The following is a 71,009-nucleotide window of genomic DNA, read 5'->3' as shown; positions in this document are numbered from 1 at the left end:
GTTACTGTATTTCAGCACAAAGGTGACCTTTGTGCTTGGTACTAGCTCACCTGTGACAGCAGTAAAGCTTTGCAAAGCACTGGGCTTGAGCTTAGCAGTACAGTAAGTGGGGGGCTTATTTTTTCTGATAACTGATCTGGCTGCCTTGTAAGTGCTTAATAAGGTACATCAAAGAGAATTTCATAAATTAGCTTCTTATGAACTGTGAGCTGTCATGTCAGTAATGCATCTGGAATCCCATGGTAATGCAGGTCCTTTTGCGTGTATGAGGTGTACAGGGTGGAGGGTGTGTGTGTTGATGTGTTGTGGGTTTTGTGTGGGTGGCAGAGCAGATTTCTCTACGCTATCTCCACGTACCCGTCTGCAACACAGAGACCCTGGTCCCAACTCACACTTAAGGCAAAGCTTAGATCATTCACAAATCACTTTTGTGGGTAAATGTACAGCACATAATTATATCTGAACCAAACATATGCTCTTCTTTCAAAATAAATAAATACAATATAGCTACGGTCTGCCAGAGCTAAAAGATTCAGAGTCTGGGGATCTGAAAATACTAACGTGCAGTGCTTGGAGAACAGAATTGATATGAGGCATTTACGAAACTCAGACTCGCAGCTTTTTAACAGCCATGAAAAGACAGGGCATGAGGAAGAAAGAACAAGGAGCAGTGCACCATGCTGAGGAAAAGTGAAGTTTGTTCATTGGACTCTTGTGTGCCAAATTGTTCCTTAGCACAAAGCCTCCTGCTCTTTTTCTCAATTGGCGTCCGTAATTACTGACTAACTTACCTTGTTCTGACCTGTAATTCTGTTCTCCTCCATGCCTGGCAGGGGTCTGATTTCTGGGCATGAGATGACTGTGGTTGACCATACTGGGCTGAGCACATGCAGAGTGCAGTCAAAATACTGTAGTTATTAACTATGGGTTAATCATACTGCAGCTCTGTTGTTACAAGGTTCTCAGGTAATGGCTAAATTCAAGGAAACTCAAAAGAAGCCAGTCGTCTTTGGTGATATATTGGCAATGCAATTCTGATGAGGGGGACAATCTAACTACCATGTAGTCTCACTGCTCTTCTTTCTCTCACCCCCTCCCAGAGCTGATTTAAAGATGAAGCTATTGGTGCAACAATGTCTTTCTAGTTTACATCTTAGCACTGCAGTTTAAGACAGCTTCAGTATTTTTTGAGCTGCATTTTCATGTCATTATGAAGACTCAAATGAAGCAGTCTGCTCACATCAACAAAAAAGAGGTACAGAGGCTAACGTGAAAAATAACCCCCGAGTTTTCTTAGAGAAACTGAAAATTTACCAATAGAGAAGTGCTTTTTGCCTGTGGTAGCAGAGCACGGGCTGTGTGTGCCTGCTGTTCTGGCAGAGGCAGCAAACAAACCCACAAAATAAACGTGGCACTTGAGCAGGAAAGGTGGGGAAGGAAGGTGGCATTCCCTCTGAGGCACTCAATTATGCACCCTGGTGCAGAATTGAAAAACAAACAAAAAAAATCTCTCAAAAGAGCCCACATATGGAAGGCGTAGTCAAAGGGATTAATTTCTTTATCCCATATCTGTACTTCAGGAAACAAATGACCCTGCAGCCACGCTTTATGTAGCGGGCAGCATTTGAGAGATGTCTGGATGGTTCAAGATGGTGCTGTAGCAACATTAATGAATGATGTGAAAACTGGATTCAGCTAAAAGCAGAACTAAATGCGACTGTGCTTACAAATGCTTCGTACAGACATGAACATCAGCAAGGACAGACCTCTCTCCAGAGGCCACACAAACTGTCATAGGAGCAGTGCTGTCCGGGGAAAAAAAAAAGTCGTGATCTCTGACAACTGACTAATACAAAGTGACATCTGCTAAGTGAAGAGCCAGGCCCTTTGCTGGTGCCAGCCAGCCATGCAACTGGACAATTGCCTCTGCTAGCTGCTCTGCTTTGCTGTACCAACAATGGGGCTTGCATCCAGAAGCATTAAGCCAAAGAACACAAATCCAGTTGGACAGCATCAGTGAAATCATGAAACATAATTAAGGTTGTGCTGGTCCAGCACAAACCCAGAAATGCCTCATTAAGGAATTTTTTTTTCAGTGCCACCACTGGGGGAAAGCTTTGTTGCGCCCTCTGGAGGGGAATACCAAGCACAAGGCTCATTAGGCTGTATGTAAAACTTTGTCTACCACACAGTGTTGGCTTTTGTGCAGCAGAGTCAGAGCAATGACATGTATTAATGAACTTCAAGAGACTTAAAGCGACCCCATATCCAGCAGTGGAAATGTGTTATTTCAGACTTGCAGGTCTCCTCCAGGAAGGTGTGGTGAGCAGGAGCCCAGCCTGGTGGACCTAGACACTGTCTTGTGTAGGGGAGCTTTTGAGCAGCTGCACTTGAGCTTTGATTCAGTGTGGGGTCAATTGCCACACATTTGCCCAAATATTCCTTCTCACTAGGTATGTGTGTGTCTGTGCAATGGGTGACTTTTGATTGTTAGTAATTTACTCTCCACCACACTCTCTCTAAAAAGCAAATGGCTGCAAGGCTTCCTACTGATTTCTTGACAGTAGAAGAAAGAGGCTGTACGCAAAGTAATTCAAAATACTGAGCACTGGAAACCATTAGTACTGGTAGTTTCTGTTGCAACAGCACTAGCCTGTAGTTCCCACCCCTGTCCTTGAGAAACAACTGACTACAAAGAAGCAAACGTACCCCTGGCTATTTATCCAAAACTGAAGACTTGTGACTGTTAATATTACCACGATAAATGTAACGCAGGCATTAGACAGAGACTTTATGAAGGGAGACAGGAAGGAGTGAAAGCAAATGCTTCCCACAGCTGTTGTCCCCATCAAATAATGGATGAAGCAAAAAAGGGGGGGGGGAATCTCAAAGGCACTCTGAATTCAATGCATAAATAATTTTAGACTTCAGGAAAGGGCTTAGTAACCAGATGCTGTAGGTGTGGTGTTTCAGCTGAGCACAAGCAGTGATTGGTGGTGTGGAAGTAAGGAAGGGAGCAGCAGCACGGATAATCAACTGTGGATGGACTTCTGATGTTAGGCTTCTGGATCGGTAATTAGCAACTCAGATTTTCAGAAGTGATGAGTGCCTGACATCTCCAGCTGGTTTCTGTCATAATTATTAGGAGTTTGATGCCTTGGAAATTTTTTTTTTTAGTCTATCCCTGCATTTAGAAGTCTAAGTGTTGGCAGCAGTATGCTAAACACTGCCCAAATGGCAGAACTTGCGGGCTGATCCCAAAAACACAGTATTGCTGTAAGAGCTAGAGGTAGGAATGGTGTGATAAGGCACACAGATACCTGCATAGAAATTTAGTATGAGGGCTTCCTGAGCTGTTTTGCCATGTGTCATTCCAGAAAGCTGCTCCGAGGGGCTTTATCTACTCCTCTTTGTTATCTTCTCCTCGCAAGAATCCTTCAGCTGGAGTGCTCTGACTCTGGCTCCTATAGTGGAGAGACAGATAATTCGTAAGGTTGGCAGCAGAGGTACCATAGGATAAATGTCCAGAGAAAGTATTAAGAAGAAAAAAATGAACTATTGTAAGGTTTTGATAGACTCTTTTTGAAAGAAACTTTTTTTGAGAAAGGTTGGTGTCAAAGATAGCAGCAACACTTTGGCAGAGAAGAAAGAGGAGCCAGTGACTGGTTTGTCAGCTTTTGGTCATTTATTGGTCTTTTATGTATTCCAGACAGAAAACTCAAATATTGTGAATATCTTAATGGAAAAGGGAAGGCACTGAAAGGAAAATGAAAGATCGATTATTTATTACATAATATACTTACTACATTTTGACTGGTAAGATCCCTGTTGTTCAAGTTGCCAATGATTTCCCATGATAATACTCTAGTTGGATTTAATTAAAGTTTGGTTGAAGTTTGTAAGAATTTGGGGTGAAATTTGCAGTGTAGAGCTCTGAGCTAAAAGTTTTGGCAAAAAATTGTGGAGTTGTTTGAAGCCAATGTTTTTACTGAACTTTTAAAGTCTCCTTTTTTTGTCTTACGTGAAATGAAAAGCCTTAGAAGTTTACAGGCCACCTCCCGTTGGAAGGCCTCAACTTTCTGCTGAGATAGCTGACTTGAAAGCTCATGGAGTCCTTGCGCACTTCAAGATCTACTGATGAAAAAGAACAGGTTATAACTGAGACTGTCTGAGAAGGTATCCATCCAACTTAGGTTTTCCTCTGTGTATAGGATTAAAGCTATAATGAATGTAATGCAATTATGAATGGCTCTTGGGTACTTGGCTTGTGACACAGCTAATGAAATTGGAGGTGCAGAGCACTCGGCTGCAACCCAGGGCAATTTGTTATGCAAGGCACAGCTTGAAATAGTTATTCTTCTGGTGTCTCTGGTGGTTGTGTCTCCTCTAGTGCATGATGAGGAATGGAATCCTTAATATCAGCTTACAAAGTTTTGAAGCAAAAGTCTTGATTTTCTGCACCTCAGTGACAAGAACTTGAAACTGCACATGTATTTCTAATTTCTTACTGATATCAAGTATTGCCTGATATCTCCTTGGCATTGTTCCTTCAATTTGGACAGTGAAATCAGTTTGTTGCTTGCAGCCCCTCAGAGACTTACATTAAGATACCGGAGGCCAGTTATGTTTTTCAGTATGATTCAGTTACTAGTGCTTCAGATCTTCTGTTAACAGTTCTCTTGTTCTTGCCTAGGCACTGTAGGATCTCACTGGTTTTGTAGAAAGATGATTAATTACAGTGAAAGTAATTAACTATGAAATGGCATTATGGAATACACGCAATTCCAAGTGAATTGTCTCAGTTATTCAAGCTTCTTAGTGAAGCACAACTTTAATGATCAGTGTCAATAGATTTTGCTGGTGTAAGAAGTAAACTTACAAACAAAGTGAAAAAATGTAACTAAACTCAGAAGGAAAGATGAAGTCACAAGCAGTAACCTCAAAAAGTTTAAACTTTTGGCAACGTTGTAGGCCAGGTAAAAGCAAGGTCCTTTTACATGAAGTGTCAAACACCTTTGATAGGAAGTGTTTGTATCTGAGCTACTTATAAGTGAACTTGAGTGAATTATTTTATGCAGTAGCTCATTGAATATTCACATCGGCTGACACAAGAGCTTTCTCAGTTGTATTAGTGAATGGCTGAAAGACTCGGCAAAGGGTGACAAATGTCAGGCCTGAGCTGAGCTAAAACATCTGTAGAGATGTTATGGAAAATGATGATAACTTTTGTCCTTTTAAACCCTTTCCCTAGCAAACAGGATGAGAAAGTACAGTGTGTTGAAACAGCCTGAGGATCCTACAGTGCACCTACCAGTACAAAAAGAAAAGTTAATTCAAAAGGAGATGAAGACTGGCAGAAGAAAAGATGCCTCAGCCTGGAAAGGAGTGGAAATCCTCACCCTGTGGAGGAGGCAGGTGGACACAGAGGAAAGGAGCATGAGCTGGCAACTTCCAGAAAACAGTAGGTGCACGTTTACAGGTTTTTATTATTGGGCAAGAGGGAGCTGGGGACACTGAGAGGAGCAAATCTGTTTCTCTTTCACAAACACAAAAGCATGTAAAACAAACATACAAAAGTGCCTTGCAGCAGACAAAAGAGCAGGAGGGAACAGAGAACGGTTTCAGCAGTGACTTTGTGCACAGGTGAGAAGTTGTCTTCAGTCTCTCTCTGCACAGCAGTCACCCTGCGACAGCACAACAGTTTCTGGCTATTTAATTACCAGGAAAATATTGACAGGCTGGAGGATATTCTGTGAAGAGGAATAATTACTTTGAGAGGGTTGAGAGGAAAACTGACTTAAGCTGGAGGCCTGGAAGGAAGGAGGGGAGGGAGGTGGATGACAAAACACACATCAGGCCACCAGACCTGGGTCTGTTCTAGAGAGGAATATCCTCTTTAGATCCAGTCTGTATTTTCTTCACTGCATGTTAATGTGAAATTACTTGCAGCTTTTCAATACCCTTCCTACTTGCTTTTCTGTCATTGCTGCACCTGTTTGAAAGTGTCTTGAAGATGAAGTTATTTCCTAGAGGAATTCTTGTACGTTTTTCTCCCAGCAGTTCATCATTCTTATCTGCTATATTCATTGTCAGGAGGACGATGTGTTTGGTTTGGGTTTTTTTTTTTTTACGTATACTGAGCAATTTAAACTACTCTTTCTCATTTTTATTTTTGGAGGTTTAGTTATTAACTAGCTCCTGCTGACTTCTGGTGTCTAACCTTTCTGGAAGTTTTTTATTTGTTTATCTTTTTATTATCATCCAGATACTAGGTTTTTTCAGAGAATCTGTTCCTGAATTCTTCTCTCAGTCTTTACTTAACTGAAAGGATGCAATGGAACCAATTAATGCATTTCAAGTCCCACTTTCTGCATCAAAAGAAAGCAGAATATTCTGCTAATTCCCTCAGCTATTTAGGAAACAAAGGAACTGAAGACCAAACGCAAGTTGTGTGGAGTATGTCCTAGTATGACACATCCACCCAGATGTTCATTCATCAAAATGCAGACATCCATCACATGAGACACATGTCAAGACAGGCAGTAAGCTGCTTGCATTTCATGTCAGTGCTTGAATGTCCTGCCCATGTTATGGGTATCTTCCCTAGCAGCGGCACAGAGATCACGTTATTCCTTTTCCATACAGAAATCCTTTTCACGTATGGAAATTTTTATTGGTTCCCCTTCACTGCTCTGAGTACCGAACAGTCATGCATCATGTCCCCATCCCATGTGTATCTTTCTTACAAACTGGAGGATATTGCCAACTGCCTCTTATTATCATCAATCCTTTTTCTGCAGAACTGTCAGCTGCCTAATTGCACCTCATCTCACAGCTGGGTAGATGATTATTACAGACTATATGTAGGAACTTTATTTGTCCTTCTTTTTTCAGTCTATTCCTGTAACTTCTCAAAAGTATTCTGAATTTTGTCCTAAATAGGCCTAGAAATATATATACAAAATGCACATTCAGAAGGAGAACTTTGAGATGATTCCTCGCTGCAGAACAATCTAGTGGAGTCATTGTTAAGGGGAAACGGAAGGCCCAACAGTGAAGCAAAGAAACACTCCGCAAACCTAATTAACCAGGGAGAATGTTTGATGAAATGACATTTCTAAGTAAAGAGTTATATCAAAAATAAGTTTAAAAAAAATGGCAGCAGTAACAAGACACATCATCACAGGAGAAAAATCAAAGCTGCAGTCATCTGCATTTTTAGATTATACCAATTGGAAGTTAAGGAAACAGAAATAAAGGCTCAGTTGTTAATGGAATGTGCACTTGGAATGAATCAAGATAGGTGTGAAAATATCAGGGACAAATGACATTTCTGAGAAACCTACATATATTGGCCTTGTTAATGAAGTTTGAAGTCATGGTAACACTTTTCTGCTTCATGAGAGTTTGCTTGCAATGTCTTTTCTAATTGTAATGTGGTCAACCTTTTTAGCAAACAGACATGGGAGGAAAAAAAGCCCTCTGTCTGTTCTTTGGCAGCAGTGGAGATCCTCCAAATTATAGTAGTCTGAGAGGACCAAGCTATGTCTCTGCCAAACCTTATGCCACATAGTAAAGAGCTTTCTTCTAAATGAATAGAATATACAAGAAAACCCATTGATTTTTTTACCCTAAAGATAAATGTATGTGACTTCACTTATGTCTACTGAACCACTGATACTGGTGTAACTTTACTGCACAAAGTATGACCGACGCAATCAGTGTCCTTTAGCTGAAAAAGGAGGGGGAAAAGTCTTCTGAAAGAAATCATCATATGAGGTTGAGGTCACCACTGATATCTACAGGAGAAAAGGAAGGATGAAGTGAGGTGTTTCTTGGCTTGCAATTCCTAATTTATAGGGCTAAAGGCTGTTTATTGTTGGCAGAGTTATTAGTTGTTTTCAAGCTATTTGATTTGTTGTGATTTGGGGTTTGTTTGTGCTTGGGAGGGAAAGGCATCATTATATTAGACATAGTAATTGGTGAGGAAGAAACAAATTAATGTGTTATGGAAAGGCTGTTTCTTTTGTAGAGGCGCTACTTGAGGAGGGATTTACTTGTGCCCTGGAAGGCAAGCTCCAGATTTACCCTCCACTGCAGCTTTTGTTTCTCTTTCCTCCTGTGAGTGTGTGAGCAGGCTTGGAAAACACAGCTCCATTTCACCTGATGCAGCAAAGCACCAAAATGTTATCACCTGAAGAACAGAGATAGTTCTCGGATGCCAGAGATGTCAGTGGAGAGATACTTGTGGTATCAGAGAGATGCTGCCAGAAGAGGGAAGGCTTTAAATACAGGTATAGTTTTCTTTTAACAGAAAGCAACAAGAAGTATTTTCTCAACTGGGGAGGAGTAACTTGTGCCTAAAGCCTTGAGGGCAGCACAGTAGCAGCCTAAAAAATTATTAAAAGCAAACAAAGTCCAGTAGCTTCCAGAGCTATTTACCAGCTAGGACCAGGTGGGCTGGAGTGCTTGTTGTCCTGCAACTGATAAGGACTGAAAAGTGGAAGAGATCTTTTGGGGATGTGTGCGTGTAGCACTGCAAATCCCTCTGTACCTTTGAAGCACTGCTTTTCATTATATCCACTCTGAGATGCTTTCACCCTCCCTTTTGCAAGGGTATGTGGAAAGATGTGAGTGTACCTGCTTTGTTTACGTCATCTGATATGGGATATTATAAATTCAAAGGGAACAATAAGCAACAGAGAAAGAGATAAACAAGCACAAAAACATATACTGGGCAGACTAGTGAAAAAGGACACAATATCCAAGACTAAAACTCATCAGCCCCTAGTTGATGCGCCACAAAAACTACAGGCATAGCCCCGAAAAGGTTCCACCTGGACTTTGTAACTGATCAGAGGGAAAGAAGATTAATGGGAGCATTACTCAAGGGGCAACTGTGGGACTATACAAAAAATTTTTAAGGAAATATCCCTGACTTATGTACACTTCAATACTAATGTGTCACCATGAATAACACTAGCCATGAACAGGTGTATCTGATCGAAGATGTCTTGTAGATGCTTGTGCCATCAATAGCAACATATATTTGTAGGAATTACCATGCATTTACACCTAAAGTGACTCTGGCCCACCCTTTGATTGAGCTCTCCTTCAGAAGGAGCTAATAAATCAAGAGAAAGGGATCAGGGTCTGCTGGTGTGGGTGTGCTGCTCATTTTGAGTGCATCAGCCTGTGGCCTCTGCAGTGAGGGAACAGAAAAAGATAGCAATTACCTGAAACACGGTGCTGTTCTGTGTGTGCTGGAAAGGGCAAGGCGAAGGGAACAGTGAAACCCAGCCATTGCTGTAGCGGATTGAACGCTGAGCAGTTCTGTTTTTCAAAAGGACAGGGGATGGTTGGAGAGACAGGTCATTCCCAAGTGACAGTGGGATGTGACGGTCCCAGATTTAGCTTTTCCCGCCTTACACAGCCCTACAATGCTGTATCACCATGCTTTGAACCCCAGGGTGTACAAAACACAGATTGATCTTATGCTGTAAAATATCGCTGGGGTTGGCTTTCAATACAGCCACCAGAAGTATACAGGGCACTTGGGATATTTTGAACTGGAAAGACATATTAAAAATGACACCTCATGGTGCTCTTGGGCCATTTTAGGCTGCAGGCTAGCAGAAAGGGCACCAGATCTTCCACGGAGTGTAGGAAAACAGCTGCAAGATATGAAAGATTCCTCACATTGATGTGTAAACATTATTTTACATGCACAAGGACATTTCCCTTTGTCTTTACAGAAAACCACTAACTAAACCTTGGCACCCCTTGGGATTACTCTCTGTTGTGGAGAACAGGAAACCTCACTGCTGGTAAAGGCAGCGGTAGGTTTTGCATATATTTCTTTCTTTTTTCCATTTTCTCAATTTTTGGTCTTAAGAACCCTGTGCTGGAATTGCTGCTGGTGTTGGTGAAACTGCTCCATGTTAACACTGTGCTTTGGCCTGAGGCAATTCTAACAGAAAACAGCCCTGTGGCTAATAAATCAATCTTCAGAGTGTATTTATGCACTATTGAAATAAAAGCAGGACTGTAAGCTGTCTATTTTTCCTGCTGAAGAGCTGGCCTGAGCTGGGTAAGCGGGGTGGCTGTCGCCCATGCTGCGGTGACCCGACCCATCGAGAAGGAACACAGCTTTGTGCCATGTTCACACAGGTGATTTCTTCCAGGAACTGGGGGACACCAGCGGCTACACTTGTACTGCCGAAACACAGTCCCTGATCCGTTTCCTTATTTTACCATTTACAGGGTAAAATACTGTTGTGTTCTTCTGAACCTTGGGAAAAGCAAACTGGGGCAGTGTGTGTGAAATCTCTGTGTACGTTCAGGCATGCATTTGCCATCCTGGAGCTAGATTCATCTACATTGTCTGACGTTACCTTGCAGTGAGCTGGACGTAAATTGAGAGTTAAGCATAGCTGTGGGCAACTAGCTTTTTGTGCACAATTGCAGTAATAATTTAGAGTAATTTCTTTTGCTGTTTTGTTATGTCAGGTTTTTAACATTTGTAAGCCATTTAAAATGAAAAAGACACATATGGGGAGTTTGTTATAACCATGCCTCAAGATGCCATTTAGAATAAATGTGATACTCCAGCCTAGCACAAACCTTTCACAGGGAGGACATAAATACACTTTATTAAAACAGGAGATGTTCACAGTGAAGACCAACATTAAATAACTGCAGGAAGCAACATAAAAATCACTTCTTTCAAAATTCACTCATTTTGGTGAATGCACAGCCCCCACCCTGGCATAATTTTGCTTGAAGCGCTGGATACTGAACTGAAGAGAAGCCATCTAAGGGGAAAAAAAAAAATGAACTGTCAACTGTGTATGAAAATCAGAGTTCATTACTTAATGACTCAGCACTTTTATACTGTAGGGGATGCTTCAAGATCTGGAATTGACTGGGAAATAAGTGGTGTCTGAGTTTATTTGACTTAGGCTTCTTTTTCTAAACAAATATACTATACCAAAAAAAGTGTCTTGCAAGGGACTAACTGGCTATGGTGTAGAGTGGGATCTTATTTCCTTACGGGCTTTGGTTCGGCCCTTCCTTTTATCACTCGGAAGCCTACTCTCAGAACTGCAAGACGTTTACATTAGTGAAACATGAAGGAAGAACATTTCAGTCAATAATTAAATGGCATTACAAGCTCATTTAGACACAAAGCTAAGAAAATTTTTATTCCTTTTTTTTTTTTTTGGTTTTGCAAAATCTCCTAATAGTGCTGTGAATGTGGGAGGTGGGTCACAGAAAATGCCAATGAAACTCCCCCTAACATCTGTTCTGTGATTTATATGCATGTTATGGAAAATTGGTCTTAAGTCTTCATGTTCTTCTAGTTTCCAGGTAGACTTTGCGGGGGGGGGAGCTTTGCAGTGATAGAAGGGTTTAGATCGTGAAACGGAGCAGTTCAGTTCAATCTGGTCCCTGTTAGTTTTGGAACTTTCAGTGAAGCCATTAAATGAATTACATGAGACACTGGAAGGAGAATTGTACATCAGCACCTCATTCCTAATGATTTGTAAGATTTACAGTAAAACAATACCAATGCTAATAAATTGTGTCCTTTCTGAAGACGGTAGCCATAGTTTTATATAGATTATTTTACAGCAAGAAGTAATTTTTACATAAAGTAGCCTGCACGTGAAAAACTTGTAGTAACACTGAGAGTAAAAAGGAGTATAATTCAGAAAATGGGGTTATAGTTTGTGGGTCAGGCTTGGCAAGTTGTGAAGTTACAGCATTGCAGTGGATGTGGCAGTAGCAAGGCTGATCAAAGGAAATGCAGCAAAAATGTGCAAGGCTGCAAACAAAAACAGCAAGTCCACCCCTGAGCTGGAAAGAGATTGAGTTTCAGAAAGCGAAAGATAGTCAAAACAGAAATGGTGTGGTCTTAGAGCAAAGGGCACATGGATGAGATGGAGGGGAATATGCTAAAAATAAGTGATGACAAAAGGATAAATTGGTCCAGACACCTCAAGACAACCGGGAACGCGTAACTTGGGTGCAGTCTGTTCAGATGTGAAGCAGGAGCTGGAAGATAAGGGAAATACAGATAACAAGTGACATGAAGCATTCCCCTCCTCTGCTCTCAAGGATGACAGGGGTACAACTGTGACAGCTGGGACCAGGACTCAGTGAGAGGAGCACTGTGGGCATCTGCCAACGCTGGTGCTGCTGGGCCAGATCCTTCCCCAGGGAGCTGGAACCTGTGGTGGCCACAGCTGCGGAGCAGGACAAGGGGAGAGATGTACCATGTGCCTGAGAGCCACCAGATTTAAAGGCTGCTTTCCCCCATTATCTCCCTCAACTCCATTTTCTCTCCACAGCAATGAGAATTCATGTGTTCGTGGCAGATCCTTCCCAATTTCTTGACTCAACCTGCCAAGTGTCAGAGGGAATTTGTGGCATCGCGGAGGAAATGGGAATTAATCCTGAAATGCATCTTGTCACAGGGTAATTGGTGTCCTTTCTTCCAGCTGGCACTAGGGATCTCTCTGTCCCTAACACATGATTGCATAGTAACGACCACTTTCTATCCTTGTATTAGGGGGTCACCAAATAATACCGTGTTTGGGGGATCTGGCAGTGACCCCAGTGTACTCTGCATGACCAGAGTTGAAGAATGTGCCTTGAGTGTTTGGGAAATCTTCTCTAAACTCTGATGCAATGAATTCAAAGTAAATTATAACTGGTTTCCTTTTGTCAGGTACTAGAGTCTGATTCTGGCATGGTTTAGGGTGCAATTATTTCCTGTACTTCAAGAAGTCAGACTGTTCAGAACACTAACCTGACACCAAAACTTTGCTCCATGAAAAATACTTAGTGTTTGGGCAGAGCCCATACAGGAGGCTATTGAGTAATCTTGCAATGAACACCCAGTGATATTTTTCAGATTTTGGAAAGCGAAGCCTGTGGCATTGGGAGTGTTACTTCATGTGAGCGCACCTCGAGGTTCAGCTTGTCTGCTTTGCTTCTAGTGTTGCTAGCAGCGAGGGCAGACGGGAAGGACAGTATGGCTCTTCTGAAACAGAGCATCCCCTTGTCAGAGATCTTGGCATTGCTTCCTTGTTCCTCCGATACAGTCTGTGTCATATTTAATCGGCAGGATCCTGACATTTTGGCTTTTTTTTTCCACTGTCACTACCAGAGGACAGAGGATCACAATCATTGCTTTGCACAAAATCAGTGATGATGCCTGTCACATTGGTTTGAGGGGCAACTGGTCCCTCACCAGCTGCAAACAGCCCTAAATTGACCCTAGGATTTATCTGCATAATGATCGTATCCATTTTGTGCTGAGAAGTTGGTAGCAGCCTTTTTGGATGATAACTGCCTTTGTGGGCCTTTCTGTGCACCTTATTAACTTTATAAAACACATGCAGCAGATTATATTCTGTGCTTGTAGCCTCAAGCTGGATGGCTTAAGACACAAGTAGTTTGTGTTTTAACATATTTGGCCTTTTATATGCTTTGGAAGATTTATGATTTTCAAGTATTCACAGAGCAACATGTGTTTTAGTCTAATCAGGGAAACAAGTAATTATTTTTCTCAACAATGGAACAGTGATTTGAGTGTGTTTTCACAGCATAAAAGGCACCTTGATAAGCCCAATTAGAGAAATACTTGTATGCTAATAGCCTACATTTGTTCACATCTCTGGTCTTGTAGGGAAGGCCGCTCTGTTTTAAAACAATTTTCTTAAAGAAATAGTCTCTGCCCTCTCATCTGTTTGGGGGATTTCAAAAAGGAAAGAAAACTGTGGTGTTTCTCACTGCAGAGAAGATTTTTCCTGATTCTGACTGAGCTCATTCCAGAAGCTTGATCTGACTGACAGCCACCCCAGATTGCTACGGTGCTTATTGCTGTTGGTATCTAGATGCAATCAAGACTGGAGGCTTGACGACAGTCAAAGGTACTAGAGAGGAAATCTCCGATGACTCAAATCACAGCAGCACTGGCATGGGCAGAGTCAATGAAAAGCATCAGATTACTTAAAAGGCTAAACAGGACCGTGGCCTTGAAGAGGCATTTTCTAGCACTGTTCTGAAGCTAGAAACAGATGAAGGTATGCACTTCACGTTACCAGTGCTACTCTGAAGTTTTCCAGCAAGCACTTTGTGTGCAAAGTACGGTGGCTTTAAAGTGGATTTTAGTGAGAGAGTCAGTGAGGTGTTTAGATAGATGATTCATAATAGGCTGTATGAAGAACCAAAACATTAAAAAAAAAAAAAAAATCAAAGTGGGCATTTATTTGTGAGATTGTAACCAGGGTGATAGAATCAGTTAACCATGATCATGAACAATGCTGCTGTGTCCCTTGTACAGCCCTACCCAACTGGACATTGGGTCTGGGAGCATAGAGTATATGAAATGAGTATGTTAGAACTAGAAGAAAAGAGGGGATTGATATCGATCAGTGTATTTTTTTAATCTGTATTCTAGTCTCTAGGTAATCATTAACGCGAACAAAACAATAGACAATGTGTCTCTGTCAAAAGAGAGTGATGAAGTGTGGTTTCATGTAGCGAACTGAGAAAACTGACCAGGACTGCCAAGATTAGGAGCCGAGGAGGTAAAAGGTAATTCTGGCAGGGGGAGATCGTGACCACTGACCCATTGACCATCTACCCAAGTAATACCGCCTACTCAGAAGAGAACAATGGAAGAGGATGCCTGACTCTGTGCAATAATTTACATGTGAAGTGAGGAAATTTGTACCAGTCACCAAAAAGAATGATAATGAATATGTATAAATAAAATAAACATGTATAATTTTGATCTATATAAACCACATGGAAAAGGTATGAGGTATGCACGTTAGGTGGAGCTATCCTCTGTGCATCCGGCACTGCAATAAAGAATGCCTGCCTTTTGACACTACATTGGTGTTATGAGGTTTTATTCCTGGATTTTCAGTGACAAGATGAGCAGACAGCAAACCACCAAGCAAGGTAATGAAGAACCTCCTGGCCATGCTGGCTCTTTCCCTGCCTCCAAATGCCTGCACAGCTTGGAAACGAGTGCAATGATACATTCAAGAAGTGACGGCGGCTCTGCATTGCAGAAGGGCAATGGTAGCCTTGCAGCACAGGGCAGCTGAGGGGGGGAGGTATGAAGGTGAAATCCCATGTTCAGGTCTACTTCTGGTGTGCCTTCTTTGTAAGGACCTGTGAACCCTCAGGGTGGTCTTTTTCTTTTCATGTGTGCGGGCTTGGGGGTTCCTAATAAGCCATGCTGCAGTGATTCAGCTGCCAGAGAGACCTTATAACCCCTTGGGAAGAAGGAGAGCCTAAGAAATATCAGGTGTCTCGAGGAGCTCACTCTTCACAGAGACCAGTCAAGCACGGATTGTCATTAATCCCCGAAAATCTGAAATAATGACCCAAGTCCTCCATGGTAAGATGCTCCCAGCAGGAACCAGTTAGAAACAGCCTGGGAATAAACAGGACTCTCATTTTTACTTAAGTACCTGTGAATGCCAGTAACTAACGCTGCACCTGTGGCAAACTTCTCCCTGATGTAGGCAGAGATGAACAAGAGACTTTGTAAATGGCTTTATAACATGGAAAACCTTGAATTTATGGTGATAGCTGATGTTTTCCCCAATATGCGTCAACCTGACTCATTTCCTTCTGTATTTGTAGCCTGCAAGTCCTCTAACCAGTCTTATGCCACAGCAACAATGACAAGCTGATTGCTGTATCATTGCAACCAGCTTCAACAATAGAAGGGGTTTCATTTCTAAAAAATATTATTTAGGTCTTTTACTCCAGTCACAGACATTATCTTTTTGTTTTCTGAACTTTTAGTAAGGGAGAACTAACAAAGTTCTTGATGTTTTTTGTTTAATGGGATTCGTGGCAAGCAGGACTGAAAGGCAACACAAACAGAAAGGGAAATCATTTTCTTTTCAGCTTTCAATTCCTTAATTTATCCTTCTGTTTCTTCATGTATTGCATGATATAACAATTCCCCTTTCCTCTTTGGTAAAAAGAAATCAGGGAAAGAGTAGACGAGAAGGTGGAAGAGAAAGGTACATGGAATGTGGAAGGAGGGGCAGGCCACTTGGGAAGAGTACAGGAATGTGGTCAGAGCATGCAGAGATGCGACGAGGAAGGCCAAAGCCCACCTGGAATTGAAGCTGGCAAGGGATGTCAAAAACAACAAGAATGGCTTCTTCAACTACATCAGCAGCAAAAGGAAGGCTAGGGACAATGTGGGGCTGCTGCTGAATGAGGCAGGTGTCCTGGTGACGGAGGATGCAGAGAAGGCAGAGCTACTGAATGCCTTCTTTGCTTCAGTCTTCAGTGCTAAGGCAGGCCCTCAGGAATCCCAGGCCCCGGAGGTAAGAGAAGAAGCCTACAGAGAGGATGACTTTCCCTTGCTCGAGAAGGACTGTGTGAGGGATCGCTTAAGCAATCTGGACATCCACAAATCCATGGGCCCCGATGGAATGCACTCATGAGTGCTGAGGGAGCTGGCGGATGTCATTGCCGAGCCACTCTCCATCATCTTTGAGAGGTCCTGGAGGACAGGAGAGGTGCCCGAGGACTGGAGAAAGGCCAGTGTCACTCCAATCTTCAAAAAGGGCAAGAAGGAGGACCCAGGGAAATACAGGCCGGTCAGCCTCACCTCCATCCCGGGAAAGGTGATGGAGCAGCTTATCCTGGTGGTCATCAACAAGCAAGTGGAGGAAAAGAAGGTTATCAGGAGTAGTCAACATGGATTCACCAAGGGGAAAGCATGCCTGACCAATCTGATAGCTTTCTACAATGGCATGACTGGCTGGGTAGATGAAGAGAGAGCCATGGATGTTGTCTACCTCGACTTCACCAAGGCTTTCGACACAGTCTCCCATAACATCCTCCTAGGGAAGCTCAGGAAGTGTGGGCTGGATGAGTGGTCGGTGAAGTGGATTGAGAACTGGCTGAATGGCAGAACTCAGAGGGTTGTCATCAGCAGCTCTGACTCTAGTTGGAGGCCTGTAACTAGTGGCATCCCCCAGGGGTCAGTACTGGGCCCAGCCTTGTTTAACTACTTCATCAATGACCTGGATGAAGAGTTAGAATGTACCCTCAGCAAGTTTGCTGATGACACCAAACTGGGAGGAGTGGTAGATACAACAGCAGGCTGTGCTGCCATTCAACGCGACCTGGACAGGCTGGAAAGTTGGGCAGAGAGGAACATGATGAGGTTCAACAATTACAGGGTCCTACACCTGGGGAGGAACAACCCCATGCATCGGTACAGGCTTGGGGCAGACCTGCTGCAGAGCAGCTCTGTGGAGAGGGACCTGGGAGTGCTGGTGGACAACAGGTTGACCATGAGCCAGCAGTGTGCCCTGGCTGCCAAGAAAGCCAATGGAATCCTGGGGTGCATTAGGAGGAGTGTGGCCAGCAGGTTGAGGGAGGTTCTCCTTCCCCTCTACACTGCCCTGGTGAGGCCCCATCTGGAGTACTCTGTCCAGTTCTGGGCTCCCCACTTCAAGAAAGATGAGGAACTACTGGAGAGAGTACAGCGGAGGGCTACGAGGATGGTGAGGGGACTGGAACATCTCTCCTACGAGGAGAGGCTGAGGGAGCTGGGCTTGTTCAGCCTGAAGAAGAGAAGGCTGCGAGGGGACCTAATGTATGCTTATAAATATCTGAAGGGTGGGTGTCAGGAGGATGGGGCCAGACTCTTTTCAGTGGTGCCCAGCGACAGGACAAGGGGCAACGGGCACAAACTGAAGCACAGGAAGTTCCGTCTGAACATGAGGAAGAACTTCTTCCCTCTGAGGGTGACGGAGCACTGGAACAGGCTGCCCAGGGAGTTTGTGGAGTCTCCTTCTCTGGAGATATTCAAGACCCGCCTGGACAAGGTCCTGTGCAGCCTGCTGTAGGTGACCCTGCTTCAGCAGGGGGGTTGGACTAGATGACCCACAGAGGTCCCTTCCAACCCCTACCATTCTGTGATTCTGTGAAAATACTACCCATGTGCTGGGGGGGCGGTTGATCAGTTTTATCGCAATTCTCAGTTTCCTGCCCCCAAGACACAAACCTGGGTTGTTTACTTCTCCCTCTGTAAGTTTCAGTCTGTTGCTAGACTGCCTTTGACAGCTCTAAGAGGCTGAGTTATTGTCCAGAAAGACAGTGCAGGTCTTAAAAATTGCTTTTTGAATTAGAAGCTGTCTGGTTCACTCCAGCGATGACGCACTGAAGACATGATCCAGCAGAAATCAGCCGTGCTCAGTACCTTTCATTATGTATTTCCTACCAGAGAAAATTCAAGCATCTTATCTAGTTTTATTAATTTCCAGAAACTTAAGGCAGGATTTTAGCAGTTCTCAGCTAAATATTTAAGGGGAGGAAAGGAAAATCAATAGCATGTGTTTAAAATTTGCAGTCATCTCTGTGCTGAGCATGTGTAACGCTTTTCATTTTGTGACTATGTATTCAGTTCCAGCACTGTGATGAGACATCACTGAGCAGTCGTGTCTGACAGTAACTCCCTAAAGTGAGCAACCACTCCGCTGTATGGATGCTGTTAGGAAAAACATCATCATTTGCCAGTTGTTTGGGTTCAGACTGTGAGTTCCCGAGCAGGAAAAAGCAAGAGCAGCTGCTGGCATCATGGGCAGGGAAAGGATGCTGTGTGCACTTTGGTGCTGCTGGTCAGGAAAGGGACCGGCGTTCAGACTCCATCTCGCTCCTTTTTCAGTCCATGGGGGCAGGAAGGGCTCATCAGCTCTGAATGCCAGTTTATCCTGGGTGGCAGGTGACTTTGGTAGCTGTAAGGGCCAGAGACAGCTTTTCAGATTTGTGTGTGCTGGAATCTGTGTGACTTGTGGTCCCACTCGTCTTCCTCTGTGAAGGTGGCTGAAGGCAACATCTGTCCTTAACAAGATGCTGTTGGATAGAGTACATCAGCAAAACATGTCTTTCTACTTTTCTATTAGCCTTCCCAACATAAAACGAAGTCTGATCATTGCATCCTTCTGCAGTCAGAAAGGTGACGTATATTTCCAGAACTACCTCTAAGACATTCCTCTCGCAGAATTTATACACCTACTCATCTGTTTTCAAGCGAAGCACCTACACACACACACACACACGTATCAGACACTATTATTCCCAAATTGTCATACTGAAGAGAGGGAATGAGCTGACAGAGCTGATCATACAGCCAGATGTCCGTAATACAAACTAAATTAGAGTTTTTATTTTTTGTTTTTAAAACAACCAGAGCAACTCTGCCTTTAGAATACAGACGTTTATGGAAGTACAGTAGCAATATGGACAAACTTACCTGTTGCTTTTACATTAATGCATTAATTAGCCACCATTCATTGCTTGCACCGGGTGCCCCCTCGAATAAGTTTCTGGACATTTAGTATCCTGGGAAATCTAACCCTCACAGACTAGACAACACAAAAAATCAGCAGGAAAAGCATTACATTTTAACAGCTAGGCATTTTTTAACAGCTATACATAATTCGCAGCTCACACCTGCATCTCCCCTCTGATCTGTTTGCCTTATTTAGCTCTAACTGTAATGTTCCCAAATGAGAGTGACCACAGGAGCAGAGAAGTGGATCCAGGGTGAAACACAAGCCCTCCGAGTGAGCATTTGAAGGGGCTGAGGGGAATGTTTCAGCAGCCACCTTGTATCTTGGCCAGAAAGGATCTTCTGTGAATTGCAGATTTCTTCAAAGGTAGAGAAGTGGGGGTGCCACCTGTGAAAGATGGAAGCTCTCTAGGAAGCATGAAGAGCAGTTGCCCCCAGAGTTGACTAATCCCTGTGCAATAGCAGGGGTCTGGAAAGAGCTGTGGCATTTGTGTCCCCATCAGGTCTAGTCCAGTTAATGCAGGCAGTGTTTCTGTTGTGGGAATGTGCAGTGTGGTTCCCTGGCACAGCAAAACAAGGGAGAAATGAGGAATTTACCAGGAGAAATCTCTCCTAGGAAACAATGAACTGGGATGCATTCACAGACTTTCACAGGACTTGCTGGGAATCACTGTTTGTAGAAGACTGACAGGGACATTGTACAGTTGTTGGCTGCGAATTCCCAAAATGGGAACAAAAATACCTATTCCACTGTGTTTTCTAGGGTTGCCTCGTTCTACGATTGCCCACACTAGTTTTGAAGCGTGCAAGGAGCACATGACCGTATGGCCCTGGAGGAAGGCTTCACTGCCTGGCTGTTTTGGAGCATTTCATCATTTGGCTTTTTCAGAGTGTTTCATTGTGTGGTTTATTCTTTGATTGCTACAATGCCCAGTTCTTATTGGAATGCATCACTGCCCAGCATTTTCTGGAGCAACACACCATGCGGCCGTGGAAGAGCCCTGCACCATTTGCTTTTTTTGGGAACTCTCTAGCTTGGGGCTTTTTTGAAGTCCTCTGTCCCTTGGGTTTCTTTGGAGCTTGTGGGGCTTTTTGGGATCATTCTAGCCTGAGGCTTTTGGGGAGTTTTCCACCCTAGGGCTTTTCTGGTGAACTTCATTATGTGGATATTTTGAACACTTCACCATATTTCTTTTTTGGCATTCTCTACCTCAGTGGTGCTTTTTTGGGAGCTCTCCAGTCTGGGGCTTTTCAGAGCACACAGAATAGCAAGTATGTGCATTACGCTGGTATCCAGCTTGTATATACAAAGAATAATTTCAAGATGGAGAAATAATCTAAAAGAAATGCTATAATCTGTAACTAGCTGTGTTCTGTGAAGCAAAGAGTAACCAGCTACAACATTTGTTAGCTTTTTTGAAACCGTTTGGCAGAAACGGGTCTTGGGACTGCAATACATGACAACTGAACATGCTCTGGCTGTATTTCAGGCCTAGTAGTTATGAAAAGCAATCCTCGTGGATTATTTACCAGATGAGTGTAGGTTAACCATGTAGCAGTACCTAATGTTTGTCCAAAATGGGCAACGCATTACCTGGAGCTTGATTTGGGCCATGAACTTCTGAAAAAGGCTTGAGCTCCAGAGAAGAGCATCCACGATCCGATGCACAGAAAGCAGGCAGGATAACTGAAGGTGAGAGTAAAGGTAGTGTGTAGTCTAGGCTAGAGAAAATTTGGGGAGAAAGAGGAAAGAAAAGGCGCTGCAGAGAGACAGGCAAAATCTTCTTGTTCCTCTATAACAAGAGGCTGGGATTAAGGCTGGGAAGGAAAACTTCCTAGGTGATCAGACCAAGTGCTGTAGTAGGGGTCAGAGAGAGATGGCACAGCTCTTCATGAGTCTTGAACATCAACCCCCAAATTGTCAGCATTGGGTAGGGTGCTGTAGTTGATTCCGTCTCCTGTTGAGGAGAGCAACTAATTTGATGGTCTCTGGGAGGTCTCTTTTGTTCTGTACTTACAATTCATGAATATATGACATTATTGTCCTTACAGGAAAAAGGACTGTGGAGAATGACAGTGACAACAATGATGATGACAAACTAAATGAATACGACCTTAATGACAGCTTGACAGATGATGAGGAAAAGGAGTGCAAGCCTACTGCTGAAAACTCTGGCTGGGAACCAAGTTTAGAAGACAAGGATAATGAAGATGTTGAAACATCTTTTGCAAGGAGCATATAGATTTGTTAAGACCAAAAAGTACCTGCACGGAACAACTACCAATCATGTTATGTTAAAACATAGATCTGCAAGGAAAGGAATTACTTTGAAAACTGTTTTTTTTCCTCAGTGATGCAGGCACTACAGGAAGATTGTAATAGGGATGAGGGGATTCAGCAATGTCTTTCTTGACCACATATATATTTTGGTGGGGTTATTTTGTTTTCTTAAGTGATGGAACCAGAGTATGGAGCTCTATATTCTGTAGCAAGTAGGACTTTTTTAGAAGAGAATTTTCTCAGCTATTCCTTTTCCACTTCTGCCTGTAAGTAGTGGCCGTCAGTTTTCTTTTGGACCTACGCTCTGGCTGAGGTGAGAGTGATGTTGAAATAGTAGAGCAAGTGCAGTGTCAGCATTGGTGGGCTGTGAAGGGCCTGCGAATGAAAACTGAGAGCTACAGCACCTTTCAGTCCCACACCTCTAGTGTGGGATCCCTCAGTGGAGGTTTTCTGCTTTGAACCAGGGCCCTGACTAGCTTGATAGCGTACATAAGGCAGAGCGTTAGGTGCCAAAGCAAGTGCAGAGTGCTAGTGTTGGGAGGCCATGCAGGAGCTGTCAAGGGAAGGTGAGGGCTGCCTACAGCTTTCAGTCCTGGCCACCTCTATACGGGAGCCCTGGTTGGAGGTTTTTCTATTTTGGACTTGGCTCTAGTGAGATCAGTCTAAATCTGAGCATACAACGCATTGTGGCCTAATTCTGGTCCCCAAGGATTACCTAATGAGACAGCTGGAGTATGTGGGGAATCATCGTAGCACTGATGCACTTTGTTTTACATTTGGTTACGGTGTGCCCACACGCTCTTACTTATGTTGCTATTTAGCGAATGCTTGGAGGACAGAATTTCACAGTTCCTCAAAAATCCTAATCACCACCAGTAACTTTCAACCAGATATTCACCATGTTGTTAACACATTTTTTTATTTACCTTTTTTTCCACATATCATCAGCACTAGAATCGCATTAATAAATTAGATACACATATCAGCTACAAACAATGCACCACAACTTAAAGAAACTGCTCTACACGTGCACAAACAACCAATAATCAACAAACAAGAAAAAAACAACAATCCAGCAACAAACAAACAACAAAAAGCAAACAACAACCAACCAGCTGTTCCTGTAGCGCAGAAGCATCCATGGCACTGAAGCTGCCAAGATGGTTGCCCCACACCCGAGGACAAAAGATGTAGTCCTGACTTTACCATTAATTCGTCCTAGACATACACATGAAAGCTTCTGCAGCACAGTATAAATGCCCTTGATCGCCTTAAGGCAAACGGAGCGGGCAGCACGCTTCTAAAACAGAAAACCTACCAAAAGAGATGTGAAGTCATCCCTAGAAGGCAGATTAGTTGTAACACAGGACAACAGAGCCCCCTTAAGTCAGCCCTGGGGCATGTACATACTGCTCACCACCATCCTCACGAGCTGTAAACCCCTATAGCTAATGTGACCGTTAGCTGAAGATGAAGTTGTAACAACCTCGGTGTGCCAGAAGGCACACTTAGCATACCGAGACATAGCTACAACCTGAAAGCCTCAGCTTACACCTGAAAGATGTCTGCTACCCATCAGATCCTCTTGAAGTCCAACTCTAGCCCAGCCAAACCACAAATGGAAATGATCACCAAACTATAACATTCTTCCCAGTTAGTTTAGGTGATAAAGACCCTTGCCACACTATATATTTGTATTGTAATGGAAAGGTTAAATATTAATGAAAAAACGAGTAATAAACAGCAAAGATAAACCCTTGTACTTCCCACATCATGATTTAGCAAGAAAACAAAGCAAAATTAATTTAAGCTTTCTATCCCAAAACCCAAGCAAGCTACTTACAAGCAGCTATGACTGAGCAAACCCATCTCTGCCGCAAAAGAAAGGGATAACTTGTTAGTAGAGATGAAAAGCCAGTCCAGCTGGGTGACAGCTGGTTGCCTGTGAAATGAGTGTTAGTCCTCTCTTAGTTTTCCTGCACAGTCAATCTAGCTCCCATGCAGTAAATCATGACCAATTTAAAGGGGATACAGCTACTTTAAAAAAAAGACCACAATCTCCCCTAGCAGATAACTACTCAACTCTTATTCCCCACACTGCAGGCCTTTAAGCAGCCACCAAAAAAAAAAAAATACAGTGCTTCAAAGCTCCACGCCTAAAAATTCAAAACCAATACAACTCCTTTACCACCAACAGGCCAACCCGCAATAATAGGAGAATTAATACTAAAATGAGTAACTAGGGGCCTCCCCATCTAAAACACAAGCTTACATCATCACATTATTAACAGATTACAACTAACAGGATTAGATATTAAACCCACCCTGTTAACCCCAACTCAGGAGTGTCTATTAGAACGATTAAAACCTGTAAAAGCAACAGGGCAAACTCAAGGCCCAACTGTTTAGTAAAAATATAGCCTTCAGCTGACCAAGTATTGAAGGTGATGGCTGCCCTAACAGATAATAAGTGAATTTGATCCGCCCATGCAAAAGCAGGAATATATAGATAAGATGAGAAGCCCTTATGGAACCTAAAAATCAGCAGCCACTCCACACACGCTCAAGCTCATTAGGTTCACCATCTGCCCACCCACACCCCCCACACACACCCCCAGCCCCCACATACACACACACAAATTCTGGCCTGCATTTTTTTGGTTAGGGTGACCTTGGAGAAAACCAAATCTTCCAAAAATAAGAGCACCCCTCTTAACCAAGAGCAACCCCTCCAGGTACTAATAGTGACCAGACCCAATATAGTTGGACCAATGGACCAAGCTGCCTTGAGATAACAGCACAATCTCCTCCAAAAGCCCATATAGACAAGGAAGTTTACGACCTCAGTGTTGGATCAGGACATCCTAAAGATGCAGCTGCTATTATGTATTTGTTTGTTCAACGATTAGTCCTATGTGAGCCAAGTTCAGACTGGAGCAATTCAAGTTGGTTTCTGCATGTGATGAACTACCTCAAGTACAAAAGGACTGGAAAAGTGAGGCCAGTAGTACAAGCACGCCTTCCTCTAGGTAACAAACTCAACTAAACTACCAAGAAAGGACCCCTACTATCCCCTCTCCTAGAAAAGGACTGATAGCATGGCAGAGCTCAGCAAATGCAAAAGGCTTAAGCTGTTTACCCAGAGGTTCAAATTCTCTCCCTAGCTCCACTCTTTCCCCACTACACTTCCTCATGACCTGATCCTCTACTTTAAAATATCATAGCCCTATCCGTGCTATCCCGATTCTAATTGCTGTAGCCTTCTTAGCAGTATTAGAATGAAAAATCCTGTGTTACATACAAGCCCCAAAGGGCCAGAACATTGTAGGCCCCTTTAGATTATTACAGCCAGTAGCAAATGGAGTGAAACTGTTCATTAATGAGCCTATTTGGAAGGTGAATCCAAGCTAGTATCAGGCTTCAATATAGAGTATGCTGCAGGACAAGTCACCCTGTTCTTCCTAGCTTAATACACAAATATCATACAGATAAGTACACTAACTACTATCCTATTCCTAAACACAAGTTCACTAAACATCTCCCCCCCGCTGCCCCAAACTACTTCCAGTGGCCTTGGCTACAAAAGTTCTGCTCCTTTCCACAGGCTTCTTATGAATTTGCGCTTCTTGCTCACGCTTGCGCTACAACCAACTCGTACAGCTCCTCTGAAAAAGCTTCCTGCCACTTACATTAGCACTGTGCCTTTGACACACCAGCATACCAATCTGCTACACAGGCCTGCCTCATTACTGCAGGAAACATGCCTGAACATAAAGGCTCACTGTGGTAAGGTGAACACAGAGCTACACCAGCCCTCCCATCGCCTAAGACAGTTATAGGAAAGTAGAAATCGAACCTAGACAGAAGAGCTCAAAATTCTCCATACTTCCTCTATATTATTTTCCAGTAGGGTCAGCTAAAAAGCTATCATCAGGCCCATTCCCCGAAAATGATGGTTTAACCCCTTCCCCTACTAATCAACCCACATGCAAAATGAAGCTCGTCCCTAAGCTTACTGCTAGGAACTACCGTTAGAATTTCAAGCAACCACTGAATCACAGCCTGAACAGGACTAGGCATTAACACCCTCGCTATCATTCCCCTCATCTCCAAATCCCACCACCCACGAGCAACTGAAGCTGCAGGCAAATGTTTCCCAGCACAAGCAGCTGCCTGACCATTAGTCCTCTTTTCAAGCACAACCAATTGTAGAGCCACAGGTCCATGAGACATCACCCAACTAAGCACCCCCAACATCCTGCCTCCTACTGACAATAGCAATTACAATCAAACTAATACTGGTCCCATTCCATTTCTGATTCCCAGAAGTACTTTCAGGCTCATCCCTAATCATTGCTCTACTACTGTCAACAATAATTTAATCCCCCCTCCCCCCAGTCACTATTCTCTTGCTAACTGACTCAGCGCCACACCATTAACCACCATAGCCATTCCCTCAGCAGGAGGCTGAATAGGACTAGATCAAACACAAATTCAAAAAATCTTAGCCCTTTCGTCCATCTCCCACTCAGGCTGAATAGCCATAATTATTATCTACAGCCCCAAACTGCCCCTACTAACTTTCTACTTATACTTCCTAACAACTGCCATAATAGTCCTTACTCTCAATACAACAAAAGTTCTAAAACTATCAATGAGCCTAACCTCATGAACAAAAAACCCCTATGCTAAACATAACCTTAATGTAAGTCATACTCTTCCTAGCAGGACTTCCTCCACTAACAGGCTTCCTACCTAAATGACTTACCATCGAAGAACATACTAAACAATGAATTACAACAGCCACCATCGTTGCCATACCCTCACTACTAGGATTGTTATTCTACCTTCGCCTTGCATATTACTCAACAATCACACTTCCACCATGCTCCACAAAAAAAAAAAAACAAAACAAAACAATCCTAACCATAAATCTAAGCCTACCACTAGCAAAAATCCTAACCAAGAGACCCAAACCCTAAACCTTGCCTTAATGACTATAACCAATAAACACTAACCCTAAACTTAACAACCGAAACTGCAACTCTATCCCTTATAACTCACCATAACCTTAACATTAGCCCTAATAACTGTATCACTATCCCTAAAACTAACATTTAAACATAATCTTAATGCCTAAAACCCAGTTCCAACTGAAACTATAACCCTAACCTTAGTCCTAACCCTAAGCCCTCCCGATAAACCTAATACAAACCCTAAATCCTAATCCTAAAGCAGTACTCAGCCCAAACCCTAACCACTCACCTTAAACCTAAACCTAAATATTATCCTAAACCTAAACTTAACCAAAAAGACCCTAAACCTACCACCTAACCCTACTAACAGTAACCCTAGCCCTAAGCCTAATCCCTAACCCTAAAATTAACCCTAACCTTACACATAAACCCTAATCCTAGATGAAATTATAACCCCAACATTAGCCCTAACCCTAAACCTTATCCCAAAACCCTCCCCTTAAACCTAACCCTAACTGTATTAACAGTAACTCTATCCCTAACCCTAAATCCAAACCTAACTCTAAATTTAACCCTAATCACTGTAACCCTAACCCTAACCCAAACCTAACCCTAATGACTGTAACCTTAATGATCATAACCCTAACACCTAACCCACAGAATCACAGAATGGTAGGGGCTGGAAGGGACCTCTGTGGGTCATCTAGTCCAACCCTCCTGCCGAAGCAGGATCACCTACAGCAGGCTGCACAGGGCCGCGTCCAGGCGGGTCTTGACTATCTCCAGAGAAGGAGACTCCACAACCTCCCTGGGCAGCCTGTTCCAGTGCTCCGTCACCCTCAGAGGGAAGAAGTTCTTCCTCATGTTCAGACGGAACTTCCTGTGCTTCAGTTTGTGCCCATTGTCTCTTGTCACTGGGCACCACTGAAAAGAGTCTGGCCCCATCCTCCTGACACCCACCCTTCAGATATTTATAAACATTTATTAGGTCCCCTCTCAGCCTTCTCTTCTTCAGGCTGAACAAGCCCAGCTCCCTCAGCCTCTCCTCATAGGACAGATGTTCCAGTCCCCTCATCATCCTCGTAGCCCTCCGCTGGACTCTCTCCAGTAGTTCCTCATATTTCTTGAACTGGGGAGCCCAGAACTGGACAGAGTACTCCAGATGGGGCCTCACCAGGGCAGTGTAGAGGGGAAGGAGAACCTCCCTCGACCTGCTGGCCACACTCTTCCTACTGTACCCCAAGATCCCATTGGCTTTCTTGGCAGCCAGGGCACACTGCTGACTCATGGTTAACCTGTCGTCCACCAGGACACCCAGGTCCCTCTCCACAGAGCTGCTCTCCAGCAGGTCCGCCCCAGGCCTGTACCGATGCATGGGGTTGTTCCTCCCCAGGTGCAGGACCCTGCAATTGTTGAACCTCATCAGGTTCCTCTCTGCCCAATTTTCCAGCCTATCCAGGTCTTGCTGAATGGCAGCACAGCCCTCTGGCATATCTAACCCTAAACATACGTTGCATGTGTTTGTTTTGGAGCTAGCTCTAGTGTGTGTTTGTTAGGCCTACAAGAGCTACTGGCCCTGGCCACTTTCAGGGTGAGGTCTATCTGACAGGTGTCCATTTTGGACCTGGACTCTACCTAGGGTTAGTATCTGGATGAGGGTGATGGATAAGTCTATCCCTATCCCAAACACTAACCACTTAACCTCACTCTAACTCCTAACCCTAACCCCAAAGGCTGTACCCCTAACACTAAACCTAAGGCCCCTAACCCTAAACCCTAACGCTCATAGCGCTCTAACCCCAACACTAACCCTAAACCTTAACCCTAATTGCAAACTAACACTTACATTAATCCTAACCCCAACTGTAACCCTTATGATGCTAACCCTAATCCCTAACCTGAACTGTAAACTTATTCCTAATCCCTTAACCCTAACTTCCTCTCCAAGGCATTTTCAACAGCCTGAACACCCCCCCAGTAACACCAGTGCTAGGCACGGCATGCTGTGGGAGGGTCCCTCAGCCTTGCATGTACAACAGGCTGGGACACTGGATTGTATGTGGCTGTGTGCGTTGCCAGCATCCTTGGGACCATGATCTTTGCGGCCCGCAGCATCCCGGGACTACGGAGCACGGTCTGCTGGGCGGGCTCTCCCCAGCCACACCAGCATGGGGTTGGGCACAACACGGGGCTTGTCAGTGCCTGGGATTATGTCACATGGTCCTCTGCGCGGGGATGCCTGAAGGAGCATCTTGGTGATCTCTTAGGGGCAGCTTGTTAAAATCTCGCCAGTCCTTCTTCCGAATTTCTTCAGCCAGCAGAACACACTGCTGATGACGTCTTTTGAGCTTGGCCTCCTGCTCTGCAGGGCAATGCCCACCAATATGTGAGCAACTCATGCAGGGGAGGGGAGGAGGGATTAAACTGAGGACAGAGGAAAATAAGGAAGGGAGAAGGAAAAAAGCAAGGCAGGAAGGCGAGGGGAAGATGAAAGGAAGGCAGGCAAGGAAGGCAGGTAGTGAGGAAGGCAGGCAGGTAGTGAGGAAGGCAGTTCAGGCAGGTAGAAAGGAAGGCAGGAAGGAGGTATTGAGGAAAGTAGTGAGAGAAAAAAGAAGATGATAGTAATTAAGGAAAAGTCACGAAGGCAGGGAAGTTGACAAGGAGGAAGAAAGGAAAGCAGAAAGTCAAGAAGGCAGGAGAGCAGGAAAAAGTGACTTGAAGAGGACAGAGGGCAACAAAAAAAGGAAGAAGGGAAGGAGGGAGAGAAAGAAGGAAGTGCAGTGAAGACTGAAGGAAACAAGGAACGAAGGAAGGGGAAGGAAAAGAGGTGGGAAGGAAAGTAAGAGAGGGAAGGAATGTAAGAGAGGGAAAGAAGGTGGGCAAGTAGTGCATCTGTAGATACTGTACGTATCTTTGCAAGTTATCTGCAAACTCATTTGATCGTAAATAACATTTATGGGTTGTCATGATCTAAGGAAATGGATGCTCACTGGAAATAATGGAGGTAGAAGGGACAGTAGGTAGGGAATAGATGGGACCTTAGTAATCATGCTGCATAATCTTATCTGCCAACAAAATCAACCGGCTTTACCTACGTGGACAGGCCACCTTACTTAGCCTGGAAAAGGAATGTGTGATCAATAAATAGCCAAATGCCTCCTCATCCAATTAGTGATGTGCATGAATGGATGAATGAGATTCCCACTGTCCCTGCTCACCAGCCAGAGAAACCACAGCCAGGAGAACAGGCTTGGTGGAACCAGCAGGGAAAGATGACCCTGTTGAGCACAACTCTAGCCTGGCACTGTGAAGAGACATCAGAGGTGTAAATGGGAGGCCTCGCGGCTGTATAACTCACGCCATGGCCCAGACGCCAGTGCAAAGCTACTGATCATTTTTTCCACTTCCCCAGTGAGGTGGGGGCATGGGGGAGCCCCAAAGGGCTCTCACTTCTGATGCGAAGTGCCTGGCATGACCTGCCCCAGGGACAGTGTCAGGTGGAGGTAGTAGGGCAGTAGACCTGTCAAACCGTAACACGGGCGTCCTGAGGTGAGCTCACGGAGGACAGAAACCTCCTGCAGAACAGAAGATCGAGGCTTCATCTTGATTTTCAGAACAAATGTTGTCCATGAAAGCAGGGCCTCATGATCCTTCTGAATTTGGGTTTTAAGCTGGCATCCAGGAGACAGTGGATGAGGAACTCCAGGCCTAAGTCTCCACATGAGGAACTCCGGCATCTAGGATGTTCTGCTCTGTCCAACAACCTGGAGAATGCAGGCTGTTCCTGCAAGGACTAGTCACACAGGAGAAGATGAGGCTGTCTGGGCAGCCCCACCACACCTCTCCCACTAGTGGCCTTGAGGAGAGAGCCCAGACAGGTGTCACCCTCTGGTTGTGGGTCAGGGAAACCACTGACACATAGGGGCAGCGGGGCTGGGACTTCCACCATGACAGACACCGGGGTTCAAGCCTCCTGGCGGAACCCCATGCAGGCCTAGAACCAAGGGGAAGGAGGGGTAGTGGAAAAATCAGTCCTTTCTCCCTTGTCTGCCGCTGGCAGTTGTCCCCTGCCCAGCATCCCCTAACAACCCCACATCCTTCCCCAATGATACCCAAGGCCTGAGAAGAGCCCTGTATCTCCAAAACAATCCCACAAACCTCCAGATCTCCCCCTCAAGCCCCGACAGCAGTCCCACATCTACTTCCTGCTGCACACCAAATGTTACCACCTTCCCCAACACGCAGGCATTTGGCCTTGCACGCACCCCCCCCAGAAACACCAGCCCCATCACTGTGTGCTCTGGTCCCCTGCCCTCTTTCCCATCCCTCCCCACACCTCTCACTGTTCCCCGAACTGCCCAGGAAGGAAAAGCCACTTTGCAGGACAGGCTGCGTGGCCTGGGTGAGGATCCTAGACCCACACTAATTTCACAAATAACTCCTGGGATGAGCACATCCAGGTCACATCCTCCTCACTCAACGATGTCCTGCTCTCCCTCCACACCCATGTTCCCCATAGACAACAAGGAGGCTTGTGCTAGAAGAAAACTGTTTCTATTTTAAACAGAACTTTTTTCAACCCTTGTTCCTCAGGGTTTTCTTTTTTTGCAAAGATAAAGTATTAACTGAACAACCTCTGCATATATATATATCATATATGTGTGCGTGTGCGTGCATACATTGCTACACTTACAAACAGGCCTGCAAACTTGTGCCACTCATAGCAGCCCATCCTGCTTCATAGCAGAGAAGACAAAAACTCCAACAAACAGCAAAAAAGCTGTTCCCCTCAGCTAGAGGAATGCACTGAACCACATCCACCTGTGGCTCTGGAGGGAATCCCTCCAGCTCCAGAGGGGAGGCTTTGACTTGAACGTAAACACGTCACTTTACAGGGTTTCCAGACACTGGCTGGATGAGACAGCGCCGTGCTAGGAGAAAAGCCTCACCCAGCCGTGCCCAGCCCTGGGGGAGAGCACGCCCAGGGACACTGAACGGTCCTTTACCAGGTGGCAAGCAGTCCTCACCTGGCAGCTGGACTGTGACTTCCTGACTCAGTCAGACACCTAGGGGCAGAAATGGCGACAAAAGAGAAAGGCGAGGAGACGTCTTTCTGAGAGAGGTGGCCACAGTAACACAGCCCGTCTGTCCAGAGCAGTGTTTCTGCATATTAAAGGGGAGTTGCTGAGCAAGCAGACCCTAGAGGAAATGTCCCTCCGTTCTGCCCAAGAGCTCCTCACTGTCTTTCAGGAAAGAAACTCATACAAACTGGTGGAGTCAAAGGCCCAGGCTGGCAGGCTGGATGACAGCCCACTTCTAGTCATAGGCATCATCCTCATCAAAGTAGGAGTCACAGTCAAGGTTATCCGAGTCATCATCGAACAGAAAGTTGTCTTCATCAAGGTCGTCATCGTCATCATAGTCTTCCTGCCACTGCGGTTCATACTCCTCATCTTCAACCTCTTTGCCACCTTCGTCTGTGTTGGGGGAGTCACACAAGATGGTACGTTTTGGCCTGTTGAGGAGGAGACCATCAGAGCAAAGCCCCAGCTGTGAGCAGCAACCACAACCCAGCCCCACACCACCCTCATCCTCGCTACTACCATCACCGCAGCATCCCCACCCAAATCTATGCCTCAGGGACACAGCACCCACGCAGGAGAAGGTGATTAAATGGCTTTATCCACACATGCAGCACAGGGCTGCATCAGAACCAACAAGTTGCAGTCTGCCACCAGCTCTGGTGTTCCAGCCTCACTTCATGGAGACCAGAAACCCTGCTCTGAAACAGCCTGTCTCTCGACTCTGTTGTCATTCCTTCTGCAACACTCTGCACCCCGCTCAGCTCTTGGAAACACAGCAGCTGTCGGAGGGGATTGGTCACACTGGGACACCATATGCCAGTTGTGTTCCTTGGTTTAAAGAGTGTGTCATACAGGAATAGACTTTGTTTTGAATTTATCACCTTCCAATCGTAGTTAACACCTGCCAGCTTAGTAGTCCAGGACAGGGAAACAACAAACCACCCATTTCACCTCTCAACACACTATTTTACAGCTGTGTCACCTCTTCTCCATTCCCTTCTTAAAATAAATGTCGGGCCCTTCTATCTCCCCCAGCGTATGTTATTATTCTTGCTTCTCTTCTCCAGACACCTCCCAGATCTGATACACCTCTGAAGAGCGAGCATGACTCTCCAGGGAAACCCAAGAGACTCCAGGGAGAGCAACTTCCATAACTGGGTCTGCCAGTGATGAAGTTTTCTTGACCACAGCTGCAAACCAAGTGGAGGTTTTGCTGGTCTCCCTCACCACCACGTCATTTACATTGTTATCTCAAACCACAACAGGTACTGATTACTTGCATCTTACGTTATTAACTCTTTTGTATGTCAGCGAGCACAGGAGAAAAAAAAATGGTCACATGGTTTTTGTCCACACTTATCCACCTTTCCTTGTGAACCTGCTAAGAAAACTCACCCTATACAGGCAGGGGCTGAGGTAGGCACATTTGAGAGTTTCACCTTTCTCTGACCAGGATCTGCCAAAGTCTGGAGCCCAACGTGGAAGTCCTGCTGGCGTGGAAGAACAGCCAGAAGAGAGAGACAACATGCGATTTGGGGTGTATTTTGTGTTGCAAACCCCTTCCCTACATACACAGAGCTCAGAGTCTATCCTCTCAGCTGATCAATCCCCTTTCTAGGTTTGTCCGAGATCAGACTAGACCAGAGCAAGACAAGCCACTAATGGGCACGTGGACTTCACCTGCATGGAGTGCCAGAGAATTGCAAAGAGACGCTCCTTGATCTGGTGTACCAACTCCAAACCAGCACTGAAATGCTCTGCTTTCAGGAGCTGAAGAGAAGAGGCCAGGTCCTGGTACTGCAGCAGGGTTTCTTCTGCAATCCAAGGCCAACAAAGTCACACTGCTTCTCACGCTCTTAAGCACAGACCAAGTCCCTTGGCTCCGATTATGAAGCCAGTCACGGCTACTTAGGTCTCCTGTGCACATGCATTCCTTATTCAGAAGGGAACACGTTGCTCCTTACTGTGTCAGTCTCCACTGGCAGCCAAACTGCTTCAGTGGACTTCCCAGAAATGACACCAAGAAGGCAAAAACGGGCTGGGAGAAGCGAGAGAGACGAGCGGCGTGCTGGTCTGTATGCTATCGCCCCACTACAGAGCTGCCACCCTTTGAAGGAGACAGCTAGGAATGCTCATCTCTACTAGGGAGAGGCTGTGGGACTTACCCAGAAGGATCTGCAGAGCATTAGTGTGCAGCTCTAAGCTCTCAGTCTGCTGTTCCACAATATCCATGCTCTCAGTGTCCTGGTTATAGTAGCTGTACACACAGGAGTAGGCCAGCACCTGGAGCAGTACAGATCATGCTGTAGGCATCCTCCTTCAGCTTCAGAGTGGGCAAGAAGAGAGCAGCATCAAACCCTTCCCAAATGTCTTCATTACGTATCAGTGGCTCAGAGAAGCCTGACAGTGCTTCCGGTCTGTGCCGATAGCCCAGCAAACCATTATGCCAAGTGACAGCAGTGCCACGCCACCGAGAGCTACCCTTAGGATGGGAAATGAATGTGTAATTATTTTGTACTGAAGTCTAAAATAACTGGTTGTTCCCACCTGTAAACCATCACAAGAACACAGACTGCATAACAAGTGCTACTGACCAGCAGGCAGACAGCCAAAACAACCAGCACGCAGAATCCACACATTGCTAGGCAGCCCAGCTCCAACTCAAGTGGCAACGAACTGAGAGAACTGAGCCCAAAGGGAAGCAGGCATGGTGCTATACATCACCAAGAGCCCACAACAAAGGCATTTCAACAAGTGACAAACTCCTATTATGAATGCATGATCCCTAAAGCCATCCAGGCACCCAGCTGGAAACAAGACCACTGTTTCCATTTCAAGAAATGGGCCAGAAAAGGCAGCAGCAGCAAGCAACAGTGATACGTATCGTGGCAAACACAGGGGCTACCATACTGGAAAGACAAAACAGGATTAGACACCCTTGTTCCACACGCCTCTCCCAAAATCAGGTCTGCCTGCACAAACAAGGTGTATATTGCAAAGACAATTCCCACCTCCTTCCTATGCTTCAGGAGATAGAAGGCATCGCCTAGAATGACAGACCTACGCTGCCACTGGCTTACTGCACACATCCAAGTGCTGCACTGCAAACCCTTCATAATGTGGCTGTCAGGGCACGTAGTAGGTAACTCAGTGCTCCCAAAACACCTACGGCTCATGAAGTGAAGAAAGGAAAATCATAACATGAGCATCAACAGGGACTTCCTAACTGTAACACAGCACCAGGGGAGCTTTCAAAAGGCAAGTACCACCACTGGAGCATTTCAAATTGGAATGGACCAAACCCAGTATAAGAAAACCCTTAATACAGATCCTTGTGCTGATTCCACAGTGTCAGCTTGAGCTAAGCTCCACATTCTATGACCTGACTGTGAGAACACTGCAGACAGAGCCCAACTGAGAGCAAGAGCAGGAAAGGCAGACATGAGCACTTCCCCTGTCCTGATGCTATTCCTCCCCTCAAGCTTTTTCTGTCTCCCTTTGTTTGGAGCAGAGTGAGGTTGGTGTCTCCTCACTTTAAGAAAGACATAAAACACAGCAACAGAATGCGGCCTAAACCTCAGCAAGCCTGTTATCCAGCCTTACCTTCCGTGCCTGTTCTAGCACTTTGCAGGCATCAAGAACAAAGGTCAAAGTCCTAATTTTTGGCATCTCTCTGATGGAAGAAACCCTGTTCCTCAGACTCACGGCAAATTCCTGCAATAACCACAGGAGAGAAAAAAAAAGTCAATGTCAAGCCACACAAGGTCAAAAAAATAGAACCTTCCACACAGATAATTGGTAAGCATCCTGAAGTGCCATCCCAGGAGATGCAGGCAGTAGGTAAGCATTTATGACATCTCTACTGTGCCATCACTTCAACCTTTTACAGTATCTCAGCTCTAGACAGAGTTCAGCCTTCAGTCACCATTGCTTCCAGGTACTGCAGCAGTCTGAGCATGCAACCATCATAAGTTAGGTGTTCTACCAACAGACTTGGTAGAGGAAAGCAGGCCAAGAACTACACGTTATGTCAGAGCAAGGGTAAAATGACCACGCATCTCCCTGGATCCAAAGCCTCCTGCTCAGCTTCAGGTGCAATACACTGAGGCACAACAGATACTGCCCTACTCACCCGGGCTAAGGCAGCAGAGTCAGCATCTGCAAAGGAAGCAGGAGGCCTTACCCTTGCACGATGATGAAAGGTGCATCTCTCATTGTAATCCTGAAAACGCTTCTCCTGCCAAGCTGCTTTACTCACCTGAAACAAAAAGTAGAAGTAACCTGTAGCAATTTCCCTCACGTACAAGGGTTGCCTTGAAATGGCAACCACACATACACACTTCAACAATACCCTCAGTATTACTGGCAAGGGCACAAAGTCCAGAGCAAAGGGCACAACTGGAGACCCTCACCCTCTCTCTGAGAGGGCAGATGTATTCAAATACAAGCATGAACCACCGGGATATAGCAAACCACTCACCATAGCGGAGCAGTTGTAATAATCCTTATGAGTCGGCCTCCAGGGCTTGAGGCAACGCCAGCAGAAGCCATGGTTACACTTTGCACACGTCATACTGCATGGTAGAAGACCAACGTAAATCACTCAGTCCTAACAGCCATGTACAGGCAGTTCCTCCCAGGGCTCCCCTACATCACAGGGCGACCAGTCACTCCCACTCACTCAGTGCTAGGCATTTCCCTGCATGTATTTTTTATAGCCTTTGCTGGAAGCAGGTGATGCTTAAAATCAGCCATTGTGTCTCCAAAAATGAGCTGCGTAAACTGGCAGCACGATCTCACAGTACCAACTTAGCAACTACTTGAAGGCTGAACTAAGCATTCCACAGTTTGAAGCAAGATCCACTCGAGCACCTCACCTCTTCCCTCAGTAACGCAGCACTCCAGAGTGCAGAGAGGCACTGCACAGCCCCAGGGCCACACACAGCATATGGGGGCAAATCACAGCTGGGCACTAAGGGCTGTGCCAGTGCAAGAAAGAAACAAACGGCGACACCTTAAGCCCTGGCTTCAAAGCTGGAGGTAACCCCCCTATCATGTAAAAAGCTGTCAGAGATCCAAGCCAATTCACAACAGGTAGTTAAAAGAAAATTGCTTGAAGTTACTGGAATAGGTGAGCATGAAAGAAGAAAGTGGTGCTGAGATATCCCCTCCCCTAACCTGTACCTCTCTGTATGCCTACAGCCAATTCTGAGAGCAGACAAGCATGCACTACAAAAAGGTACTGCAAAATGAGTTTTGGTTCTACTACAGAGCTATCAATGGATAGTCTCCCATGATATCCTCCTAGGGAAGCTCAGGAAGTGTGGGCTGGATGAGTGGTCGGTGAAGTGGATTGAGAACTGGCTGAATGGCAGAACTCAGAGGGTTGTCATCAGCGGCGCTGACTCTAGTTGGAGGCTGGTAACTAGTGGTGTCCCCCAGGGGTCAGTACTCGGCCCAGTCTTGTTGAACTTCTTCATCAACGACCTGGATGAAGAGTTGGAATGTACCCTCAGCAAGTCTGCTGATGACACCAAACTGGGAGGAGTGGTAGATACACTAGCAGGCTGTGCTGCCATTCAGTGTGACCTGGATAGGCTGGAAAGTTGGGCAGAGAGGAACCTGATGAGGTTCAACAATTGCAGGGTCCTGCACCTGGGGAGGAACAACCCCATGCATCGGTACAGGCTTGGGGTGGACCTGCTGCAGAGCAGCTCTGTGGAGAGGGACCTGGGAGTGCTGGTGGACAACAGGTTGACCATGAGTCAGCAGTGTGCCCTGGCTGCCAAGAAAGCTAATGGAATCCTGGGATGCATTAGGAGGAGTGTGGCCAGCAGGACGAAGGAGGTTCTCCTTCCCCTCTACACTGCCCTAGTGAGGCCCCATCTGGAGTACTCTGTCCAGTTCTAGGCTCCACAGTTCAAGAAAGATGAGGAGCTACTGGAGAGAGTCCAGTGGAGGGCTACGAGGATGGTGAGGGGACTGGAACATCTCTCCTACGAGGAGAGGCTGAGGGAGCTGGGCTTGTTCAGCCTGAAGAAGAGAAGGCTGTGAGGGGACCTAATGTATGCTTATAATTATATCTGAAGGGTGGGTGTCAGGAGGATGGGGCCAAGCTCTTTTCAGTGGTGCCCAGCGACAGGACAAGGGGCAACGGGCACGAACTGAAGCATGGGAAGTTCCGTCTGAACATGAGGAAGAACTTCTTCCCTCTGAGGGTGACGGAGCACTGGAACAGGCTGCCCAGTGAGGTTGTGGAGTCTCCTTCTCTGGAGATATTCAAGACCCGCCTGGACGCGGCCCTGTGCAGCCTGCTGTAGGTGACCCTGCTTCGGCAGCAGGGTTGGACTAGATGACCCACAGAGGTCCCTTCCAACCCCTACCATTCTGTGATTCTGTGATTTAAGTTGGAATGCTAGGGAACATTTGGGTTTTCTAGGAATCAAAAGCAGTCACTCAGTCCTCTACAACAGACCTGCTATAACTCTTACTCCACAGCAAAAAAAAAACCAAAAACCAAAAGCACAATGGACCTAACTGTATGTCTCTCCTGTCTTCAGCAGTAAACAAAAATGGATACTCACTGCAGGCACCCCTCATTCTTCTCTATCTGAGCCTGGCAGCTTGGGCAGTGCTTCGAAATGAGCTTAGCCAGATGTTTGCTCTGGGCTTCACTTGTCATCCCCTCATAGTACCCATCGTCATCCACCCACTGAGACATGTGGCTGCAGCTGGCAGGATAGTGGGCCTGAAAGAGAGAGGCAGTCGACCACACAAAACCAGAATAGTGTGTGCCAAATCCAAGACAGTATTGCCCGGGATTCAGCTCAGCCTTACCTCTGGAAAGTTGCAGTTGAAGCAGGATATCCAGGAGCACTTGGAACAGGCTACCCCATAACCAAGTCCATCCTTAAGGAGGATCTGATCGCAGCCCTGAGGGTTGGTGCACCATGTCAGGTTGGAGCAACACTCAACATAGCCTCTGAGGAGGGCTTTTTCATACTGTAATAACAAGCCAGAAAGGAGATTTAAGGCAGAGAAGCCGCATGGTTATTAGGCCTTACAACTGGGGTCTGGTGCCTCTGGGCTCTACATCTGACAGCACAACTGCTCACAACAAAACAGCATTAAGTTAGTTCACTCATTCACTCCCTTTGTGTAAATTCTCCACCCCTCATGTCATATCTGGAGGCTGTTTCACAAACTCAGAGAATAGCTGAGGTTGGAAGGTACTTCTGGAGATAAAAACTAATCCAATCCCTCAAACTCAAAGCAGGGCTGCTCAGGACCATGTCCAGTTGGGTTTTGAGCATACCCAAGGACAGAGACTACAAGCCTCTCTGCCCAACCTGTTCCAATGTCCCATTACCCTTACTGTTCAAAATAAAAAAGTTTTATGATGTTCAAATGGAATTTCTTGTGTTTAAATTAGTGCTCACTGCCTCTTATCTTTCCACTGAACATCACCAAGAAGAATATGGCTCCTTGATCCCATCTGTGTATTTACACATGTTGAAAAGGTCCATCCCTGAGCCTTCTCTTCTCCAGGCTAAACAAACCCAGTGCTCTCAGCTTCTCCTACAGGCGTTCCAAAACTTAAATCATCTTTGTGGCCTTTTGCTGGATTCTCCCCAGTACGCCCAGGTCTTTCTTGTACTGGTGAGCCCAGAAATGGACATAGTACTCCAGATGCGATCTCACCAGCACTGGGTAGAGGGGAAGGATCACCTTCCTCAACCTGCTGTCAATACTCTTCCTAATTAAACCTACAATGTTAGTGGAATCTTCTTAGCCATAGGGGCACCCTGGTGGCTTACGTTCAACTTGTTGTCCACCACGATCCCTTTTTTTTTTTCTGCAGGCTTGCTTTCCAGATGGTTGGCCCCTGGCACAGACTGTTGCATTGGGTTATTCCACCCCAGGTGCAGAACTTGGCATTTCTTTTTGTTGAACTTAACGATATGATAATGAAGTTTGCTAAGTTCTCTAGTCTGTCAAGGTCCCTCTGATAGGCAGCACAACACTCTGGAGCACCAATCAGTCCTCCCAGCTGTTTATGATCTATAAACATGCTGAGGGTACACTTGGTGCTATCATCCAGGTCTTTAATGAAGATGTTAAACAATGTTAACCTTAGTATCAGCCTCTGGGTTACACCACTAGTGATAGGCCTCCAGCTGAGCTTTCTGCCATTGATCATAACCCTTTGAGCTCACTAGGCCATCTCACAGTCCACTCATCCAGCTTGTACTTCATTTTTTTTCTGTGAGGATGTTGTGGATGATGGTGTAGAAAGCCTTACTAGAGCTGAGATAGATAACATCTCCCCGCACACACTAAGCCAATGCTTGAGAATTCCTGGGGGCAGAATGGAAGACCATCTCTTAAGAACAGTCTCTCAAGGAACTTGAGGGAAACAAGGTTGAGAGAAAATCTCTTTCAGAAACACGACAGGGTTTACATTTTGTAGAAATACAAGCATGAAAAGTTTAACTCAAATATTCTTGTATTAGCAAGAGTGCAGCCAGCAGGCAAGGGAAGGGGTTTCTCACAGCTGTTCGGCACTAGTGACACAAATGAATAATGGGAACAGTCTGGGCTCCTAAGTACAACAAAGACATTAACAGACTAGACAAAATGTCGTCCACAGGCCACCAAGACAGTCAGGGCCTGGAGCACAGAATGCATAAGGGGAGGTTGACAGAGCTGGGTTTGTTCAGCACAGGGAGAAGGCAGCAGAGTGGGATCTTACCACTGCATAGAGCTACCTAAATGTAAGATGCAGAGAAGATTGAACCTGGAGCAGTACGTTGTAACGTCAGCATTAGATCTTCACACAATAATCTATTTTGAGCACAGGGTTGGACCAGAGGTCTGCACAGATTATTGCAACCTAAATTATTCTATGACTGCATGTGTGTCTCTGCATGAGGCATTCACGCTCCAGCCATACCACTTACTGAGCTAAAAAGGAAACAGATAACATTGTTACCTGTTTGACGCTCTCTGTGAGAGCATCAAAGCAACTTGATACAATTGGCTGCAATTTATGTTGACCTGCAATATTTTTTTTCGTAATAAAACAACCATAGCAACAGGATATTGTCCTGCTCTCGCAGGTGTGACTAGAGGATTTGGAAAGCCAGTAAGAACTAACTGCCCAAATACGTGCACTAATTCTCCAAGTACTTCTTATAGAAAACAAGATGCAAAAGATACATCAAAGGAAATGCTTTTCTGTAGCCTTGCCCATTTTGGTTGCCAGTTTGCAAGCTTAAAGCAAAATTAAAACACAGAGCAGTCTTTATGACTACTGTTAATTTGTCCTTACGACTGTTCACACAGGATCATAATGATAATAACATGCTGGAAGAGGAGGAGAATATATTTTGAAAAAGCAATTGCTGGTGGAGACCTGTCAAACAACAAAGCAGTGGAAAACAGATTAGACACCTGTTCTGTCCAGCAATTAACAAAAAGAGTGTGTCATGCGACAGCCACAGCTCTGCCATTGGGAGGGGAGGGCATTAAGCCCTAAGTAGTAACTAGAAACTGAAACAAGGAGAAAAAGTAGCTTCTGCCTCAGAACAAGCAGCTCCCACTGCCCCCTGCTGACTGAGGACTAAGGCGAGCAGAGCTAACGAAGCCTGGTTTAGAGGGGTTCATAGACCCACACAGGCTTAGAGTGAAGATTAAGTCTGATGGGTAACTTCTGCCATCTTCACAAAATCCTGAAGTGCTCAAAGCTAGAGACTGATGGAAGCAGAAGCAGATGTTTGGATCACTGATGCAGCGCTAAATTGAAATTGCTCAAATGTTTTCTCTTCATTTGTCCTAGATTTTACAATTGCTTCCAGTACTCCAGCAGAGGATATTTGTCATGAGTTGCTCTCAGCCGGTTCTCAACTAAGGACGCACCTGAAATGTTGTTTGCTGGAGACATTTTTAGAGGAAATACCACTGTGCTTTTTTGCTGATGTTACGCTTTCCTGAATAGCTGGTATTGGCCATGATCAGAGACAACAGACACCACTGGGCAGAAACTTGGTCTGCCTCGATTATCACACTGCCAGTCTTAGTAATGGGAAAGGGAAAAGCAGCAGCAAGATTCTCTGCTCGTGCTGACCAAAATGAAACAGAGCTTGGACACCCAGTAACAACCTCCCCTACTTCACCTTAGCTATAATCTCCTCAGAGGAAACGATGGAACGAATGAAGGCTGTAGTTGGCTGTGCACGGCACTCAGATATGGGACAGGTGCAGTTGACAACCATGTTCTGCTCAATGCGAGTTGTGAGATACTCACGCCAACAGAGCTGTGAAGGCAGAAGAGGAGAGATCAGCGCAAAACAGGACCTGCACCACCTGGTCCATGTGACCCTGGAAACCCACCCACCCAGCACAGGGTGCACAAAACCACCACAAACCATGGATAAGTGCTCAAAAGTTCCACAAAAATGGGAATGGACTAATCAGGAGCTGAAGGATCACAAGCGACAAGGGAGCTAAGAGAATGTATGAGCTCTGTGAAAATCACCTGATAACACCTTCAGACAAAGCCAACCAACCACCACCAACTAGGCGGCAGCAATTCCCTACCAAGTTACAGGAGCCAAAGACCCCAGGACCTTCACCTTGCAGCAGTAGTGCATGCAGCAGAGAGTTGGTGGCTTCTCAGTGGGACACAGCTGGTTCACACAGACTGGGCAGTGTGTTCCTGGGCTTGGGGGGGGCTGGGCATCCTGCACTTGCAGCCCCGAGGAGATGAGCAGGGTCTCATGGTTCTCCACATAGCACTGGATCAGGAAATCCACATTCCACCTGCAGTGCATGAGGAGGTGCCGAGCAACATCATCCGGGATGCTCAGAGTATCCTGGACCTGCTGAACTGTCTGGTTCATGAGCAGCTTCGCCTCCTCTGGACTAAGTGTGTGCCCCATTGGCACCTGCAGCATTGCCATGAGAAAGTCCTCCGACCTGCCTACGCCAGGATTCAACCTGACATAGAGAAATGTGTCACATCTATACAGGGTGGAGATGCACACCCCTCCACACCTGGTAATATGCATCCCTACCAATATGGGCAGTCTACGCTGTCCTCGTCTGGAGATGCCTCTGGTAGCCTGCTCTGGAAAACCATCTGTGCCTGGCCCCCAAGAGGTGTTGTGGATTCAGCAAAGACGTACTCCAAGACGTGAGGCCTCTCCTCCTGGCGCCGGAGATAGCCCTGGTTCAGCAGGCGCAGGATGCAGGACAGCACGTCCACGCTGTGGCAGCAGAACCTCAGGAACTGCAGCCCTGGCCCCAACTCGCCCTTCTGACAGGCATCAATCACCTACAGCAGCAAAGGAGCCCCACACTGCAGCACAGCGCAGCACCCGGGCAGCCCCTCTCTGCCCCTCCAGCCCTCCATACCCTGAACACCAGGTTGTCGATGTGGAGCTGCTTCTCCACCTTGAGGATGCGGGTGATGAGGCAGCAGAGGACGTTCCTCTTCCTTTCCAGGGCGCTGACCTCAGCCCTCTCTGCCCGCAGGTAGCTCTGCCGGGGCAGCAGCCTCAGGTGGCGGCCGGACGCACGGGCCAGGGCTGCCTGGTTCAGCCGCAGCACACCTGGAGCTAGCACCCGGCCCAGGGTCAGCCGAGCCCCAAGCTGGGCCCTGAAGGAGCCCCAGGACACACGTGCGGCTCTCGCACCCACCCCCAGCCCTCCTGCTGCTCCCTCAAGGGCCAGCCTCATCCCCGTCCCCTCACACGGCCCCACGGAGCAGCCACACACACAGCCCCCGGCATCCAACCCCACACGCAGGCCTGAGACCCACGCCGACCCACGCCCCAGCCCCACACACCGCCCCCAGCCCCAGCAGAGACTCGCCACAGCCCACCCGCCTCCCCCGCAAGCTCCCGCGACCCCACCCCTGAACCCAGCACCCACCTGGGGCCCAGCCCCACGCTCACCTCCCAGCGCGCAGCTCCGCACCAGGACGCCATCGCCATGGATCAGCGGTGTCAGCGCGTGGTGCACCAGCTCCGCGGGGAGCCCCGTGGCCCGCAGCAGGGCCTCCACAGCCACCTCCTGCAGGAGGCCGCGGCAGGGCAATGGCCAGCCGAGAACCCCAGCCGCGTGCCCAGCTGAGCAAGGGGGGCCCTGCCACCGCCACCACGGGGACCCCGCCGGCAGGGAGGGCTCGGCCCCGCGACGCCGCAGCACCCACCGCCACCCGCTCGCCGCCGCGGCCCCAGCCCCTACCTGGGCACTGTTGAAGCACAGCAGGACGTACATCTGCAGTGTGGAGACGTGCAGGACGCAGTCTCCGAACCGCAGCTCGGCACGGCCCAGCCACGTCCACTGCAGCCGCCGCGGCTTCGTGCACTCCCAGCCCAGCCGGCCCTGGCCTGCCGGAGACGGCCTCAGCGCCGGGGCCAGCCCTGCCGGGCACCACCGGCACGGCCTTGCGCTCGGCCGCTTCTGCCCGAGCTGCTGCCGAGGGCCCCGGACGGACCCCGCGCACGCCCGCTGCCGCCACACTCACCCCGCCGGCAGAACTCGGCGAATTCGTCCAGGGGGGAGCTCAGCGCCGCCGGGAAAAACCTCCCGGGCTCATCCATGTAGCAGCACGGGGACACGGGCCAGCAGCGCGGGGACAGCGCCAGCACCTCCACCGCCGGCACATTGGCCACCGGGGCCGGCACCGGCGCCTGGGCACGGGGACACGAGGGGGGCTCGGGACGGGCCCCGGATCCCCGCGAGGAACGCGGGCGGCCCCCGGCCTCCCCACCCCGCCAGCACGCTCACCTCGCCCGGGCCCGAGCCCGGCTCCAGCAGCCGCCTGTCCCGCTCCTGCAGCTGGAAGAGGCCAAACTGCCGCTGGAGCTCCTCTGACTCGGCCATGTCGCTCAGCATCTCCTGCGGGAAGCGGCGGGGGAAGCACAGCCCGATCTGCTCCACGACGGCTCCTTCCAGCCACGACGGCCCTCGCACCAGGAGCCGGGCCCCCAGGTACTGCCTGCCACAGCCGCCAGCGTCACGCCAGGGGCCGGCCCCAGCCCCGCGGCCCCCGCGCCAGGAGGCAGCCACGGCCCTGGCCGCTCCGCAGGGCGTTCAGCCCCGGCAGCCCCGGCCTCCCCTCCCCGCCGCCGGCAGGGAACGAGCCCCCGCAGACCGGCCGCGGCCAGGAGAGCACAGCGGGAGCACCGCCGCCATGCCGCGCCGGCCCCGCAGAGACCCCTCACCGGTAGAAGTGCTCGAAGCTGTGGGCGAGCTCCAGGCCGCTGAGGACGACGAAGGGCTCCAGCATCTGCTGCAGCCGCCGCGGCGGCCCTGCGCTGCCTCCAGCCCCGTGGAGCTCCTGGATCTGCCCGTCCAGGTAGCGGGCAAACCGCTCGCTCACCTGCGGAGGGACGGGGCTGGCTGCCGAGGGGGCTCGCCGGGCGGCCGCAGGGCCGGGCGGGGGAAAGTCCCTGGGGGGGCACCTGGGAAACCCGGGGGCTTTCAGGCAGGGGCCAGGGGTGCCCAGGCTCCAGCCCGAGGCGGGAGCGCGCCGGGGCCGGGGTCACGCCGTGACGGGTGCCGCGCACCCGCAGTTGTTGGGCACCGTCCAGGGCAGGGCTCCATGGCTCGGTGGGGGCCAGGACACCTCCTGCCCGCAGCTCGCCCCGAGGCCTCCCCAGCCCGCGCCCGGGGCCCCGGCGCCGCGCTCCCTCGACTCACGTGCAGGGCGGCGAGGAAGGAGAGCTGCAGCAAAGCCCCTGCGAAGCCCTGGCCCAGCGCCAGCAGGAAGGCGGCCTGCTGCCCAAAGAGCTCCTCCGTGGCACCGCGCAGGCGCTGGTACAGCCCGCAGTACCGCTCCACCAGGTCCGGCGCCTGCCCTGCCGCCTCCAGGAACCGCTGCACCTGCGGGACACAGCACGAGAGGGGCGCAGGAACGTCCCCAGCCCCAGGCTCGCTCCGACAACACCAACCGCCCCGGTCCTGGCCAGGGGCCGACCGCAGCCCCGGTGCCGACAAGGGCTACCCAGAGCTGGCGGCGAGGCAGGAGCGCAGCCCCAAGGGCTGGGCAGGGGCTGCGGGGCAGGACAGCAGCGCAGCAGCTGCCCAGAGGAGCGAATCAGCCCTGCACTGTACCCGTCTCCTGCCCCGCAGCACCAGCCTGGGCACGGGGCCGGGCCAACCCCCGAGCCCTGCCGGGGTGCCAAGCGTGGCAGGGTGTCCCCACACCCCTCTGGGCCCCGCAGAGGCCAGCGACAGCCCCGCACCCTCCCCACGCTCCCAGGCACCGCCGGCCTCGGCTGCCCCCTACACCCACCCGGTGCAGGCCCCCACGCGCCCTCACCGGCCCCACCGCCGCCCCTCCGAGCCCTACCTGCTGCTGCACCACGCCACGCCAGCACTGCGCGATGCCCTGCAGGCTGCTCCGCTTCTCCGCCACCGCCCTCGCAGCCCTGGCCGGCACCTCCTTCTGCTTCCCCTCCTTCCCGCCTGCCAAGGGACCAGCCCGGGCTCAGCACGGCTCCCTGGCCAGGCTCCGCACGACGACCCCCAGCAGTCTCCCCCTCTCCCTGCGGGGCGCGGGACAGAGGAGATGCCGCGAGGCACGGCCGCTGCGGGGGCACGGCCACCAGCCCTCCCCGCTCGGGAGCCTCCTGGCACCGGGACCCCCCCAGAGCTCCCCAGCCGACCCCCACAGACACAGCCCGGGGCTCTGCTCCACGGCCCTCCCAGCCCCACGGGAGAGCAGCCCCTCGCTCACCATCAGCTCTCGCCTCCGCTGCCTCCGGGCCGCCGGGGTCCACGTGCACCAGGAGCTGGGTCAGGCGCCGCACGCGGGAACCAAAGACGGCACCGCAGCCCACGCCACAGCGCGGTGGCTCCACGCTCTCCAGGTACTCACCCAGCAGCCAGGCCAGGGGGCTGACACCGCGGGGGTCTGCGGGGCCAAGCAGGCTCAGAGCCGGGCACCTCAGCCCAGGGCATGGTGTGGACGGGCCCCCGGGAGCGCGGGGTACCTGGGCTGGTGATGCTCTGCACCAAGGGGGTCACCAGGGCCTCCCAGCACGTCCTGCCCAAGGCTCGGGCCGCCTCATCGTCAGGAAGGAAGCGGTCGGCGAAGCCCTGCTCGTGCTGCAGCGCCCGGTTCAGCCTGCAACGGCGACCGGGCAGCACGCACGGGGCTGCCGGCACCCGCTGCGGCCACGGGGCCCCCAGGGAAGCAGAGCCCGGCGGTCGCTCCTGCCCTGTGCCACGTCGGGCACGACGGCTCGGCAGCCCCACTCGCCCCCAGCAGCCCGGGCCCCTCGCTGCCCCAGCCCTGCCCGCACTGGCCCTCGGGACCCTTGCCGCCCCTGCCAAACTGGGGCTCTGTGCGGTGCCTGCAGCCGACAGATCCAGCCTCGCCTGACCGACCTCCGCCAGGCCAGGACCCGCTGGCCCCCGCGAGGCACCTCTCCAGTGGGCTTGCCGTGCCCACCCAGCCAGCTTCAGCCTGAGGACCCCGTGGTGGCCCCAGCCCTCTGGGACCGCTGGCGGCCAGGCAGGAGCAAGGGCCTCTCCCCATCCAGGCGGGACACCCGGCTGCTCCCCTCACGGGCTACCAGCACCATCCCCCCAGGCCCTGGGACGCCGGGGACGCAACGGCGCAGCCAGGGGACAACTCACCTGCCAAAGAGCTGCAGCAGTCGCCCCCGGTCCTGGCAGATCTCCTGGCACCAGGCACGGGCCCGAGCAGTGCAGGAGAGGAACGTCCGCTGGCACAGCTGCTCCTTGAAGATGGGCCAGAACGTGGGCTTGGGACCCAGCACCTCGATGCCACGCACGCGTGTGTCAATGCCGCCCTGTGGGAGAGCGCGACCCTCAGTGCCTCAGCCACGGCCCCGACGCCCCTCGCTGCTGGCTCCCTGGCCCACGCCCCGGCTCCCCCACCTGCTGGCACCGCTTCACCCGGATCTGGATGATGGGCCAGAAGCGGGTCATGTTCTCCAGCAGGATCACTCTGCTGTCCGAGGGCAGGACGGTCACCTGCAGGCAGACAGACAGCCCTCAGCGCGCCCTCAGCGAGCGCCAGCCCCCCTGCCTGCTCCCTGGGCCACACCCCTGGAGCCACGGCCTCTGCCCCCCAGCAGCCCCCGCGCAGCCACGGGGCTCCCCCCGCTCCCGGCTCACAGCCCCAGCCCTCCAGCCGGCTGCAGACCCGGCCACAGGGCTGCCCGCGCCCAGCTCTCCAGGAGCAGGCTCCCGCAGCACAGCCCACCACTCCCGCGGGGCCCGGCAGCCCGAGCAGCCCGTGCGAGACTCACGGCGTTGAGCTCCGTTCCAACGGCGGCGGGGCTCTCGCCCCCCAGCACCACGACGCGGGACGGCATGTAGCTGGAGTCCTCGCTGGCCACCAGCATGCTCATCTCCCTGCAGCGCGGCAAACACGGTGCTGCCCAGCAGTGCCCACCTCCCCGCCCCGGCTCTGCCGGCCCCACGCGCTGCTGCCTGCATTCGGCAACCCCTGCGCCGGGGCAGGGCGCGCACGGGGCCCCACAGCCCCCTCCTCCCCGCACGCCGCTGGCCCTGCCGGCCCCGGCCCACCTGACCACCACTCCACGCTGCATGTGCACAGTGATGAAGTGGGAGCCGCTGCTGCCGTTTGACTCCCAGTACGTCTTGGGGTTCCTGTCCGTGAGCTTGCTGGCCCGGTGCGGGTTGGAGGACACCTGCACCTTCTCCCAGCACTTGTCCTCCTTCATCTTCACGCTGGAGCCTGCGGAGAGAGCACACGGAGCCTCCAGCCACCAGCCTGGCACACACCGGGCTCCTGCTCCCGCTCCCCACTCTCACCTCGGCACAGGTTGCGCAGAAAGACGTCGAAGAATGGGATGCTGATGGGCTGCTGGCTCCGGCGGTGCTCCTCTATCTGCCCCAGCACCAGCTACGGGACGGGGCAAGGCTCTCACCGGGGGTCCTGGGCCCTCCTCCCCTCGCCCACCGCGGCCTGCGGCAGGCAGAGAGCCGACGGCTGCCCCTCGGTGCCGGGGACGGCTGCACGGCCCCAGCACCCCGAGCCCCGGCGCAGCTGCACCCGCCCAGGCCCACCTGGATGCAGCCAGCCAAGATGCTGCTCGTCAGCTTCTTGTAGAGGCCGGCGCACTCCTCGCAGCCCGTCAGCAGGTCGAGCAGGGCTGGCCCCAGTGGCTGGGCCATGCTGTGCTTGTCCAGGGCTTTGGACAGAGCCTCGCGGGCGCCCAGGCGGCACATGGCCACCGCGCAGTCCTTGCTGGCGGTGGCCAGGCGGTGCAGGAAGCCAACGACCTCCTGCACCACCTGCCGAGCGGGCAGCCGTCAGCGGGGAACCCCCCAGGCCCCACCAGCGCGGTGCTGCCGTGCTCCATCCCCCCACCCTGGCATGGCCACAGCGCCCGGAGAGCCCAGCGATGGGCACGGCGATGGCCACGGTGTCCACCGTGACACGGCCACCGCCGGGACGGCCACTCCCCACCTCTCCCAGCGCGGTGCCACATCCAGGCCGGGCTGCTGCAGGCAAGGACCCCGCTGCCCCAGCGCCAGACCCGGCCGGCGCATGGCACAGCCGGCAAAGCCCCACCACTGGCTGGGAGTCCCAGGGCCCCCTCACCTCCCGGTCGCTGCTCTGGGCGCTCAGGGAGGACAGGCAGGGCTCCACGCACTCGTGCCAGGGCAGCGCGTCCTCCTCGTCACCGTCCAGGAACTTGCTCAGGATCCTGCGTCACGGAGGGGTCCACTCAGGCCGGGGCTCACAGACAGCCGTGCCAGAGGCAGCCCCGCTTCCCTGCCCTGTGGGAACAGCCGGCACCCGCAGGGACGGGGAGCCCAGGCTGCCCAGGCACCTCCGACACCCCACCAGCACCCAGGCACACGCTGCTCTGCCCCCACGGGGCCCTGTGCCCCAGGATAGCCCCGTCAGCACCCCCACCTGCCCCCGGTGAAGGACAACAGCCCCACCAAGAGCCACCAGCACACCCCGTGTCCCCCCGGCATCACCACCAGCACTCGCATGCCTGCTGTGGAGGCCCCAGACCCCCACCAAGCCCCCCGCACCCACCTGAGGATGCTCAGGCTCGTGCCCTTCTCCGCCTCCAGCAGCTCAAAGCTGCGCAGCAGCAGCCTGAAGCACCCGCGGTCCCGCAGCAGCTGGGCCACCTCGCCAGAGGGGACAGGGCCTTCGCCGCAGAGCTGCCGCTCCAGGGCCACCACCACGTCCTTGGACAAGACGCCGTCCCCGAGGCCGCCCAGCAGCGCCCGCACGTCCCTCGGGTCCAGCGGGGCCTCTCTGCCTGCCACGACAAGGACACGGGGGCCCAGCCCGGGCGCTCGCCTCGCGAGCGGGGCCACGGCATGGCGGGGCGCGGGCCGCACGCTACCTGCCGTCTGCGGGCCCAGGGGCAGCCGCTGCTCCGCGAGGCAGTTGATGGCGCGGAGGGCCAGCGTCGCGTGAGGGCAGCCGCTGCTCTGCCCGTCCCACCAGCAGCTCTGCAGCACCGCGGCGAGACCGCAGCTCGCCAGCTGCTCCGCCAGGCCCCGGTGGCTCTCCATCAGCGTGTTCACCACCAGCAAGCCGTTCTGCACGCCCGACGAGCCCCTGCAGGGACAGAGCGATGCAGGCGCCTTCCTCCCCCAGGCACGGAGCCTCCCCTGCACCCACAGGCCACCCACCTCTATCCTATCCCCCCCCATCCACACACAGGGTCCCCCCAGCCCCAGACACTGTCCTTGCTCTGCCCCTACCCTGGGACGCTCTGCATGGTGCTCATGGCAGCGGGGATGGCACTCAGCAGGCTTGCCGAGCCCTCGCTGGAGGCAGAGCCAATGCTGGCAAAGATCTCCCGCATCATCTGCGCGTCGGCATGGCTCAGGGGCAAGGGCTTCTCACCGGCACCTCCGGGCTCGTCGGCCACAGCTCCCACCAGCACCTTCAGGGCCTGCACGGCCAACGGCAGTCAGGAGGGCAGCGGGCATCTCCGCCACACCCACGGCTGCCCACCCACGGCGTCACTCTGCCACGCTCACCGCCAGGCCAGCCTGCTGCACCAGGGCGGAGGCAGCGTGCTGCTGCAGGCAGGCCAGCACCGCCCGCACGCCGCCCTCCGTGGCAAATGGCACGCGCCAGTCGTGCTTCGCCATCAGCACGGCCACCAGCCGCAGCGTCACCACCACCACGGCCTTCTCGGCCACCTCAGCGCTCAGCAGCTCCACTGTCACCTTCACCAGCTTCTCCCTGCACGGCAAAAGACACCTCAGGAAGAGCCTCTGGGCACTGCCGCTGGCACTCCGGGCCCTGCCAGTCACCTTCTCCTGCCCACACGGCTCTACTGCAGCTGGGTCACCCCAGCAATGAGACTGCCTGGGGCAAAGGGACACAAGATCCACTGCTCTTCCTGCTGAGCATGCAGGAACACACTGGCCTTCACACTCCCTCTCCCCCACGCTGCCCACACGGCCCTCCCCAGCCAGCACGCAGGCTGCGCAGCACCCCATGGCTCACCCAACTGTCCTCGCCTCCAGCCCGCCCCAGGCTTTCCCGACTTGATGCTCGGCCTCAGGCTCCTCCTCCAGGATCTTCACGATGTGCTTCAGCCCGGCTAAGCGCAGCCCCACCTCTGAGCTGCTGCTCTGGATCACGTCCACCACGGCTCCAATCCTGGCCAGCGAGCCCCTCTCGCTCAGCCCCTCGGAGCTGCCCAGCACTGACGGGAGGGAGGCAGGGACACAGGCGTCAGAGCAGCGGCGACAGCCCCGCAACTCCCAGGGTGCCGTGCACCCGCAGACCCAGCACCCACAGGCCCCCCTCCCCACGCCTGGCCTCCCACGTCTGCCCAGAGCCTTCCTCCACCGAGGCAACGGAGCCGCCTCCAGCACCGTGCCTGTGCCCCCACGCGTAGCAGGCAACTACCTTTGGCCTGCTCCTCTGTCACCTCTGGGAAGAACAGCCCTTCGCTCGCAAGGAGCTCGCTGAACAGCTCGGAATCCGACTTCGCCGCTGCAGCGGGGGCTGCCGAAAGGTCTTCCTTCGCCGTCGGGCCTTCAGGGCCAGCACTCCTGCAGCTGGCACCCTCCGGGGACACCCCAGTGCTCCCTCCGCCACCCTGCTCGGTCCCCCTCTCGAGGAAGTATTTTGCGTAGACGTGGGAGCCGTGCAGGTCACGCCGAGTGCTGCCCTGGCACCGCTCCTCCAAGACCCACAGCACCTTCCGGGCCAGCTCCGCAGGTACCGACAGCTGGATCAGGGCTTCTTCATCCACCTCCGACAGCTGCACAGACGGGGTCAAGTTCACCCTCATGGACTCGCCACAGACCCCGCGCCCCTTGTGACAGCCAGAGCCAGAACCCACAGAAAGGATGCACCGCCAGAGGCCCCCAGGGCCGTTCCCCAGGGCCACCCTCCTCTGGCTGTGCCCAGCCCAGCTCCCGCCAGCCCAGGCCTCCCACCTGCACTCACCACCCAACCCCAACCGGCAGCATCACCCCCTGGGCTCGCCTCGCCTACCCAGACCTCGCTGGACACAGCCACTCGCCCAGCGTCACGGGAGACCGCCTTCCCTCCCACCTCTCCTCGCCCCTTTGCTGTGCCCAGCTCCCACACTTTTGCCATCCCCCGCTCACCTTCTCCTCTCACTCCCGTTTCTGCCCCGTCCGGGCTGTCCCTGCACAACTCACGCTTGCCATCGCCACCGCCAGGCCCGGGCCCTTCCCCAGTGTTCTCCCTCCCGCTTCCCCACTGCAGGCTCTGGCCCGCACCTGCTCTCCCTGGTCCTGCTGGATGAGACAGGCGATCTCTTTCTGCTCCTCTGCCTCCAGCTTCTTCACAAAGAACAGCAGCTCCCACCACTCGGCACGGCTCAGGGCCTCTGCAGCCTCGGCCGGCTGCTCCCCCAGGTAAGGCAGGGAGTACAGACCCCCAAAGAGCTTCCAGAAAAACGGCTGCGCCACTGCAGGACAGCAGAGCAAGGAAGGGCACCGTCAGCTCTGCCAGTTCCCCTGTCCTCTGCCACGCTCCCCATGTTCCCCGGGGAAAGAGCTCCTGCGGACTATCTGGGCAGAAGAGGTCCCCACTGTCCCACAGCCTGCTGTGCGAAACAAAGGTGACAGGAGGGCAGCAAGAGAGGGGGAACACACTGGGAGGAGACCCCAGAAGCTGTAGAGATGGGGATTACCATCTTCACTTGAACCTCTTTGGGCTGTAGAACAGAAAAAGCACATGCTCGAAATGGGCACCTCTAGCTCACTGCTCCCCTAAGCTGTTCCCACAGTGCCTGGACCACCCAGGGCAACACACTTGGACACCCTGCACCAGCAGAAGCCACAGGGCCCGCGTGCAGCTGCAGAAGCGGAAACAGAGCTGACCCACGATGCTAGAGGACTCAATGGATAGGAACTTAATTCTGCCATGAGCTTCTCTCTTTTCCAAATGCCTCCTGCTGGCCAACAGGGCAAATATTTATAAGCAAAAGTAAAATGAGACTGCACAGTTATTTTTAGCTAATGCATTCAAAAATGAAGAGAGGGAGATAAAATCCATTATATAGGTTAGATATTCCCTAGGTAATTTATGAATACACTTTCTGATATCCGCTAAGCAGCAACTTGCAGCTCTTTCTGCAAATGGAAAGTGGGAGACATTCACCACCTCAGGACACAACAGAGAAACGCCAAGCTCACTCCTCGATGCTCAAGCATGCTAAGAGCAACTACATGCACGGCTGATTACAAACAATCAGTCAACATGAGCTAATTTATCCAACTCTCTAGATACAATGCAGAAAGCATCTACTTTTTCAATTCAATTTCTATGTGGGATATGATGACTGGAAAGAGTTTTACACAGAGGTGGAGCCCATGCTTCTACCAAAATCAGAGAAACTGAGAAAAAAGGCAAAGTCTAACCAAGTTTGTTTTAACTCGGTCACTTCAAACTGACATGTAGTTAAGTCTTTAGTTACAAGAGGCAGAAGCCATTGAAGAAGCCATCTTTTCAACTGACAACAAGAATATTTTTCAAATAGATAATCAGATGCTGATCTCATGTATATTCTGTCTCTTGCAGCAGTTAAATCCAAATCACTCTACCCAAAAGGTGTCCTACAAGATCACGGGCATGACAAAAGAGTTACTTTAACAAGTTTCCCTGGCCAGAGTCATGTCAGATGCTGAACAAGAAAGAGGTATCTGAAGTCTGGATTTTCCCTTTTATCTGCTTCCAGTATAAGAGCAATGTCAAATTCTAGGAGATTCTGCAGATGTCTTCTGAAAACAGTGCATTTAATGCTCACTTTGCCCAAAACTGAGTGGTATGAAGTTAAAAGCATTAACATGCTAACAATTTGTTTAAAAATTCACATCACTTATTTAAGCGAATCTGAGGGTGCCTAAAGCAGTTTCATCTCAGAGAGATTCTACGTTCTGATTTTGGCAGTTTGTTCAGCTAATTCAAATACAAGTTTTTGACAGTCGCAAGTTAATTCTAGGATTCAAAAATACTCCACACAACCACAAGCCATGTGATTACTTAACCAGTTCTACACAGTCATACAAACTAAAAGCTCATAGTGCTTTCTAAATCCAACCTGCTAGTTGTTAAGTTCTTAGCCATGTAAAGTTCGTCACTCAAAAATATGCCACAGCAGAATCAGAAAGAGATGATACAGCCACACACATGCAGGACATAATCTCACCTGTGTCTAGCTTAAAGCTCTCTATTGGACTATATTCTTTCTCCTGAGCAGCAGGTTCTTCCCACTGGTCTCCAAAGCCAATAATCTCCAACATGTGCCAACACATCCAGTAGGTTCGTCCTGTTGACTGCCACAAAACCTGTGGGTGAAACAGATTTAGATGATCAGATTTGCTCACTTATTCAATCCTCATGCTACATTTATCCCCTCTTTTCCCAAATGCATGGAGATAGCAAGCAGTGCTTAAGCTGAAGAACTCTTAATTCACATACAGATATCCACACACGCATTGTCTAATTTTTAAGCATACCACCTTTATTAACTTGTTTCCCTTGTTACACCTGGATCTTTATTAAAAACATCAGCTTTGCCTGTAGTCACTACAGATCTCATCTAGCACAGCAGCAGTGACAGGAGTGCATCCAGTTAAGCAGGCCCGTTCCAGAAGTGCTCAGCAGCAGGTGCCTTGGGAAAACCATACAACAGAAGAACTCAACCAATGCTACCTCGAGGCAGATGAGCTGTATATGAAGGGTCTTGAGGCACAAACCACTTAGTGAATGCAAATGTAAATAAAACTATTTTTCTTACTCTGACTTTACTTTCTATTGGGTATACTTTTACACCTTGGTCATTCATCAACCCTCTCAGACAGGTTTTGGGCTCTTGACAAGCATATCTCAGAGAAGGCAATTGTTTCCTGTGCTTTGTCCAAGTTGCCTCTCAAAATCAAAAGGATGTTTTTTATGGCTTTTCATACTGTAGTTTTACATTTAACCTTCTGAGCAGAAGGAGGACCCAGCAACAGCAAGTAGATGTCAATAACTTAAAAAAACAGCAGAAAAACAAACGGATTGCCTGCTTCACTGAGCGCTTTTGGAGTTACACCAATGCTACTAGAAGTCCATTGTGCTGGAGAGCTAAAGAGATAAGATGCTGAGAGACTTTAAGAAAGTACTACATGGAAGGAAATTAAGTTAAACTCCACACACAACACCAATTAGTCTTCAATGCATCCCTGATCTAAATTAGTTACGTACCAAATATCATCTCACAGTAGTCATGGAAAGATATGACTGAAGGCCCAGACACAACAGTGAAACTTTTGCTTTGGAGAGGCGAAGAAAGCAACAGAAAACAGAGCAACAAAGGAAAGACGAGAGGAGGCAGGAAACAGACTCATGATGGACTTGCCTCCATCAAAAATGCACATGAATTTGCATTGTGCACACAGGAGACTGACAGCAAGCCTCAGGCAGGATGAGCTACAAAAGCAGAACACATCAAAAAGGAAAGGATCTAAATTTTAACAAGACCAGGGAGAAGCAGTTCTCATAGCTTGAACTCAGTAGTCACCAGCAGATAAACTGTCAATATGAAGCAAGTGTGATACACAAGGTAGAAAGAGGAACAGAGATAAAAATCAAGTTTCCCTTCAAAGAGAGACTGATGCAAAGGCCCAGAAACGCAACGACGGTCAAGAGATGTCATTATAAAGATGAATGTGAGATGTTTGATTCCTGGTTTCTCCCTGTGAATAAAAATCTCATTGAATGGTTTGACTCGCAAGTTTCTCACATAACTCTTAGCAAACTGCTACAGACACATACACAGATATGAACATAAAAAGCAGGGTAAAAAGCAACACCGTCAAAGACTGCATGTACATTCCAAACTTCCCAGGCAGACTGGAGGTCAAGGAACATTAATAGCTGCAGAAATTAGCTATTTCCAAATACAACAGCCAAACTTCTTCACTGAATGTTAATTACCACTTAGATCTAGTTTTGCCAGTAGTGTGAGCCTTACAAAAGATTATTCTTGAAAATAAGCCTGAATGGAGCAATTGCAAGTTCATTCAACCTAATTAAAAAGAAAAATAAACAGGAGAAAGAACCCAAGGGACCAACTGGACAAAGCGAATGGACGTTAACAGTACACTTCAGCTCAACAGTGAACAAAAAAACCCTCTGAAATTTGTATCGCAGGCAACAGGAGAAAAATGTGAAATGATCTTGGTGCTCTTTCCAAGTGTCCAATTACATTTAAGAGTAAAAGCAAGTACAAGCTTACAAGAAATAGAAAACTGAATTTGAGAAAAACACAAATCTTAGAAATCAAGGAGCATAAGGACAAAGAGAGAATCAGTAGGAAACGTATTTCCTTTGCTCTTTATCTTTACAGACTAGGTTATAAAAGACAAAAGGTTTATCAACCACTTAAAAATAAGATGCAAAGCAGTTATTCAATTGAGGGGGCCTGAAATGAAAAATCATCTATGCACGGTCCAAAACTAGAAAAGTATGTTACTTGAATATTGAGTAAACACAAAAGAAAGCAAAGTAAACTGATAACTAGTAGAAGAACGCAAATCCAGAAGCTGCCACAACTGAGGGAGAACCAAAATCAGTTTGGAAGAGACAGATGAAAGACATGCCATGTAATCTACCAGAAGCACAGTCAGAAAGCAGGAATGATTCAGGTTATTCACTGGTGTTTTGATGTGACTGACAAACACTAAAGCCAGTGCTTCTAATTTGAGAAAAAAAAAAAATCCATTAAATAAATCATCATTACAACTTCTTGACTTCAGTAGTATGCAAACTATTAAAGCATATTTTAGTGGAAAGAACAACAAAAGGTTTCAAGGTAAACAGTAAATTTGAATTAACAGGTAAACCTGCTTCAAGTTTCAGTTCTGACAGACTGACGCATTAGCTTTCTTTGGTGAAGTAATTGATTTTCTAGATTAAAAGAAAAAAAAATTTCAATTGTCAACTTCAGTAAAGCACAGGGCATCACACGGTAAATCATTAAACCAAAGAAGAAAGTGACTGAGTAGAGGAACTGTGGGCAAGAAATCTGCTCAACAGAACTCAAGAACTTAGGAACATGAAGGCGGAAGAACAGGAGTAGAAGAAAGAGCAAACAAGATGCGCAAGCCATATTTGTACAGCACAGGCTGCCCTAACAGTTACGCTCTCCCAATATAAGCACATACTGGTAATATCCACCACCAAACAAGCAGATCAGGCTGGAAGCACCCTTCTTGCACACACACATTTCGGAGCATTTTAAGCTGCTGGTTTGAATTACATCCACAAGAAGTGCTCCAAAACTAGCAGGCAGTTAAGAAGCCTGGACCAGAGTAAGTTAAAGTTACTGAAAGGCTACTGGAAAAATTCATCCTAAAAGCAGTTCTCACTGAATAAGCAGAAGAGTATCAGAAGGAAGAAGCAGTCTGTAACTGGCTGAGGAAAAAATCTGAAAGAATATTCACACAATTTCCCTGTGCACAAGAAAGTAAAGAGAGACAATAAGAGAAAAGAGATGTCAGTGTTTAGTGTTTTTAATTGGCTAATTCTTATTTGGCTGTAAATGAAAACAAAGGCATTCCACAAAATAAAACGGGCTGTAGTACAGGAAGGCTAGAGAATCTCATGCTTAACCAAAGCTGAAAGTACATTTAAAGAAGATGGTTTTCAAACACACAGAAGGTAATGTCACATTCTCCACCTCCTCTCTGGAAACATTGGTAATGAACTTTAAGTTACAGCAAGAGAGATTTGAAAGAGCATTAGGAATCACTCATTTCTACAGATACCAGAGTGAGGCTTCTCAGCCACTGATTTTTGAGTATCAGCAACACAGAGCTTTGCACTAGCGTGGCACTGAAGTCTGTTTGCAGACCACCTATATCCGCAGAAATCAGCTTTGAGTAGGGAAGCCTTTGAGCACTGGGTGAAGTAGCACGGAAGTGCAGCTATGACCAACTGAAGTGGCTATCTCAATTTAATAAATACTATCCAATATATACTATATTATACAATATTCAGATATTTATACACCTAATAAATACTGTACTAACATAAATACTATCTCGATTTAATAACAATTTCATGAACTGAATTATAGCCCTGTTTGCAGCCAACACAATCCTGGACTGAGCAGAGGAGATGAGCAGAGATAGCCCTCTATCTACGGATGACAGCCAGCTGAAGCTTGATTTTTAAGAGGACAGAAATTGTGCCTCTAGCTGCAGTGTCTGGGAAGCTCAAAAGCATGGCCAAAGTGCAAGATCAGCAGACAGCCTGCAGAAATAACCATACATAGATTAGAGTGACGTCCAAAGCCCACCGGCTCCCCACTGCATAGTCAAAATCTCAGCTCTCACTGAACATGCGCAGCCTTCAGGACTGAGAAGAAGGACTCAAGAAAAAGGTCTAAGCAGGAGCACACACCTCCCCATGCCCAAAAAAATGCTGGAACCACACTCAAATGCTCTCCCATCCCCAGGCCTGAGTCCAAGCCCTGCTGCTGCAGCACTGACCCATACACTAGCAAGATATTCTGGGAGTGGCAAGAGCTGAATGCCTTAGGCTGAGAATTGGACACCAAGCCAACAAAAGGAATCTTGTGGTCATGTTTACTACAGGTTTCCCCATGAAGAGAAGCCTATTGACAAAGTCTTCTTACTCCAGCTATAGGAGGGATTGTGCTCACAGGCCCTCATCCTGCTGGGGGACTTCAACCACCCTGACATCGGCTGGAAAAGTAGCACGGGGAGCTACAGGCAATCCAGGAGACTCCCGGAGTGCACTGAAGATAATTTCTTAGGCCAGGTAATAGACAGCCCTACCAAAGGAGATGCAGTACTGGACCTGTTGGTCACCAAAGCACGCAAGCTAATTACAGACATTAAGATTGGAGGCAGCTTGGGCTGCAGTGATCATGCACTGCTGGAGTTTGCAGTCCTGAGGCAAAGAGTAAAGTCAGGACTCTGAATTTTAGGAGAGCAAAATTCCAGCTGTTCAAGGAGTTAGTCAACGGGACTCCCTGGGAAACTACCCTCAGTGACAAGGGAGCAGAACACAGCTGGGAGACCTTTAAGGACACTTTTCACAGAGCACAAGAGCTCTCAATCCCCAAGTGTAAGAAATCAGAAAACGATTGTTGTCTTCCTAGACTTCACCAAGGCTTTCAACACTGTCTCCCATAACATCCTCCTAGGGAAGCTCAGGAAGTGTGGGCTGGATGAGTGGTCAGTGAGGTGGATTGAGAACTGGCTGAATGGCAGAACTCAGAGGGTTGTCATCAGCAGTGCTGACTCTAGTTGGAGGCCTGTAACTAGTGGTGTCCCCCAGGGGTCAGTACTCGGCCCAGTCTTGTTTAACTTCTTCATCAACGACCTGGATGAAGAGTTAGAATGTACCCTCAGCAAGTTTGCTGATGACGCCAAACTGGGAGGTGTGGTAGACACACCGGAAGGCTGTGCTGCCATTCATCAAGACCTGGATAGGCTGGAAAGTTGGGCAGAGAGGAACCTGATGAGGTTCAACAAAGCCAAATGCAGGGTCCTGCACCTGGGGAGGAACAACCCCATGCACCAGTACAGGCTTGGGGTGGACCTGCTGGAGAGCAGCTCTGTGGAGAGGGACCTGGGTGTCCTGGTGGACGACAGGTTGACCATGAGCCAGCAGTGTGCCCTGGCTGCCAAGAAAGCCAATGGAATCCTGGGGTGCATTAGGAGGAGTGTGGCCAGTAGGTCGAGGGAGGTTCTCCTTCCCCTCTACACTGCCCTCGTGAGGCCCCATCTGGAGTAGTTCGTCCAGTTCTGGGCTCCACAGTTCAAGAAAGATGAGGAGCTACTGGAGAGAGTCCATCTACAAAGATGATGAGGGGACTGGAGCATCTCCCCTACGAGGAGAGGCTGAGGGAGCTGGGCTTGTTCAGCCTGAAGAAGAGAAGGCTGAGAGGGGACCTAATATATGCTTATAAATATCTGAAGGGTGGGTGTCAGGAGGATGGGGCCAGACTCTTTTCAGTGGTGCCCAGTGACAGGACAAGGGGCAATGGGCACAAACTGAGGCACAGGAAGTTCCATCTGAACATGAGGAAGAACTTCTTCCCTCTGAGGGTGATGGAGCACTGGAACAGGCTGCCCAGGGAGGTTGTGGAATCTCCTTCTCTGGAGATATTCAAGACCTGCCTGGACGAGGTCCTGTGCAGCCTGCTGTAGGTGACCCGGCTTCGGCAGGGGGTTGGACCATATGATCCACAGAGGTCCCTTCCAACCCCTACCATTCTGTGATTCTGTGAAGGCAAGAGACCAGCATGGCTGAGTCATGACCTGCTGGTCAAATGAAAGGGCAAGAAGTAAATGGAATGCACCTGCAGTGGAAGCAGGGACAGGTAACCTGGAAAGAGTATAGGGACATTGCCCAGTGGTGTAGGGATAGGGTCAGGAAGGTAAAGGCGCAGCTGGAGCTGAACTTGGCAAGGGACACCAAGATTAATAAGAAGGGCTTCTGTAGGTATGTCAGCCAGAAAAGGAAGGTCAAAAAAAGTCTACTCCCCATGATGAACAAGACTGGTAAACTGGTAACAACAGATAAGAAGGCTGGGATACTGAACAACTTTCTTGCCTTAGTCTTCACTAGCAACCTCTCTTTCCACACCTCTCGAGTGGATGTACCTCAAGGCAGGGACTGGGACAGCAAAGTCCCTCCCATTGTAGGAGAAGATCAGGTTCGAGACCACCTGAGGAACTTGAACATGTCTATTGGGCCCAATGAGATTCATCATAGTCCTGAGGGAATTGACTGATGTAGTTGCCAAGCCACTCTCCATGATATTTGAAAAGTCATGGCAGTCAGGTGAAACCCCTGGTAACTGGAAGAAGGGAAACACTGTGCCCATTTTTAAAAAGGGTAGGAAGGAGGACCCTGGGAACTACTGATCCATCAGCCTCACCTCTGTGCCTGGGAAGATCACGGAACAGATCCTCCTAGAAGATATGTTAAGGCACATGGAGGACAGGGAGGTGATTTCAAGAAGCCAGCATGGCTTCACCAAGGGCAAGTTTTGCCTGACCAACCTAATGGCCTTCTATGATGGAGTGACTGCATCAATGGACAAGAGAAGAGCTATGGATGTCATCTATCTGGACTTCTGTAAAGCCTTTGACACAGTCCCTCACCACATCCTTCTCTCTAAACTGAAGCGATATGGATTTGATAGATGGACTATTGAGTGGACAAGGAACTGGCTGGATGGTTGCCTCCAGAGAGTAGTGGTCAACAACTCAATGGCCTGATGGAGATCAGTAACGAGTAGCCTCCCTCAGGGAACTGTACTGGGACCAGTACTGTTTAAACCTTCATCAATGACGTAGACAGTGAGATTGAGTGCACTCTCAGCAAATTTGCAGATGACACCAAACTGAGTGGTACAGTCAATGCGCCACAGGGAAGAGATGCTATCCATAGAGACCTGAACAAGCTTGAGAAGTGGGCCCATGTGAACCTCATGAGGTTCAACAAGGCCAAGAAGAGGCTCCTGCACCTGGGTCACAGCAATCCCTGGTGTATCAATACAGGCTGGGGCATGAAGGGATTGAGAGCAGCCCTGCCGAGAAGGACTTGGGAGTACTGGTAAATGAAAATTGGACGTGAGCCGACAATCTGCACTCACAGCCCAGAAGGCCAACAGTATCCTGGGCGGCATCAAAAGCAACATGGTCAGCAGGGCAAGGGAGGTGATTCTGCCCCTCTGCTCTGGTGAGATTCCACCTGGAGTCCTGCATCCAGCTCTGGAGCCCTCAGCTCAGGAAAGACATGGACCTGTTTAAACGGGGCCAGAGAAGTGCCACAAAAATTATCAGAGGGATAGAGCACCTCTCCTATGAGGAAAGGCTGAGAGAGTTGGGGCTGTTCAGGCTGGAGAAGGGAAGGCTCCAGAGAGACCTTATAGCTGCTTTCCAGTACCCGAAGGGGGCTTGTAAGAAAGGTGGGGACAAACTTTTTAGTACGGCCTGTTGTGACAGGACAAGGGGTAATGGTTTTAAACTGAAAGAGGGTAGATTCAGACTGGATATGAGGAAGAAATTTTTTACAATGAGGGTGGTGAAACACTGGAACAGGTTGCCCAGAGAAGTGGTAGATGACCCATCCTTTGAAACATTCAAGGTCAGGTTGGACAGGGCTCTGAGCAACCTGATCCAGTTGATCCTGCTCTCTGCAGGGAGGTTAAGACTAGACGACCTTTGAAGGCTCCTTCCAACCCAAAGTATTCCATGATTCCTCCCACTCCTCAAATATTGAGGCCTTTTCCCTAATCTCTGGCACAAACTTCACAACTCAACTGCAAATATGCAGCTCTAACAGCTCTTTTCAACACAAACTCTCATTTAAGGTCTACCCACCCAAAGTGCGTTTTTAAAAGGAAACAGATCCTGGCATATACTTGCAGATCAAAAGAAACAGCTATGCAGGCTGCGTCCAACCCAGCTAGAACAACAGAATGCCGTAAGTACTGTAACTCACATACCAAGGCTTAAGACCTTCGATCGCCTTTTGCTGTGTTACTTGTCTATGCCAGCTAGCCTGTTCCCAAGCCACCCCCCCAAGATCAAACCAGAGCTAGGGACTGTTCCTGGGAGGCAGGATATAGCCACCAGGCTAAGAAATCTTAGCAGGACAGCCCACGATAAACCACACACTAGCTTTCCTCTGGACCTTCCAGCTCTGAAAAGTGACTTCTTTGCTAGGCAGACGCAGACAGTGCCCTAATTATGATACGCCTATTATCCAACTTCCTGCACATCGTTAGGGAATCATCTGTTACCCCTGTCACCCCTGTCACTCCCCTCTGCCATCCCAGCCAGACTACTTCCATCAGCGACCTACCTGCGCTGTGTGCATGCTGTTAGTGCTCTGAAGAAACTCGCCTTCCTCCCCAGCTCTAACATCACCAGAGTCCTCCAGCAAGCGCACCCGCGTGCCGCGCACCAGGTTTGCCTGTAAGTACTCCACATAGCCACTGCGGTCTGAGAAGTCTGACCGGGTCAGGAAGGCACGACCCTGCTTTTTGCGACGACCACGATTTGAAGTGAGCACAGGCATTTGGGCAGCGGTGCAGGCTGGGGTTTTGGGCTGGAAGATGGAGTGGGTGGTGCGAGGCCGCAGGTCCTGCTGGGGCACCAGCTCTGCCTCGTGGCTGTGGTCCCAGCCCATCACGTGCACCAGCTCCAAGATGAGGTTGGCCATGGCCATGCTGAACTCAAACTCCTGCTTCACACGGCTCCTCTCCTCAGCGACCAGGCTGGCCACAGCGCAGTCCTGCCGCTCCCCTCCTTCCTCCGCGCCACTGCTCAGCGTGTCCATGAGAGAAGTGACACACAGGTAGCGCTTCACCAGGACAAACAGCAGCTTCCCGGGGATCTGCAATAAGCACGGCTGTCAGACCCAAGCCTGAGGAGCCCCTCCGGCCCCCAGCTCGCCCCCAGCCACCAGCTCATCCACAGTCAACAGGCTCCCGTGATAGCTCCGCACCAGCAGGCAGCAGCGGAGACCTCTCAGCCCACCCTCATCACCCTCCTCAGAGACAAGGCTCTCCATGCGCCTCTCCATCACCCCTCACCCTCAAGCCAGGCCCAGATCCTGTGCCAGCTCTCCCTACACCCAGTCCTGCTCAGCTGCTCGCTGCCCTCCTGGCCCAGACAAGGACACCAGCTCCGGCCCCCCACTCTCGCCCCTCCAGATCCCGCAAGCCCACAGGCCCAGGGCTGGCAGGGCCTGCTGCTACCTGGGGAAGGTGAATGCCCTCGAAGGACACACACTGCTCTTCAGAAGACATCATCTCAGCAAACAGCTCCAGCAAGGTGTAGCGACCATCAAAGTCCATGTGCTGCTCAATGCCATCCTGCTGGCTCAGGGACAGCAGGACATAGGCCCGGCTGCCTGCAACAACAACAGAAACCCTCCAGGGCCCATAAAGATAACCCTCACCCCACCTTCCCCGCGCCACACGGACTTGCAGGCAAGAACAGCTTTGCTGCTCAGTGTCACCTAGAACCACGTTCTGCCCTTCAATCTGGCTTTCACAACATTTTGCTCCACTGAGAAACACGGCATTTTTTCCACGCCTAAAGCTGCAAGAGTCCCCCAGAGGAGCAACCCCAAGTAACTGACACCAGCACAGGGATACAGGGAAGAAAAAAGTTACATTTTAACCTGAATCAGCCCCTCATCTGGAGACCCACACGAACTCAGGCACTAGGACAGGGAAAGCCAGATCTCTTCTGGAACACACCACCACCAGCAACCTCCCAGGTGCACCCAAGCCTCACTGGGGACTTCCAAGCCACAGCAGCTCCTCTCAAATGAGAGGACTGGGTGAGGACCAGGCCCCTGCCCACCAGCGCCTGAGGAAAGGCTCCCTGCCAAGAACGGGCCAGAGCCTTTCCAACTCACAGCATGCAGCAGAGACACCCCAACGCCCTGCCAAGTCCCTTGGCATAAGTCCTCCTAACAGTTAGTCAGCATCCCAGCTCAGGAACCCATCAGGGGAAAGAGCTCCCAAGTCTTAGAGCACCCCAGACAACTATGACCAGGGAGCCGCTTGGAAGCTCCACTCTGATCCTTCCCCTCTCGCCAACGAGCCCCGAGACACACTGCTTCCCAGGCATCCCACACCTGCGACAGGCCTGGCACCCCTCAGCTGCCCACCAGCACCTCCTCAGTGGCACCGAGCAGCACCAGCCCCCACCTGCGTCATGCGAAGCCAGGGCCCTCAGCATCTTGCCGGCACTGCGGCGGATTTGCTGCTCCTTGTGGCACAGCATCTCCATCAGCAAGTCGAGGGCTCCCGTCTCCTTGAAGGCACCTGCCAGCGAGCCGATGCTGGCATATGCGCTCAGCACGTGGATGGTGTTGAGGACAGCAGACTTGGGGGCCCCACTCTTGGCCATCTGCCGCCCAGCTCGCCGCACCAGGCTCCTGACATCAGCCTTCATCTCCAGCAGCGAGGCTTCATCCAGCGGCACATCTGCACCCAATGCACTGGCTGCCTTCTCCTCTTTCACCCGTGGCCCTGCCAGCTCCCTCTTGCCCAGCAGCGCTGGGCAGCTGGCGCAGACTTCTTCAGCAGACATCCACATCGAGATGTTCTCCGGCTTGGTCTCTGCAGAGCAGGCACCGCTGCCGCCCACCGCTCTCTCTTCCAGGCTGACAACACACCACTGGATCAGATACTCCAGCTGGCCGTCGTGGCCCCGCCGCTGCCGGAGCACCTCCTCCGGGTGGGCCTGCAGGTTGGGTCCCAGGTGCACAAGCAGGCTGCCATCACGCCTCTCGTCCACCATGACAGGAAACGTGCCTGCAGAGACAGAGGGGAAGCAGGAGCAAGCTTGTATTTCTGAGCTGCACGCCAGGGGAAACACAAGCAAGCACCTCAGTTGCTTGACAGTAGAAGTGCCTGAGGTATAGCTTTTGACCCTGAGATCCTGCACCCAGGATACTTCTCTGAAGAAAAACCCATTTTGCAAAAGCTCACACCCCTCCTCCAAGAAAATAAGCCAGCATTTCATAAACAAACCCTGTCCCCAGCACTACTGGCATGCACAGAAAGCGGTTCTCCTCAAAAAACCCAAGGCAAAATGGACCCATTCAGATCCTCTTATAAGACAGCAAGTAATGACAGGAGGGAGGCCTGGGTCCTGTTCTCATTCCTGCCACTGTCCACAACGTGATTCTGCGCAGGTTGCTGCTTTTACCTTTCTGTCTTCCCTCTCGTTATTTACCATTTACATCTGTTCAGACTGCAAGTTTACCTAGAGCTCAAGGCTTCAGGCGGACACTCCCTCTCACTGTGGAGCTAAACTTAATTTGAGTCACTAGGCCCTGAAGAAAATAACCAGCAATTTCTCAGATCAAGTTCATATACATCATATCAGGTCACTATCTAGCAGCCACTTGGTATTTCCTCCTTGGCCTCCTCTCAGACATTCTTTGCCTTTACAGTGTTTAGTCAATAGGCAAATTCAACAAAATTAAAAGATTACTACTCTGCTGCCCGACTGTTCCCCACATCTTAGGACTACAAAGTAGACGACGTGACACTTCTCTGCTTTCTTCTATGCAGAGAGGAGCAGGAAGCAATCTGCTGCTCAAGACTGACTGCCAGCAAGCAGCTGGCCAACTGTAGACAATTCCACACACAATGGGCTGACTTCACTACCACAAAGGATGCCAGACCAGAGTCTGATGAGAAGGTTCTCAAGGGAGGTTGGGCAAGTGGTAGTGCAAACACACGCACAGGCCCTCTTCTTGTCTCTCACGCACACTAGCAAGAGAAGCAGTGAAGCAACGCGTCGTCCGGCTGATGGTGACACAACTGATTCTTAAAAAAGGAGTTAACATACATAGGACATAGTCAATCCATGCAGAACTGAAGAAGACACGACTGTCGGAGACAACGACAAGCACATTAAAGATGCTTCCCAGGTGCCGAGAGAAGCCTGAGCTCCTGAGAATTTCATACCTACCTTCAGCTGTGCCTTCCTTGGAGTTTCCAGTAAGCTAGCTGGGAATCTTCTTGCAGTCTCCCTGTAACAAAAGGACCAAGTTCTTCTCCTGTGCTTTGTAACAGTGTTTAGAACCCACACCTTTAGCCAAACAGCCGTACAGCGCACAAAAAAACCCCACCCCGAGAGTTTCACATAAAATAACAACCACAGCAAAACAACAGTCTCTGCGAAGCACCATTTCGTTTGATAGCTTCACCCCGTCCCCACGTCACGGCATTCAGCAGGTAAAATTTTGCCTCTCCGGAGCAGAGCTGTCAGACCGGGCCCAACGGGAACCCCAGCGAGGCCGGGGAGAACCGGGACTCGGGGCCGCCGACGCGCCAGCTGCGGGGCGCAGGACGACCGAGGCACACCCGAGCCCGCAGCTCCCTTCCCGGACTGCTTAAACCCTCGGGGAGCCCCGTCCCCGCACCGCCAACAGCCCAGACGCGGGGAGACCCGCGGAGCCGCACCGCCACCCGCACCTGTAGCCGCCGCAGCTCCCCACTTCCGGGTCCCGGGCACGCGGACCACGCCCGCTACGGGTGGCGGCGAGGGCTATGAGACCTCGCGGGAGGGGAGGGGAGGGGGCGGGCGGTGCCGTTGCGTGCTCCGCGGCCCTCGGGGCCGCCGTGCTAGCGGACCGGGCCGCAGCCTGCTGCCGAGAGGAGCCGCCCCGCCCCGCCCCGCATGTGGCTCCCCCGGGGGCGGCCCGACAGCCCGGCCTGCTGCGGGGGGAGGGGGAGGGGCGCGGGCCTGGGCCGGCCCCTGCGAGCGGGGCGGCCGTTCGTGGTGGCGCACTGCGGCCGCCTGTCACAAGGCCTCTGCCCCCCCCCCCCCCATGCAATGAGTGCGAGGGACAGAACAGGGTGAAAAATCAGAATATCTCTGGTTCTCCTATCTGATGCTAGAAACGAGGACAAAAGGAGGTTGGGAGCTGGAGAGAAGGTTGGTGGGGTTTCTCTGGTGTTAACAAACTCGGTTAAGGACTCTTGCAGGGTAGGGGAAGGGAATGCTGAAGGCATGTAATGTCAGCACCAACGCTGTGGCAAACTCAGTGTTAACCAAAAACTGCAGTCCGGCGACTTCTTCAGGCCTGGGCTTCAGGGGTAATTTCAGCCCCGCACACCCCTCCCTGCCTTGTTTGGCTTGGTTCAGCAAGAACAACACTCGCCCTCGGCAGGGCCTGGGTTGTGATGGTACCTGAACTTTAAAATAACTCCCAAAACACCCAAAGTTGTGTTTAGACAGGACACGTTCTCGTATTCTGCAAAGGGTGCAAGGTGGAAGATGTCCACAAATCAAGTGCACACACTGACAAGTACATTGCATATTTATACAGTAAAAAAATGTTAGTACTGCGTGTTAGCCATACCCTCCTAACTACCCTGGGTTCGTTCCCGTCTCACCTCAGTGTAAAGATACAGTACTCCTAAAGCTCACTAGGCATGCTCAGCGCATAAGGGTCTTTGCCTAGGCCAAGGTCTCCAGCTCAGGGGGTGTGATTTTTAGGATTATAATAAGGGTAGTTTGACTAAGGATACATGACTTCTCAGTTCTCCTGCTAAGTTTGCAACATACATAGAACATCCCAATTAAGTGTCCTCCTCAAGGTCCAGTTGCTCCAGCATGTCCTTGGTTAAAGATACCAAGTGTTTGCTCTTCTGATTAGAGATGATTCAACACCTTCCACCTGCCAGCCATCTCCTGGGTTGAACAGGTCTGTAACCATCAGGTGTTCTGTATCTGGAACACCAGCTGCTACTCAGATGCTTCTTCTTGAGTTAGTAACTATCCTTAAATTATAACCTTGTTCTTAACTGTTAGTTCACCCTGTTAAACTATACCTAAATCTTAGCCACCAAGGTAGAAATTTCCCCTCTTTGAAAGTTTCAAATAGTTCACTTCAGACTTCCATATTCTTTAATCACCATTAAGTTCCTGACAAACAGTCTGCATAATTGCTTGTTTCATGCAGCCAATCAACATTATAATAGTTGTGATAGTCATCATTGTAATCAAACTTTGGACCAAACTGGCTAACCATCCTGTAACGGACCATCTACCCATGTTCTGCAGGATTTTGTTTATCCAAGTATTTTCTGCACTTTCTTGCAATTCACTGATCCCTTTTGCCACCCTCTTGATTTGGTCGATCTGTTTATTAAGATCTTCAGTCACATTTGGAATACGGACACAACTGTTCCCTATATAATTTATGATATCCACACAATCCTCTTTCTTTGACTAATAACATATCTAAGGCCAGTTGATGTAGTAAAGTCATTTCACTATTGACATGAACTTGTTTGTTTAATGTCGATAATCCACTTTCAGTGTTATTTACTAAACATTCCAATTGCCAAGTCAAGTTGGCAAACAGTACCCAATTTTGAAATGCCATAGTTCCTGGCTCGTGATTTATACTTTGATAAGGTTTCCTGTATAATATTTCAAATGGGCTAACCTTTTCTTTGGACTTTGGTGTAGTTCTTGCTCTCAGTAATGCCAACGGGATAGCATTGGGCCATTTTAGCTAAGTTTTCTGACAAATTTTATTCAATTGCCTTTTAATTGTCGGATTCATTCTTTGTACTTTCCCACTAGGTTGGGGCCTCCATGGTGTGTGTAAATCCCACCTTATCTCTAATGTTATTGCCAATGACTGAATTATTTTTGCTACAAAATGAGGTCCCCCATCTGAAGATATCCCAACTGGAATTCCAAAATGAGGAATTATTTCTTTCAGTAATACTTAACTACCTCTCTAGCCTGATCAGTGTGACAGGGAAAGGCTTCTGGCCATCCAGAGAAAGTATCTACTAACACCAAGAAATACCAATACCTAGTTTCCTGGAATATTCTGAGAAGTCTATTGGCCAGTAATCACCAGGACTATTTCCCTTTTTAGCTTTCCCAGATGGAGGTTGAATCTGGGGATTATTTCGCTGAGAGATTTCACACTTCTTGGCAATACTCTTAGCTATACTTGCCATTTCTACACTTAAAGTGTGGAGTTTAACATTATCCATAAAAGCCTTTACTCCCCAATGTGTTCCTCTGTGTTCCTTTTCCATGAGTTCTCTCATGATATTTGAAGGCACTACCCACTCAATCATCTTCTGGGATCCACCATCCTTCTTTATTCTTCTCCACATTTAGCATTTGGCTAATTGATCATCCTCTTTGTTGTAGGTCCATGGTCCTTCCAAATCTTTATACCTTTCAGGCAATATTCACAAAATCTGTTCTTCCACTGCTCTTTTGGCTACCATGTCCACCTGTTGATTTCCAACAGCTTCAGAAGCATTCCCAATTTTATGAGCTTTACAAAGCAGAATTGCCACTTGTTGAGGTAAATCTATAACCTGTAATAATTTTATCATTTCTCCATATTTATGTGGTGTTGCCTGTGATGAAAGAACCCCCCTTTCCTTCCAAACTGCTCCATGTGCATGAACAACTCCAAAAACATATTTAGAATCTGTCCACATATTCACAGTCTTTCCTTCTGCTATTTCCAAGGGTCTTATTAGCACAATCAGCTCTGCCTTTTGAACAGAACTGCTAGCAGGCAGGGCTTTTGCTTCCAGTTCATCTTCTCCAGAAATAGCTGCATATCCTGTCCTTCAAATTCCATCAATCACTTGGCTGCTCCCATCTATAAACAAATTCAATTCAGCTGAATCCAAAGGTGTATCTTTCAGATCAATCCTACTTGAATATACCTGTTTGATGGTTGTTAAACAAGCATGTTCCAACCCAGTTTCCCCAGACAATGGCAACAGGATGGCTGGATTCAAAACGGTTGTCACAGTTCCACATCATCTTGTTCCCAGAGCATGGCCTGATGTTTTATCATCCTCCTGGGGGATAACCTATGTCCCCCCCTTTTGTTCCAGAACTGTTGTCATAGCATGAGTCACCTGTTATTCTCTGTCCCAAAGTCAGTTTTCTAGATTCTTGAATGAGCTACACAGTAGCAGCAACAGCTCCTAAACAGGAGGGCCACTCTTTATTTACTTGATCTAATTGTTTGGAAAAATATGCAACTGGTTTTTTTCAAAGATCCAGTCCTTTGAACTAGAACTCCAAGTGCAATATGCTGTCTTTCACTCACAAAAAGGTCAAATGGTTTATCCAAATTAGGAAGTCCTAATGCAACAGTGGTTTCACAATCAGCCCAAAATTAGCGATCCACAGGCGACTCCATCCGGCCATTCCCAGAAAGGCTGTCCACTCTCATTCGCATGCCGGTTCTGCTATCTGGCAAATGGCCT

At 49.6% G+C, this 71,009-nt stretch overlaps 1 protein-coding gene and 1 pseudogene across 6 annotated transcripts; one reads left to right on the top strand and one right to left on the bottom strand.

Annotated features, from left to right (window-relative positions):
* The first annotated feature begins 25,611 nt into the window (after positions 1–25,611).
* Positions 25,612–26,617, top strand: LOC142364581 (NADH-ubiquinone oxidoreductase chain 2-like; annotated as a pseudogene).
* A 4,588-nt stretch (positions 26,618–31,205) lies between these two features.
* Positions 31,206–67,395, bottom strand: LOC104333601 (cullin-9). Of its 6 annotated transcripts, none has more exons than XM_075413286.1 (42): positions 67,215–67,395; positions 66,709–66,769; positions 64,932–65,540; positions 63,969–64,123; positions 63,071–63,604; positions 54,384–54,522; positions 52,450–52,640; positions 51,605–51,962; positions 51,197–51,398; positions 50,722–50,929; positions 50,440–50,633; positions 50,076–50,293; positions 49,757–49,988; positions 49,310–49,415; positions 48,772–48,999; positions 48,517–48,607; positions 48,268–48,439; positions 47,988–48,093; positions 47,614–47,709; positions 47,350–47,525; positions 46,701–46,834; positions 46,445–46,621; positions 46,058–46,173; positions 45,406–45,588; positions 44,928–45,085; positions 44,491–44,701; positions 44,228–44,393; positions 43,945–44,090; positions 43,653–43,770; positions 43,111–43,313; positions 42,771–43,030; positions 42,330–42,693; positions 41,871–42,011; positions 38,533–38,697; positions 38,280–38,443; positions 36,176–36,269; positions 35,879–35,953; positions 35,299–35,409; positions 33,861–33,978; positions 33,376–33,509; positions 33,091–33,185; positions 31,206–32,126 (listed from the first exon to the last, which is right to left on the bottom strand). In XM_075413286.1, exons 3-42 carry the CDS (start codon positions 65,524–65,526, stop codon positions 31,928–31,930), a joined length of 7,533 nt encoding a protein of 2,510 aa, XP_075269401.1. In that variant the 5' UTR covers positions 65,527–65,540; positions 66,709–66,769; positions 67,215–67,395; the 3' UTR covers positions 31,206–31,927. The 6 variants fall into 6 exon arrangements, with proteins under 6 accessions (XP_075269401.1, XP_075269402.1, XP_075269406.1 ...); XM_075413287.1 differs by having other exon boundaries at positions 33,091–33,182; XM_075413288.1 differs by lacking the exon at positions 33,376–33,509 and having other exon boundaries at positions 32,007–32,126.
* Between the last annotated feature and the right edge of the window lie 3,614 nt (positions 67,396–71,009).

This window comes from Opisthocomus hoazin, chromosome 2 (assembly GCF_030867145.1).
Source record: "Opisthocomus hoazin isolate bOpiHoa1 chromosome 2, bOpiHoa1.hap1, whole genome shotgun sequence".
Taxonomy (NCBI): Eukaryota; Metazoa; Chordata; class Aves; order Opisthocomiformes; family Opisthocomidae; genus Opisthocomus; species Opisthocomus hoazin.
The sequence above is the reverse complement of the archived record's forward strand: the minus strand, read 5'-3'. Positions and strand labels throughout refer to the sequence as shown.

Coding starts and splice junctions, on each gene's coding strand:
- LOC104333601 (XM_075413286.1), bottom strand. CDS start 65,526: ATGGTGGACGAGAGGCGTGATGGCAGCCTGCTTGTGCACCTGGGACCC. Junction 50,930..51,196: donor CTGGAGGCGAGGACAGTTGG/GTGAGCCATGGG, acceptor TTTGCCGTGCAG/GGAGAAGCTGGTGAAGGTGA. Junction 46,622..46,700: donor GCAGAGCATCACCAGCCCAG/GTACCCCGCGCT, acceptor TTGGCCCCGCAG/ACCCCCGCGGTGTCAGCCCC.